We start from the raw sequence: 72089 nt of genomic DNA, 5'->3' as shown, positions 1-72089 counted from the left end.
ACCGATCGTGATCAAGATCTTCTACGCGCTTTTGCAAGCGGCAAGTGATCGTCTACCGCAGCAACAAGAGCCTCCTCTTGTAGGCTTTGGAATCTCTTCAAGGGTGAGACTCGATACCCCCTCGTTGCTACCGTCTTCTAGATTGCATCTTGGCTTGGATTGCGTGTTCGCGGTAGGAAATTTTTTGTTTTCTATGCAACGTTATCCTACAAAGTGGTATCGAGCCGTGTCTATGCATAGATGGTTGCACGAGTAGAACACAATGGTTTGTGGGCGTTGATGCTCTTGTTATCTTTAGTTTGAGTACTTTGCATCTTTATGGCATAGTGGGATGAAGCGGCTCGGACTAACTTTACATGACCGCGTTCATGAGACTTGTTCCTCGTTCGACATGCAACTTGTATTGCATAAGAGGCTTTGCGGGTGTCTGTCTCTCCTACTATAGTAAAGATTCAATTTACTCTTCTATTGAAAACATTAGTATCAACGTTGTGGTTCATGTTCGTAGGTAGATTAGATCTCTCTCGAAAACCCTAAACCACGTAAAATATGCAAACCAAATTAGAGACGTCTAACTTGTTTTTGCAGGGTTTGGTGATGTGATATGGCCATAATGTGATGATGAATATGTATGAGATGATCATTATTGTATTGTGGCAACCGGCAGGAGCCTTATGGTTGTCTTTAAATTTCATGTTGAGTAGTATTTCAAAGTAGTTGTAATAGTTGCTACATGGAGGACAATCATGAAGACGGCGCCATTGACCTTGACGCTACGCCGACGATGATGGAGATCATGCCCGAAGATGATGGAGATCATATCCGTGCTTTGGAGATGAAGATCAAAGGCGCAAGAACAAAAGGGCCATATCATATCACATATGAACCGCATGTGATGTTAATCCTTTTTATGCATCTTATTTTGCTTAGATCGCGACGGTAGCATTATAAGATGATCCCTCACTAAAATCTCAAGATAATAAAGTGTTCATCCTTAGTAGCACCGTTGCCAAGTCTTGTCGTTTCGAAGCACCTCGTGATGATCGGGTGTGATAGATTCAATAAGTACATATAACGGGTGCAAGACAGTTTTGCACATGCGGATACTAAGGTGGCCTTGACGAGCCTAGCATGTACAGACATGGTCTCGGAACACGTGATACCGAAAGGTAGAGCATGAATCATATGGTTGATATGATGAACACTTTGAGTGTTCGCCATTGAAATCACACCTTTTCTCGTGATGATCGGGTTTAGGTGCGGTGGATTTGGTTCGTGTGATCACCAAGACAATGCGAGGGATATTGTTTTGAGTGGGAGTTCACTTAGGTTTTTAATTATGTTGAATTAAAATTTGAACTCAATTTGTCATAAACTTAGTCTAAACTATTGCAAATATATGTTGTAGAGATGGCGTCCCCAATCAATTTTAATCAGTTCCTAGAGAAAGAGAAACTTAAGAGCAACGGTAGCAACTTCACCGACCGGTTCCGTCATGTGAGGATCTTCCTCTCTCGCGGAAATCTGCAATTTGTGCTTGATGCACCGCTAGGTGACCCTCCCGCCGAAGATGAATCCGATGAAGTAAAAGCTGTTTACGCGACTCGGAAAACTCGGTACTCTCAAGTTCAGTGTGCCATCCTGTGCAGTCTAGAATCCGATCTTCAAAAACGTTTTGAGCACCATGATCCTCATGAGTTGATGAATGAGCTGAAAGCTATATTCGAGACTCATGCGGCCGTGGAATGCTATGAAGCATCGAAACATTTCTTCAGCTGTATGATGGAAGAAGGCAGCTCCGTTAGTGAGCACATGCTCGCCATGACCGGGCATGCGAAGAAACTCGATGACTTGGGAATAGTGATTCCTAACAGATCGGGGATTAATCGTGTCCTTCAATCACTGCCACCAAGTTACAAGAACTTTGTGATGAACTACAATATGCGAGAACATGAACAAGGAGTTACCTGAACTTTTTGGCATGCTAAAAGCTGCTGAGATTGAGATCAAGAAAGAGCACCAAGTGTTGATGGTCAACAAGACCACCAGTTTCAAGAAACAGGGCAAGTCTAAGGGAAAATTCAAGAAGGGTGGCAAGAAAGCTGCCACGCCTCCTATGAAACCTAAGAACGGCCCTAAGCACGATGCCGAGTGCTATTACTGCAAGGAGAAGGGACACTGGAAGCGTAATTGCTCCAAGTATCTGGCTGATCTGAAGAGCGGCCTTGTCAAAAAGAAGAAAGAAGGTATATTTGATATACATGTTATAGATGTTCATCTCACTGGTTCTCGTTCTAGTACCTGGGTATTTGATACCGGTTCGGTTGCTCATATTTGTAACTCGAAACAGAACTAAAGAATAAACGACAACTCGCTGAAAGATGAAGTGACGATGCGCGTTGGAAAGCGGATCCAAGGTCAATGTGATCGCAGTCGGCACACTTCCTCTACATCTACCTTCGGGATTAGTTTTAAGCCTAAATAATTGCTATTATGTACTGCGTTGAGCATGAACATTATATCTGGATCTTGTTTAATGCAAGACGGTTATTCATTCAAGTCTCGAGAATAATGGTTGTTCTATTTTTATGAATAATATCTTTTATGGTCGAGCACCACAAAAGAATGGCTTATTTCTATTAGATCTCGATAGTAGTGATACGCATATACATAACATTGATGCTAAGCGAATTAAACTTAATGATAATTCTACTTATATGTGGCAATCGTCGTCTTGGTCATATTGGAGTGAAACGCATGAAGAAACTCCATACCGATGGATTACTTGAATCACTTGACTTTGAGTCACTTGATAGATGCGAAGCATGTCTAATGGGTAAAATGACAAAGACTCCATTTTCTGGTATGATGGAGCGAGCTACTGACTTATTGGAAATAATACATACAGATGTATGTGGACCAATGAGCATAGCATCGCGCGGTGGTTATCGTTATGTTCTAACCTTCACAGATGATCTGAGTAGATATGGGTATATCTATTTCATGAAACATAAATCCGAAACTTTCGAGAAGTTTAAGGAATTTCAAAGTGAAGTAGAAAATCAACGTAACAAGAAGATCAAATTTCTACGATCTGATCGTGGAGGTGAATATCTGAGTTATGAGTTTGGCATGCATTTAAAGAAATGCGGAATACTTTCACAATTGACACCGCCGGGAACACCTCAACGAAACGGTGTGTCCGAACGTCGTAATCGAACTCTCTTAGATATGGTTCGTAGTATGATGTCTCTTACTGATTTGCCGTTATCATTTTGGAGTTATGCATTAGAGACAGCCGCATTCACTTTAAATAGAGCACCATCAAAATCCGTAGAAACGACACCGTATGAATTATGGTTTAATAAGAAACCTAAGCTGTCGTTCCTGAAAGTTTGGGGTTGCGAAGCCTATGTAAAGAAGTTACAACCGGACAAGCTAGAACCCAAAGCGGAAAAATGCGTCTTCATAGGATACCCTAAGGAAACTATAGGGTACACTTTCTATCACAAATCCGAAGGCAAAATCTTTGTTGCTAAGAACGGAACCTTTCTTGAGAAAGAATTTCTCACTAAAGAAGTGACTGGAAGAAAAGTAGAACTCGATGAGATTGATGAATCTATACTCGTTGATCAGAGTAGCGCAAAGATCTGGGAAGTTGTACTGTACCGCCTACACGGCAACAGAGGAAGATAATGATAATGATCATGAAACTTCGAACGATGAAACTATTGAACCTCGCAGATCGACAAGGGAACGTGCCACTCCTGATTGGTATGATCCTTGTCTAAATGTCATGATTGTTGATAACAATGATGAGGACCCTGCGACGTATGAAGAAGCGATGATGAGCCCGTATTCCAACAAATGGCAAGAAGCCATGAAATCCGAAATGGGATCCATGTATGATAACAAAGTATGGACTTTGGTAGACTTACCCGATAGCCGAAAGGCTGTCGAGAATAAATGGATCTTCAAGAGAAAAACAGATGCTGATGGTAATATTATCGTCTATAAAGCTCGACTTGTCGCAAAGGGTTTCCGACAAATTCAAGGAGTTGACTACGATGAGACTTTCTCACCTGTAGCGAAGCTAAAATCTGTGAGGATTTTGTTAGCAATAGCTGCATTTTTCGATTATGAGATTTGGCGTATGGATGTCAAAACGGCGTTCCTTAATGGAGACATTGAGGAAGAGTTGTATATGGTACAACCCAAAGGTTTTGTCGATCCTAAAAATGCGACAAAGTATGCAAACTTCAGCGTTCAATCTATGGACTGAAGCAAGCATCAAGAAGTTGGAACCGACGCTTTGATAAGGTGATCAAAGACTTCGGGTTTATACGGTGTCATGGAGAGGCCCGTATTTACAAGAAAGTGATTGGGAGCTCTGTAGCATTCCTGATATTATATGTAGATGACATATTATTGATCGGGAATGATATAGAACTATTAAGCAGTTTTAAGGGTTATTTGAAAAATAGTTTTTCAATGAAAGACCTTGGTGAAGCATCGTATATATAAGGCATCAAGATTTATAGAGATAGATCAAGACGCCTAATAGGGCTATCACAGAGTACATATCTGGACAAGATTCTAAAGAAGTTTAGAATGGACGAAAGTAAGAAAGGGTTCTTACCTATGTTACTGTGCAAGGTATTGAGTAAAACTCAAGGACCGGCTACGGCGAGAAGAAAGAGAAAGGATGTGTAACATCCCCTATGCCTCGGCGATAGGATCTATCATGTATGCCATGCTATGTACTAGACCGGATATAGCACATGCCGTTAGTTTGACTAGCAGATATCAAAGTGATCCGGGAATGGAACAACGGACAGCGGTCAAGAATATCCTGAAGTACTTGAAAAGAACTAAGGATATGTTTCTTTGTTATGGAGGTGACCAAGAGCTCGTTGTAAACGGTTACACCGATGCAAGTTGGAACACTGATCCCGATGACTCTAAGTCACAATCCTGGTACGTGTTTATATTGAATGGTGCTGCAAAGTAAGCTAGGCAAGCTCGAAGCGGTGCACGGTGGCGAAGTCTTCAACAGAATCGAGTACATAGCGGCTTCCAGAGGCTTCATCTAAGCGGTATGGATGAAGAGGTTCATTGTAGAGCTCGGTGTGGTTCCTAGTGCATTGGACCCATTAATCATTTATTGTGATAACATGGGTGCCATCGCCAATGCACAAGAGCCAAGGTCACACAAGAGGTGAAGCATATCAAGCTGCGTTACCACTCGATTCGCGAGTACATCGAAGATGGAGAAGTAAAGATTTGCAAAGTACACACCGATCCGAATGTAGCAGATCCGTTGACTAAAGCTCTCCCTAGGGCAAAGCATGACCAACACCGAATGCCATGGGTGTTAGGTATATTACAATGTAATCTAGATTATTGACTCTAGTGCAAGTGGGAGATCAAGGAGATATGCCCTAGAGGCAATAATAAAGTGGTTATTATTTATATCTTTATGTTTATGATAAATGTTTATATATCATGCTAGAATTGTATTAACCGAAACATTAGTACATGTGTGATATGTAGACAAACAAGAAAGTCCCTAGTATGCCTCTTAAACTAGCTTGTTGATTAATGGATGATTAGTTTCATAATCATGAACATTGGATGTTATTAATAACAAGGTTATGTCATTGTGTGAATGATATAATGGACACACCCAATTAAGCGTAGCATAAGATCTCGTCATTAAGTTATTTGCTATAAGCTTTCGATACATAGTTACCTAGTCCTTATGACCATGAGATCATGTAAATCACTTATACCGGAAAGGTACTTTGATTACACCAAACACCACTGCGTAAATGGGTGGCTATAAAGGTGGGATTAAGTATCCGGAAAGTATGAGTTGAGGCATATGGATCAACAGTGGGATTTGTCCATCCCGATGACGGATAGATATACTCTGGGCCCTCTCGGTGGAATGTCGTCTAATGTCTTGCAAGCATATGAATGAGTTCATAAGAGACCACATACCACGGTACGAGTAAAGAGTACTTGTCGGGGAGACGAGGTTGAACAAGGTATAGAGTGATACCGAAGATCAAACCTCGGACAAGTAAAATATCGCGAGACAAAGGGAATTGGTAATATATGTGTATGGTTCATTCGATCACTAAAGTCATCGTTGAATATGTGGGAGCCATTATGGATCTCCGTATCCCGCTATTGGTTATTGGTCGGAGTGAGTACTCAACCATGTCCGCATAGTTCTCGAACCGTAGGGTGACACACTTAAAGTTGGATGTTGAAATGGTAGCACTTGAATTATGGAATGGAGTTCGAATATTTGTTCGGAGTCCCGGATGAGATCCCGGACATCACGAGGAGTTCCGGAATGGTCCGGAGAATAAGATTCATATATAGGATGTCATTTTATGTGAAATAAAATGTCGCGGAAGGTTCTATGGAAGGTTCTAGAAGGTTCTAGAAAAGTCCGGAAGAAACCACCAAGGAAGGTGGAGTCCACAAGGGACTCCACCTCCATGGCCGGCCAGCCCTAGATGGGGTGGAGTCCCAAGTGGACTCCACCATAGGGGGCCGGCCAACCCCCCACATGGGAGGTGGGAATCCCACCTTTGGGTGGGAGTCCTAGTTGGGCTAGGTTTCCCCCTCCTATGGAAGGTTTTGGTTTCGGGTCTTATTCGAAGACTTGGACACCAACACTTGGGATCCACCTATATAATGAGGGGCCAAGGGAGGGGGCCGGCCACCCCAAGACCATAAGCTGGCCGCCCCCCATAGAGTGGCCGGCCACCCCCTCCCAAACCCTAGCCAAGCTCCTCCACTCCATATTGCCCGCATTGCTTAGCGAAGCTCCGCCGGACTTCTACACCGCCACCGACACCACGCCGTCGTGCTGTCGGATTCAAGAGGAGCTACTACTTCCGCTGCCCGCTGGAACGGGGAGGTGGACGTCGTCTTCATCAACAACCGAACGTGTGACCGAGTACGGAGGTGCTGCCCGTTCGTGGCGCCGGAACCGATCGTGATCAAGATCTTCTACGCGCTTTTGCAAGCGGCAAGTGATCGTCTACCGCAGCAACAAGAGCCTCCTCTTGTAGGCTTTGGAATCTCTTCAAGGGTGAGACTCGATACCCCCTCGTTGCTACCGCCTTCTAGATTGCATCTTGGCTTGGATTGCGTGTTCGCGGTAGGAAAATTTTTGTTTTCTATGCAACGTTATCCTACAACAACTGCATCCCATCGGGGGTCTCCAGGTGGGCATATGCCTCCATTTGAGCTTGGTTAGGTCATAGGTACATGTGGAAACAAGGATCATCCCATATGATCTCAAGTTTCTCTCCGGTTCAACTCCGAGGGAGTTCCCCCTATACATGCAGAATCTGCCTAAGTGTAGGAACCCCCTGTCCGAGAAGCCGGACACACCTGGGGGGGTAGACTTGGATATAAAACCATCTCAAATCATTTTTGTGCATTCCATGTGGACACACACAAGTTTTGGGGCCATTCCCTACATCCGATGCTCGATTTCCGACGAAACCCTAGTTCTGTTGACCAGGGGTAACCTCTTTTTCTTTTTCGTTTTTTATTTTTTCCTTTTCCTTTCCTTTTTCTGTTTACAGTTTTGTTTTTAAAAACTACAACATTTTTAAGGCCTTTTTATATTTTAAAACTTTTTGTCTACAGATTTTAAAAATGTTTGATTTTAAATTCGTTCATAATTTGAAAATCGTCCAAAATATTAAAAATATTCAAAAAAATTTGTTCAAATTTTGAAATTTGTTCCAATTTGAAAAACGTTCAAATTTAAATTTGCTGCAATTTCAAAATTCGTACAATATTTGGAAATTCATTCAAGATTAAAATCTTGTTCCAATTTTGAAATTCGTTCAAATTTTAAAATTGTTCAAAATTAAAAATTTGTTCAAATTTCAAAATTCATTCAAATTTGGAAATTCGTTCAAGATTCAAAATTTGTTTAAATTTTCAAATTCGTTCAAAATTTGTCAAACTTGAACATTTTTAAATTTTGAAAATTTTCAAAAACTATTTTTAAACAGAAAAATAAAACAAGAAAACAGAAAAGAAAAAAGAAAATAAGAAAACGGAAAAGAAAAGCAAAAGGAGAAAAAACATGGAAAATCGCCTAACCGGGCCGGCCCACACCACGCGCGGGGATGTGCGGCGCGGTGCAGGTGCCGACCTGGTCGGCATATAGGAAACGCCGTGAGAGAGCGCCTACGATGAAAGAGGGGTGTCGCCGTGTCGGGCCGGGTATTGACCCAACCTCGTGGGCCTACTGGGCCTGGCCAGTTTGACCTTTAACAACACTGGTGACAATAGGTAGAAACCTGGTCATTATACCAATGACACATGCATGACCATAGAGGAGTGAACAGTAAGGCAAAAGCCTGAAACCACAACATCATAGCTGTAAAATAATTAGCTGTCTTACAACCTTCAGTGTTTACTTGCAAGGTAAGTGATGCCATTTATATATTATTAAGGATATTTGGAATGTGCTAATCTTGTCAACATAGCGAGGCAAACTGTAAGACACATAATCAATCTCTGTAATCTCCATCTATTTTGTACCCCAAGCATCGAACCAATGTTAAAAGCGACGGTTCCTTCAACGCCGCTGCAAGGTGCGGCAGTCGCTGCAGCGTGCGATGGACCGTCCGGGGCGAGCGGTGGAGGCGATCCCTATAGCGCTGCTTGAGGGACGGGCAGGCGGCTCGGGAGAAAGGAGAGGAAAAGAGAGAATGGTTGGGCCACGTCTGCGGGGTCGGGTCTGGGGTGCGAGCGTGCCAGGCGAAGCGGTGTACATGGCCCCACATGGCGATGCGCACCGTCCAATCGCTGAGAAGCCACAGATTGCAACAGCTTTACATGTTGTATATAATTACTAGACCATGATGGCGCGCGTTGTCGCGCCCGTCCATTTTAACATACTCCATGGCATAATAAGACATGCTGAAAACACATTGAGACGAAAGCTAAATATGTTTGAAAGATATAACCAGCAAACAAGTTATCTCAGGAAGTTTTCTCTGATATGTAAGGTATTGCAATGAGTTATAAATAATTACCACAAAGAGGAAAATAATAAGTTGGCACGTCTATTCCTATTTTATCTTCGTCTATATAAATGTGCATGCCCATTTGTAGCTCGCCGTGGTTTATGCTTCAAAACACATATTGTATGAAAATTGTATAGCATTGATCAAGGAGCAGTTGGTAGCCTTCACTCAGTCGAAAGATGACAATTACCTGAAACAAGATCACCGCAAGAAGTATAAGTTCATTTCAACAGAAACACCAATACAAGGATCATAAGAACGAAACTAAGTTCTAAAAGAGTAATGCTTTAAAAAATAAACGCATATGTATGCATCTCTGATCAATGATACTCATAGTAAATTCTGCGTTCAAGAGGAATCACAATAAATATTATTATACTCCAGAAATCGAAGGTACACTGTACATGAAAGCTAGATCACCAAAAAACTAATTCATATTATTGTTTGCATGTTTTTGTTTTTGTTTTTAATAGACCTTCAAGTTGCCAATTTGGAACAAGAACCAATATGTATAGTTCAATTATACACCTTTATGATCTTATCTTGAACTATTTGTCAGTTGGGCATGAAATGCAATTCACAACATTTACAGAGTAAGAACTGTTGATAAACGTAATCTACAACATAATTTTCATAAATATTGTCTTCTACTCATCTTTCTTAGGCTTTTTATATGTTTTCACTTCCCCGGCCTTCTCCTTCGTTCCTGATGTCATCTTAGATTAACTTCTATTATTCTTGTAGGTCTTGCAATAGTTCCTGAAAGATGAGTAAATCATATAAGCTAAACTCATTGGCAACATAAGCAAACAAAGTCTACTTCTCTAGTTCTCTTGCACAAAATGTGTCTTATTCTTTTATAGATGCAAAAAATCAGCCGTGAGATTACAATGCTTCTTCATCGAGCCTACAAACAATTTATTAAAATAAATCACACATACTACTGTGGACGTGGTTGATTAATACGCCCTTTTACCCCATCTATAGATATTTAAAAGGACCGAGAATAGAGAAAACTATGAACATGGTGAACAATGTGTAACAACATTTATGATTTACTCAGAACTGACAATTGACATGTCATAAAGCATCAGTTGGAAGGAAATACCATAAGTTTTGCACATCTAAACGAATGTTATTATATTGTCGACCATTAGCTAAAAACACACGGGAAATAAAAGACCAGGAAGATGCAATATTTTACCTTGCAGGACAAAGAAAATCCATACAGCCCTAGGTGAGACATTTACCATTACTTACTATCAATGCAGACTTCATTCCCCATTATAAGAAGAGAACATGCACCATGAGCATAGTTCTCACCCCTAAAGTTTGAACAGAATTGTGACCGGTAACCCCATGAGATTTTCCAACCATAACATTACTTGCCACAGGAGAGTTGACCAACATCCTACAAAAAATAAAAGACAGCTATTTCTAATAACATTACTAACCTATAAATCAAAATAGAAAATAATTATAATAAACTAATGTTAGAAATCAGAAGCATATTGAGACTCTATGATTCAGTCCAACAACTATCCCAAATTCGCATTTTACTTCAGGCACCGATCTTGTACAACACCAGCATTTCAGCCTTATGAATCTGCCATCGATCACAAGAGCACACGGCAAGGTTGACATTTTATCAAGCATCTATCCCCATCAGTAGACCCAAGATTGAATGCATATGAGTAGTCTTCTTACCATTTTACCTGTGAAGAAATGCAACTTCACCATCTGCAGGTTGTTGCTTGAGGTCGCTCTCTATCCAGGTGGATGGCATGTCAATATTCATGCCAGTACATCAAATAGACCTGGTGAAATCTACCCAAAGTTAGGAGGGGAACCATGGTGGATCAGGTATTCAGGTGTGCACGAATTTTCTTATTCTTACACGATTCCTTTTCACACGTCTTAATCATCATGAAACACAATCGAAAGCATGGGACACAGGATGAACACCCATCGAGGATCGTCGTGGCGCCTTTTCCAGATCAATTATGAATTTGATGTTTTTGACTTTGTTTGAATTTATTGTTTTTAACTTTGTTTGAATTTGTATCTGAGCACTTGCATTTGTAGTTTCCGTCTACAGAATTTGGGGCATTTGTGAAACTGCCCCAATAGGTATATAGCAATTGGGGCATTTGTGAAACTGCCCCAATATGTGTATAGCAATTGGGGCACTTCTTGAAACTGCCCCAATAGGTGTATAGCAATTGGGGCATTTGTGAAACTACCCCAATAGGTCTATACCAATTGGGGCACTTCTTGAAACTGCCCCAATAGGTGTATACCAATTGGGGCACTTCTCCAAACTGCCCCAATAGGTGTATACCAACTGGGGCACTTCTCCAAACTGCCCCAATAGGTAGGGCATTAGAGGCATTTTGACCAAAGTGCCTCTAAAGAAGTGTATTTAGGGGCACTATGAAAAGTGCCCCAGGGCAAAGTGCCCCTAAAACTCTACCGTGTAGTAGTGAGTGAGAGTTGGATCAAGAAGACGACGAATTTTGCGATTGTTTTCTCCGTAACTCTGTACACAATCGGTTGGGCAGCTCCTTACCGAGAAATACGATTATATCTATAAAGATTTATTGATGTATGCATCTAATTTGTGGTCTCTTGTAGTATGTGATATGGATATGGATATATATCAATATATGTGTTGTTGCCGGCGCAAAGCGGTTGGGAGAAATGATGCTGGAAGAGTATATCTTTTGATCTTTTGTAAACATATTTTACAGCTTTATATAACTTCTTATTACTTAATTGATCTGGTCAAAGCTTTTGCTTCCATTTAAAAAAAGATGGATGATATTAGCCTTTACTCGAAAAGCGCGTGCCAATAAGGTCTGCATTCGCTGGAAAACAAGTCGTGCCGAGAAGATAGGTGTGCATTGAGCTGCAACAAAATGGAAGTTGTAAAACCGAGAGAACATACCTCGACGGAGTGATTATAGTAAGGTGCTGAAGGTCGGTAGTGTTGAATCAGTAGTGATGAGGGGACGAATAGTAAGCCAAATTTAACACCTTGTCAGTGGTGACAAGGTGTCGCAGCATAGTTGGTTTGTTTGCACGGCGACCACGTTGCCGGCAGCAAACAGCTGACAGGTGGACACTTGCGTTTTGGCAGTTTAATGCGTGTACTCCAAGCAAAACTGCACATAATTAAGACTACTCATAGTGGAAGTAACTTCACTAGTAACTAAGTGTCCAACTCAGCAAATTTGCTTATGTGGCAGTGAGTTAATGGGGAGAGAGGAGGATTGAGTAACATAGCTAGTTACTGTAACATCACACTTCTCAAGATACAATGAGTCTATAAGCTAATTAATAAAGACATATATGATACTACTTTGATGTTACTAACCACTATGAAGGTAGTAACATAGAGTAGTAACATGTGCATGTGACCCGGACTTTTGGCTCTCGGGTACACTGGTGGAAAAAAGGGCTTTGGTCGCGGTTGGCAACTGCCATTAGTCGCGGTGGCCCAACCGCGACCAAAGCAGCGCGACTAAAGGCCCCCCCCTTTAGTCGCGGTTCCTTACGAACCGCGACTAAAGGCCCGTCCACTTGGGCCGCAGGGGAGCGCCAGGGCGGAGGACCTTTAGTCGCGGTTCTTCTGGCCAACCGCGACTAAAGGCCTCCGCAGGGTTTAGGGTTTTAGCCCCCCTCCCCCTAAATCTGGTTTCTTTTTAATTTGTATTGTTTTATTTCTTTTGGGTTTTAATTTTGAAGGAGTTTCACATATTCTACGGTACTGTATACATACATGCATATGAATGTACAATTTCAAACAAATTTGAAATTAGAACCAAAAAGAATTCAAGAGGAATATACAATATATATTCAATATCGGATGACCATATACAATATATATTCAATATCGGATGACCATATACAATTTTGAACAAGTTAGTTACAAATTCTGGTGCATATAAAGTTCTACGTCATCGTAATAGTGTTCTCCTCTAGGATCGATGACTTCCCTCGCCAACCATCCAGCTAGTTCCTCTTGAAGTGGTCGGAAGCGAGCTTCTGGACTAAGCGTCTTCCGGAGGTTATTCCTCAGGATGTTGTTCTCACACGTCTGGTCCCGCTCATTGCAGTATCTCCGGATCCTCTCACAAACATAGTATCCACATAGATTGGTCCCCGGTGGCTGAATATCCCCAGTCGTCCGCACTGCCATTTTAAAATGTAGCTCCTTTTTGAATTCACCGACCTTGGTTTCTACGAACCGTCTCCAAACCCTACGAGGCAAAGAAAATTAAATAAACAAGAGAGTTATTAATTAGTTACTTGATATTAGGAAATGATGAACGAAATAGGCCGATCGATATAGAGCGCAAATGAATGAAAATAATTACTTTTGCATCATTTTTCTCATGTCGCCCCAAATCGCCGGATCCATATTCAGAGAGTCGTGGACGAGAACCGAGGAGGTCTGAACTTTAATTACCATAAGAATCCGGTGGAACCTGCGGACACGATACATGCACGATCATGCATAACTCATCGATTAGCCACATACCATAAACAAAAGAGAATGTGCTCAAGACAGAAACACTCACCCAAAATGGTAAGGAAATAGAATATCACTTTTCTCGTTGCTGTTTTCTAATAAACCGCCACAGGTCATCCTCCACGTCGGCGGGGTGGTGTTCTTACACATATGTATTAACGATGTGTGGGGCGATGAACCCAACGTCATGGGTGGTGCTTATTCGCATGTCCCGCTTCTTCATTCTCGCATAATATATAGCGTACACAACAAGATAGTTAGGACAATATATATATATATATATATATATATATATATATATATATATATATATATATATATAGTGCAGGCCGGCAATGAACGAGATGGGGTAGAAATTAATAAATCACTTACAGAACGTAGCAACTGATGATAGATTTGTCGAGGTCGCGCAGATTGAACAGCTGGAACAATTCACTCAGAGGAATTTGTACCCAGTAATGTTTGAAGTGATGCTCATATCTAACTTCCGCATAGATATACTCTTTGGCGTTTTTATGTTTTATGTAACCCTTGTACCAATTTAGCAGACCTAGCATTTGTCGAGGTAGATCCTCTTCCTGCGCAGGCTCGACGAGAGGGCCATTCTTCACATATGTAAATACTACGTCCTTCATTGGCGCCTCATCAAGGCCTAGCAGTGCACGAAGAGTGATACCTAACTCGGCCGCTTGTTCTCTGGCACTCGTTACAGTCAATCCATGTGCTGCCGCAGCTGCTATGATATCGGGGGCATCCGGATCGGCGGCTTGCACTATGAGCGGGGCGATCGATTGTTTACTTTGTTCCCCGAGCTGGGCAACTTCTTTCCCCCTTTCTAATTTTGACTCGGCCTCGTCCTTCAAGGCTTTCTTCTCCGCCAACTCTTTCCTGTTCTTGAACGCGAGTGCTTGCCTACGAAGTTCACGTAAATAGTCGTCAGGCAGATTCTTCGCGGCTTGGGACGGTGTGTTCAAAAATGACTTAGCCCACTGCTTTTCCTTGTCAGAATATACTGGCTTGGGCGAGGGGGGCGGCGCATTTTTTTGAGTTCTTTTATAAGTGATAAAATACAAAAGTGAAAATTTAGTTCAATTTTTTGAGTTCTTTTAAAAGTAAAAAAATACAAAAGTAAAAATTTAGTTCATTTTTTTTGACAAACTTTTGTTAAGTTATTTTTGTTAAATTTTGTTAAGTTATTTCTTGTTCAATTTTTTTTGTTAAGTTAATTAAAGTTTTTGTGAAGTTCAATTTTTTAGTTCTTCACATAATTTACTAGTTGGCATTTTTACTAGTTTTTAATTAAAACAACTTAGTTACAAAGTAAAAAAACAAAAAAACAAAAAAAAAGTGGGCCAGGCGGCGCCCCTGGCCTTCTCTCTCCCTCTCTGTTCTTCGTCATCCTCTGCCAAGCGCGCGCGCGGCAGCGGCGTGTGGCGCGGCGGGCAGCGGGCGCCACAGCGGCAGCTGGCGCCAAGCGGCAGCGCGGCGCAACGCGTTTGGCGGCGGCGGCGCAACGCGGTACGGCGCGGCGCCCGAGAGCAGCGCGTGCGCGTACACGGTGGCGGCGCGCGCGGGATCGAAAGTGAGAAGGGGGCCGGAGAGGCGCGGCGGCGGACGACGGCGACGCATCGTGGCGGTCGACGGCGGCGTGTGGCGGCGGCACAGCGGCCGGCGAGGGCGGCGGGCGACGAAGATCGATGGCGACGGAGAGAACTCGGCGGAGAAACAGAGATGAACCGCCAGCGCGCCCGCGCGAATTTATAGAGCGACCTTTAGTCGCGGTTGGGGAGCCCAACCGCGACTAAAGGTACTTTAGTCGCGGTTGGCCTGCCCAACCGCGACTAAAGGGTATTTTTCGGCGGGTTTCAGTTTCCCGCGGAAAATACCCTTTAGTCGCGGATTGGCGAGGCCAACCGCGACTAAAGGTATTTTTCGAATTTCTTTTCTATTTCAAAATGTGAAAAGTACATATAATATATGAATAAATTCAGAAAAATAAAACTAATTCATTTCAAAATCTGAAAAATACAAATAATATATCAAAAAGTAAAGAAAAATAAAACTAGTTCATTTAAAAATCTTAAAAATACAAATAATATATCAAAAATTCAGAAAATAAAACTAATTCAATTCAAAATCTTAAAAATACCAATAATATATCAAAAAATTCAGAAAAATAAAACTAATTCATTTCAAAATCTTAAAAATACAAATAATATATCAAAAAATTCAGAAAAATAAAACTAATTCAATTCAAAATCTTAAAAATACATATAATATATCAAAAAATTCAGAAAAATAAAACTAATTCAATTCAAAATCTTAAAAATACAAATTATCAAAAATTCATAAAAATAAAATTAATTCAATTCAAAAGTTCGTTGGCCCCCTCTTCCCGCCTCTTTCCGCCGATCCCCTCTTCCCTCCTCGTCTTCCCGCCATTTCTTCCCTGTCTTCCCGCCTCTTTCTTCCCGCCAATTGTTTCCCGCCAATTTCTTCCGGCCTCTTTCTTCCCGCCAATTTCTTCCCGCCACTTTCTCCCCGCCTCTTTCTTCCCGCCTCATGTCTTCCCGCTCCCATTTTTCCCGCCATTTGTCACTACATATAGGTAGCCCGGCTTGGCCAGCATCACATCTCTACAATCTCTCATCACTCTCTCATGGCTTCCGCCGCACCCACTCTAACCTACCAGCAGGTGGAGGAGCTTTGCGCCTCGAACTACCCTTGCCCTCCGGGCTACCGCGTCCCTGCCGGCTGGAGCCTAAGCGCCGGCGGCGTGCCGGTCCCTCCCGTCCCTCAGGGTACTGCGCGCCGGGCGGCCATCACGAACCACTACTACCTCGACCTCACGCCGGAGCAGCGGATGAATCCCCGCTGGCATCCCGATAACCAGCATACTTGGGACGCCTTCTTCATCAATCGGCGTGAGAGGGCGCTCGCCGAGTATGAGGAGGACGGTCCGCCTCCCGGAAACTTCCACGAGGCCGGCCGTCGGCTATGGTGGTACGGCCGGACTCTGCAGAGCGTCATGGACTACATCACGGCCGGCGATATCCCCCGCCTGCGCTACCCTCAGTTCGAGCCACGAGCGCCGCCCGACGACAGCGACGACAGCAGCGACGACGACGCCGGCAACTTAGAAGGCGACGACTACCAGTACAACGGCGGCGGCTATGAAGACTACGAGTATGCATATTATACGCCTAGGCAGGAGTATGACTAAATCACTCCAAATTTCATGTATGCAGGAGTATGACTTAGTCACTCCAAATTTCCTATATGCAGGAGTATGACTTAGTCACTCCAAATTTCATGTATGCAGGAGTATGACTTAGTCACTCCAAATTTGATCATGTATGCAGGAGTATGACTTAGTCACTCCAAATTTCATGTATCATCAGTGCTATCTCGAGTCAATTGAATCATTCGAAAATGGACACCAAACACATCACGGGTAATATAATTCACATGATTCATTCAACAAAGTTTGGTACAATTAATAAATTATTACACATCATTTCTTCCCTTGTGTCCCTGCTTGCTTACGATTGTGCCGTATCCATGGAGCATCCTCATCATTTAACTTAATGCTTGGGTCGGTGTTCACTTTGAAGGGCGGAATTTCAGCAAACATATTATAATCTTCTGACATGTCTGTCTTGTCCTCCACTCCCACGATGTTTCTTTTCCCTGAAAGAACAATGTGGCGCTTTGGATCATCGCATGATGTACTGATCGTTTTCTTATCTTTCCGTTTCCTCGGTTTGCTACTCATGTCCTTCACATAGAAAACCTGAGCGACATCTTTCGCTAGGACGAATGGTTCGTCAAGATAACCAAGATTGTTGAAATCCACCATTGTCATTCCGTATTGCTGGTCCACCTTTACCCCACCTCCTGTTAGCTTGAACCATTTGCACCGGAACAAAGGGACCCTAAAGGAGGGTCCATAGTCAAGTTCCCATATCTCCTCTATGTAACCATAATATGTGACCTTTTGCCCATTCTCGGTTGCTGCATCAAAGCGGACACCACTGTTTTGGTTGGTGCTCTTTTTATCTTGGGCGATCGTGTAAAATGTATTCCCATTTATCTCGTACCCTTGGAAAGTCGTTATAGTCGAAGATGGTGTCTTGGCCAACATGTACAGCTGATCTACAACCTTATTGTCACTCATTAAATGTTTTCTCAACCAACTGCCGAAAGTCTCCATGTGGGCCTTCCTAATCCAGGATTCAGGCTTCCCAGGGTTGTCCGAGCGTAAAATATTCTTGTGTTTCTCAAAGTACGGAGCCACCAAGCTGGAATTGGTCGGAAGCGTGTGGTGTGCTTCATCAGAGAATGGCCGTCCATACATATCATTGATTTCCTTCCGATCGTGCCTTTTCCACTTAGTCTCCCCTCGTGCCGCGATTGAGGAAGACCAATCGGCTTAAGGTCGGGGAACAAAGTCAACACAAAACTCAATTACCTCCTCATTTCCATAGCCCTTGGCGATGCTTCCTTCTCGGCCTAGCACGGTTACGAACATATTTCTTTAATACTCCCATGAACCTCTCGAAGGGGAACATATTGTGTAGAAATACAGACCGAGAATGGAAATCTCATCGACTAGGTGAACCAGGAGGTGCGTCATAATATTGAAGAAGGATGGCGGGAACACCAACTCGAAACCGACAAGACATTGGATCACATCGTTACGAACCGTGGTAGAACTTCTGGATTGATTACCTTCGAGAGATTGCATTGAGGAATGCACATAGCTTCACAATGGCTACTCGAACATTTTCCGGCAGGAGCCCCTCAAATCAAACGGAAGCAATACCGTCATAATCACGTGGCGGTCGTGAGACTTCAGGTTTTGGAACTTTTTCTCCGCCATGTTTATTATTCCCTTTATATTGGACGAGAATCCCGACGGGACCTTCATACTTGCTCAGGCATTCAAAAAGATGACCTTCTCTTCTTTGGTCGAGCGTAGCTGGCACGACCTTGAAATCGTTCCGGATGCAGGTCATCGGGGTCTTTCAAACTTTGCTGGTCCCGCCGTGCTTCCTTTGTATCATTTGACTTCCCATACACGCCCAAGAAGCTTAGGATGTTCACGCAAATATTCTTCGTAACGTGCATCACGTCGATTGCGGAGCGGACTTCTAGGACTTTCCAATATTCTAGCTCCCGAATATAGATTTCTTCTTCCACATGGCTACGTGCCCGTCGGCTCCCTTCGGAACTGATTGTCCGCCAGACCCTTTCCAAAGATGACTTTCAAACCCTTGACCATATCAAATACCTCGGCACCGAGTGTGTTCCGCGGCTTCGGCCGGTGATCTGCCTTGCCGTTGTAATGCTTGCCTTTCTTTCTTCTTGGATGACCTTTCGGAAGAAATCGACGATGCCCAAGGTACACGTTCTTCTTACAATTTGGCAAATGTACACTTTCAGTCTCATGTAAGCGGTGCGTGCATGCATTGTATCCCTTATTTGACAGTCCCGAAAGGTTACTAAGAGCAGGCCAATCGTTGATGGTTACGAAAAGCAACGCTCGTAGGTCAAATTCCTCTTCTTTGTGCTCATCCCACACACGGACACCAGGTCTGCCCCACAGCTGTAAAAGTTCATCAACTAATGGCCTTAGGTACACATCGATGTCGTTGCCGGGTTGCTTCGGACCTTGGATGAGCACCGGCATCATAATGAACTTCCGCTTCATGCACAACCAAGGAGGAAGGTTGTAGATGCATAGAGTCACGGGCCAGTGCTATGGCTGGAGCTCTGCTCGCCAAAAGGATTCATGCCATCCGTACTTAGACCAAATCTTATGTTCCTTGCGTCGGTGCAAAATCTTTGAACTCTCTGTCGATCTTTCTCCATTGCGTTCCATCTGCGGGGTGTCTCAACTCCCCGTCCGACTTACGGTCCTCTTTGTGCCATCGCAACAACTTGGCATGCTCTTTGTTCCTGAACAGACGTTTCAACCGTGGTATTATAGGAGCATACCACATCACCTTGGCGGGAACCCTCTTCACGGGTTTCTGGCCCTCAACATCGTCACCAGGGTCATCGCCTCGATCTTATAACGCAATGCGGTGCATACCGGGCATTCATTCAAATTCTCGTATTCACCGCGGTAGAGGATGCGATCGTTGATGCATGCATGTATCTTCGTAACCTCTAAACCTAGAGGGCAGACAACCTTCTTTGCTTCGTACGTAGTGGCGGGCAACTCGTTATTCTTTGGAAACATATTCTTCAACATTTTCAGCAAGTTTTCAAATGCCGAGTCAGCTACACCTGCTCGTGCCTTCCATCTCAGCAAATCCAGTGTGCAGCCCAGCTTTTTCGGACCATCATCGCATCCGGGGTACAGCGCCTTCCCGTGATCCTCTAACATGCGATCCAAATTCTCCCTCTCTTTTTCAGTTTCGCAGCGTCTCCGTGCATCAGCAATGGTCCGACCAAGATCATCAACGGGATCATCACGTGCCTCTTCTTCACCTTCCCCTTCACCTTCCCCTTTACCTTTAGCATCCTCCATGAAAGTATCACCGAAATGAGCAAGATAGCTTTCATCGATGAAATCATCCCCTTCTTCATCTTCTTCCATTATAACCCCTCTTTCTCCATGCTTGGTCCAACAATTATAGCTTGGCATGAAACCGTGCCGAAGCAGGTGCATGTGAACATCTCTTGAGGAAGAGTAACCCTTCGATTCTTACATTTAACACATGGAATGAGATAACAAAACCCCCACGCTTGTTCGCATTAGCCACTACGAGGAAATCTTTCAAACCCGCACTGAACTCGCCGGAGAGTCGGTTACCGTACATCCATTGTCGATTCATCTGCATTATTATAATATAAAATATATAATTAACCATCATGCATTTGTTAAACTAACTAGCTACAAACAATATAAATTAAACAATGAACTACACACACATGCACATTTTATCAACGACACATCAAAGGTTCAAGTTGCTAACCGCGATCGAGGAGGAAAAAATAAATGAGAAAGCTCAAGTGTGGCTCCAACACTTCATATCATGTTTGTTTCATGCTCTTGGGGCATTTCATCAAACACCTTATGTGCATAAGAGGAACCAAAAGCAAACCTAACACCCACTTGTGAAGCTTGTGAAGAGAATGGCACCAAATGGCTAAGTGTTGGCTGCTGGATGGGTATATATAGGGGAGGGGCTTTAGTCCCGGTTGGCCTGGCCAACCGCGACTAAAGGCCTTCGGGCACCTTTAGTCGCGGTTGGCCTGGCCAACCGCGACTAAAGACCCCCCACGTGCACCGGCTGGCCACCGAGCGCCTGGGCCCAGGCCTTTGGTCGCGGTTCTCCTCCCGAACCGCGACTAAAGGTACCATTAGTCGCGGTTCCTGCAGCATCGTGACTTATGGGGCTCACCCGAAGCCTGTTTTTCCACCAGTGGTATAGGCGCACCCTATATACTCCAACAAATGTAGTAATTTCAAATAAAGTCAAAAAAAATCGAATCCTTTTGGGAAACAAAGATAATCAAGTATTGTACTCGTATAAATTTGTTTGGCCAAAAAATGTTTCACATTGACTTCAGGCAAAAAAAAAAAAACAAATCTATGACGAATATAGCATGAATAGTACTTTAATATAGGACCTCCAAGTCTGTTTTTTTCACCCAGGAAACAAGAGAAGTTATTCCATGGTGAATCTTTCGTATACAAGTATAATACATGATCATCTTTGATTCCCAAAAAGATTTGAATTTTTTTGACCTTTTTCTGAATTACTAAAAAAAAATTTCATATAGGGTGCGCTTGCTCCCAGGTTCACCCATGCAATTTTGCATGTGCATGTTACTACTCTATGTTACTTCCCACTATGACTAGTCTAACTTGTTGAGTAGGAATTTGCACACGCGCATGACACGTAAAACAAGACATGCTACGAGGAGCAAGTAATGTCATGGCGACCAGGTGACTTGACTGACAGAATATGTTTCGGAATCCAGATCCATACACATTAGCGTTCATATTTTTATCGATCGACCCACTAGTAGAAAATCTCTCATGCGTACCGGTTCCAGAGGGGCATTCGTACCGGTTTTGCAACCGGTACAAATTATTCGGCACTAAAGCCCCCCCCCCTTTCGTACCGGTTGCTTACGAACCGGTATAAAACGGGCCTCCACGTGGGCCACCAGGAGAGGTCAGGGCTAAGGATCTTTGGTACCGGTTGGTAATACGAACCGGTACCAAAGGTTCCCCCCGCGGCAGGGAATTTTCCCAAATCTCTGCCGCGGCAGAGAATTGGCTTTTTAGGGTTTTGGAGAGGTTTAGGGATATCGGTTTGATTCATATCGCGTCGATGCACCAGAAACGCGTTTGGGTTTAGGTAGTACATGAAGATCAAGATGATGCATAGCAAGTTGGTGCATATAATATAACACACATGTTATTGCATGAGATCGCAAATTAAGTAGCACTATGCATGAAGATCGATCTTCATGCATAGTGGTGCTCTCCGAGGCGTACTCTATATATGTCTATTACATGTAGCATAGTGGTACTCTTCGAGTCAACGATATATGTAACATGTACATCTTCATTCATTGTGGTGCTCTGCGAGTGGTGGTATGACGTCCCGAAGGAAAAATCCCGCCAATTCCTCGCCTATTGCTATGAAGCGGTCATCGATTGAGAGCTTGTTCCGCTTTCTTGCCAACTATAAAAGAATAAGATACAAATGAATACATGAAACAACTATTACTGAAACTCAGCACAACTTATGATAACAAAACAAATTTGTGAAGATTGTTTTTGTACCTCTTTATTTCTTTCATTATTCGTTCTCTCGTTGACAATTCTGCGGATGTACTCGCAAACGAAGAATCCACAGAGATCGGTCCCCGGAGGTTGTTGCGGGCATTTCTTTACAAGAATATAATTCAATCAAACAATAGTCAAGTATGATAATTGAAAGGTGTGTGGACCTAGGTAGTACTACTTACTTTCGCACGCCATCGCAGCTTCGGTGGCCATTGACGGGACGTATCTTCCTTGATGAAAGTTTGCCATACGCTGCTCGACAAAAGAAAATGCATAAAAGAGTCATCAATTAGTTCAAAGCAGGAAATTAACGAAACAAACCGATAAGAATTAAAATTACCTTCGAGCATTAAAAAACAAGACACGTATAGATCCTTTTCTTTGCTTAGTGAGTCCAAGACTTCAACTTCTCCAATTTCCAAATTGATGACGAGAAGAATAAAGTGAAACCTACGCACGTTTCAATATGTAGTCATTAGTTAAAATTTTGACATACGGTGAGCAAAATATAATGTGTTATAAGACAAGAAGACTCACTCGAAGTTGTAAGGCCAAAGTATTAGCTTTTTGTCACGTTGTCGCTTCAAAAACCTTAGCAAAGTCTGCGGTGTATCCTTGTTATAGAGGGGATCATCTATGGTTTTGACATGCATTGTGTTCGGGTCAATGAACCCAATGTCTGTGATATCGTCCCTTTTGCATTCGAGCATCTTCGATCTGCATAATATAGCGCACAAAAGATTATAATCTGCAGACAATGAACGACTTCTCAAATTAAATAAATAAATCACTTACGAGACAATAGCAGCGATGATTGATTTGTCGAGGGCCCGGAGATTGTATAACCGAAAGAGTTCGGCGAAGTCAACGTTCACACAAGATACTCCGGAAGTAGTGCTCTTCCCTAACTCGCACCATGATAGTCTCGATCCCTTCCTTTGAGGCCTTAAGGTACCACGAATGCAAGTTACGCATACATGTTGGTACCTTCCTGAGATTCTCGACCAAATCTTTCCCTTGAACAAACTGATATGCTCGTTCAGCTAAGGCGTAATCAGTTGCGTCTTGTCGAGAACTTTGAACGGTCTTCCCGTCAAACACCTTGAGAGGGGCGACCGATTGAACGGGTTGTTGTCTGAGCTGGTAGACACTGTGTATCCCTTTTATCTCCCTGATACCCGATTTAACGGGTTTTGTCGCCTCGATCATCTTGTCATACGACCTTTCAATAGAACGCGCATAGTCAGATGGCGGCGATGGTACAGGGTCATATAGATTGTCAACGGTACGCACAACTTTCTCCCGATCTAGTGTCTTCTCGAAAGGTATCTCTGGCACTTTCGGTGCAAAAAATTTCTTCACCTCGGCATGAACGGCCTCCGCGTTTTCCTCTGGAGTTTTTTCCCAAGGTAACTTCTCAGGAGGCGGCAGTTGTTTCTCCTTTCTAGCTTTCTTCCTAGGCGACGTACCGTTCCGCTTAACGGACGCTGTCTTACGCGGAGGATCTCGAGATGGTGGACTCACGCTGGGGTCCCTCTCAGGTAGGTGTGGACTTGGCTGCTCACCAGGACTGCCACCAGGAGGAGTCGATGGCATTTGCTGCTCATGTGTAGGAGTCGGTGGCCTTTGCAAAAGGACTACGTACTTCTTCGGCCATAGGGCGAAACCGTGCTTGACATCGCCCAGTGTCCTCTCATCTTCACCTCTAGGAATATCAAGCTCCACTTTTTCAAACCCCGAAACAACTTCATCCACCCCGACACGAACACAACCAGGTGGAATGGGCATATGATGGTGCATTGCTCCATCTTCACTTGGGTACACATAGCCGACCGCCACCTTAACGTACGCGGTCCTGATTAACATATGTAGCTCGCAATCTGTCTTCTCCGTGACATAATCCACGGGGTAGCTTCCTCCACATCCGTCAAGATGCGAGGAACCGACACGCTTCTTCGCTGAGATGGGGCAGCATCGGCTTGTGGATCCTGTAGAAACAGCGGCTGATCAGGTGCCCTCTGATTTCTCTCAAGAGCCTCCACCCTAGATAACAACTCCGTTACAATGTCGGCGTCCTTCTTCTTCTTTCGCGAACGGCTTCTATAAGTGTCAGCGCTGTCCGGCCACGCTTCCTTCATGGTGAGACCTGGGCGAGCTCGTACCCGTCCAACATGTTCGGGGTTCCCCAGGCGAGTGTCGGCTCGTCATTCTCTCGATCGGGAATGTACTCTCCCTTTACTGACCTTTTCAATTGCATCTACAAGCTTCGGTACAATTGCCTCAATTTTTTCCTTCCATTTTCCCTTCGCAACGATCAACCCCTGTCTTTGGGTCCAACCCTGCCCCATGAGCGAACAACCAGAACTTGGACCGTTCGGGCCGGTCCATGTCTGTGGAGTGATTCCATGATCCATCAGTTTATTCTCAAACGCTGTCCACTTCGGAATGGCACTCTTGTAGCCACCTGACCCCAAATGATGCGGAAGTTTCTTCTTTGCAGCATTTTCGGTATTTTTCTTCGATCGGGACACAAACTTAGAAGATTTCTTATACTCCTTAAATGCGGCCCAGTGATCTTTTATCTTCACTAGATTTTCGGTATTATCATCGAATCTTTGGATCTTCATTCTTATATTTGTCCCATAAATTTTTCTTGAAGCTCTGGAATTGTATGGCCATCTTCTTCCATGTCCATTCCTTGACTTTATCCTTCTGGCCTTCCGTCATGTCTTCCGGTAGGCTGAACTTTGTCAGTAGCGTTTCCCAAAGAAATTTTTTCATGTTGTCGTTGACATAAGTAGCACCACTCTCCGGGTTCTTCGGCTTATGCCACTCTTGAATGCTGATCGGTACATGGTCCCTAACAATAACTCCGGATTGACTTGTAAATTTGCGGCAAAACTCCTTGGGCTCCACTGGTTCACCATTATCCTTGAATGCCGTGAGGGCTAACCTGCCCTCGCCCTTTAGCACCCGCGTCGGGCCTCGTTTTGTTCTAACAGACTTGCTCCATGATCCAGAAGGCTAAAAGAAAAAATTATTCGTTAATAAGTGCAATACAAATAAATGAATGCATCTAGGGATGAACACAGACTAATTGATACATAGATATACACCTCGCCGGAGTTTGTGATGGACACTTCATTGTCTTTTCTAACATGTTCAGACTCAAGTCCCTCGCCAAAATCATTCAGAAAGTCGGGGTACTCGTTGTCATCTCCATCGTCGGGTTCCGGACCACGGGCACTCTCATAGATCAATCGCTGCACCGCTTCTTCCCCCTCCTCATCTCGGACGAAGGTGCCGTCCTCCATACCTCAATGTCACTGCAAAATTAAGAAAGCAATTAATAGCATAATCATGTGAAATACAAACACATATGCCCTCCTTTTGAAATGAATATGCCAAACAAAAACACAAGCATGCCCTTAAGAAAACTTAGTTGTGGTACTTTCTATCTATCCAGATTTCACCTTGTGATGTTCATATGTTTATGTACTCGGCGCTCCTCCTCTCGCTCTTCTCTCTATGACACGGCGGCACCGCCACGGACTCGGCACCGCTACAGACCCTAACCCTAACACTCGGCGCTCCTCCTCTCGCTCTTCTCTCTATGTCGCGGCGGTTTGTGAATATTCCAAAATTTGGGGAAATCTAAAATTTGTTTCAAAGTTGCCACTTTGCATGCTTATATTAAGAGTTTGACTTTGAATCAGCAAGGTTGACTTTAACCAAGTTGTTCACTTTTATGAGTACTATTGATCTGGGCAAAAAGATTAGCAAGTTTAGTTTAGAAATAGTTAACCAAAGGGGCTCAAAGTAGGCATCATATTATTTTTGGCAGATTTGACCATTAGCATATGTCACTTAGGTTTTTTCACTTTCTTCCCTTTTTCTTTGATTTTCTTTGACCCAAATGGTGTTGTGTTGTGTTGAAATGGTATAGGGTTGTGTTTTAATAATTCAAACCAAGAAAGTATGGCCTTTGCTCAAATTTGCAAATTGGCCATACACTCACATGTACCCAAATGTTGTTGTCTTGTGTTGAAATGGTATAGAGCATGGCAGCGGCACGGCAGCGACAGGGCAGCGGCACGGCAGGGCACGGCAGGGCAGCGGCACGGCGCACGGGCAGGGCAGCGGCAGCGGCAGGGGCAGGGCACGGCAGCGGCACGGGCAGGGCACGGCAGCGGCAGCGGCAGCGGCACGGGCAGGGCACGGCACGGCAGCGGCAGCGGCACGGGCACGGCAGCGGTAGCGGCACGGGCAGGGCACGGGCACGGCAGCGGCACGGGCACGGCAGCGGCAGCGGCACGGGCAGGGCACGGGCACGGCAGCGGCAGCGGCACGGGCAGGGCACGGCAGCGGCAGCGGCACGGGCAGGGCACGGCAGCGGCGGCGGCACGGCAGCGGCACGGGGAGGGCACGGCAGCGGCAGGGGCAGGGGCATGGGCGTGGGCGTCTGCGGCATTTCGTCGAACACCCTAAGGGTGGTGTCGACGGCCGCAGAGTGCGGCTTGGCGTCGTCGGCGTGGGCGTCTGCGAGCGTCGGGGAACGGCGGGGCGTGCCGAGGCGACGCTTGTCGGCACGGCGGGGGCGTGGTGAGGCGCGCGGCGGCGCCGACGCTGACAAAGTGCGAGCGAGTGCGAGCGGGGAGGGAAGAAGGCCGGGGAGGGAGCGGCGGACTTACCTGCGGGCGCGGCGACGGCGACCGCGTGGCTGCGGACGGCGCGGCGTGGCTCGGATGGCGGCGCGGCGTGGCTCCGATGGCGGCGCGGCGTGGGTGCGCGGCGGTGCGGCGTGGGTGCGAACGGCGCGGCACGGCTAAGTGTGTGAGAATGGAGAAGACGATGGCCGCGCGGCTAAGTGTAAAACACAGGAAACACCTGTGGTACCGGTTGGTACCACCAACCGGTACGAAAGGCCTTTCGTACCGGTTGGTGGTACCAACCGTACCAAAGGTTTTTTGTTTTTTGTTTTTCTTTTTCTGTTTTCTTTTCTTTTCTTTGTTTCTTTTCTGTTTCTGTTTCTTTTTCTGTTTCTTTGCTGTTTCTTTTCTTTTTTTATTTTCTTTTCTATTTCTTTTCTATTTCTTTTTTCTGTTGCTTTTCTATTTATTTTCTTTTCTGTTTCTTTTCTATTTATTTTTTCTATTGCTTTTCTATTTATTTTCTTTTCTGTTGCTTTTCTTTTTCTGTTTCTTTTTTTTTTATTTTCTTTTCTATTTCTTTTCTATTTCTTTTTTCTGTTGCTTTTCTATTTATTTTCTTTTCTGTTTCTTTTCTATTTATTTTTTCTATTGCTTTTCTATTTATTTTCTTTTGTGCTTTTCTTTTTCTGTTTCTTTTATTTTTTTATTTTCTTTTCTATTTCTTTTCTATTTCTTTTTTCTGTTGCTTTTCTATTTATTTTCTTTTCTGTTTCTTTTCTATTTATTTTTTCTATTGCTTTTCTATTTATTTTCTTTTCTATTTATTGTTTCTGTTTCTTTCTTTACACTCCCGCCACGACGCCGTTCGCGCGGGAAAGTTTCCCGCCTCGACGTCGCGCAGGAAACTTTCCCGCCACGACGTCGCGCAGGAAACTTTCCCGCCACGACGCCGCGCGTGGGAGAAAAAAGGCGAGAAAGAAAGGGCGGGAATAAATTTTTATTACGATTGAACTCGAATTAAAAGTACATAGCTTAACTGAAAATTAAAGATACATGGCCAAATTCTACTGTTGGAGTCATTCAGTCATACTCGTGCCTAGCCCTGTAGTAGTCGCCACTGTAGTCGTCGTAGTCGCCGTCATCATCGTCGCTGGCATCGGGGTCGCGGTACTCTCCGGTCGGCGGGTGAGCACGCGTGGGCTGGGACTGAGGGTAGCGCAGGCGGGGGCCACGGTAGGCCATGACGCCCTGGAGAGTTCGGCCACGCCACCACAGCCGACGGCCGGCCTCGTTGAAGTTCGAAGGAGGCGGACCGCCCTCCTCATGCCTGGAAAGCGCCCTCTCACGCCGATTGATGAAGAAGCTTTCCCAAGTCGGGCTGTAGTCGGGATGCCACTGGGGATTCCTCCGCTGCTCTGGCGTGAGCTCGAAGTAGTAGTGGTTCGTGATGGCCATCTCGCGCGCCACACCTAGAGGGACTGGAGGGACCGGTACGCCTCCGACGCTTAGCAACCAGCCGGTCGGGACGCGGTAGCCCGGCGGGCAGGGGTAGTTCGAGGCGCAAAGCGCCTCCGCCTCCCGGGGGGTTAGAGATGCGATGGAAGCCATGGGAGAGAATGATGAGGTTTGCAGATATGAGTCTAGATGTGATATGTAAATGGTGGCCAAGCCTACATATATATAGTGAAAAAATGGCGGGAAGACAAAGGCGGGAACCGGTGGAAAGCGTGGGAAGAAAATAGGCGGGAAGACAGAGGCAAACCTTTAGTACCGGTTGGTGGGTGCAACCGGTACTAAAGCTGTCGGCAGGATAAGGACGCCCTGTCGGTGGGATAAGGACGCGTGGGTAACCTTTAGTACCGGTTGGTGGGTGCAACCGGTACTAAAGCTGTCGGCAGGATAAGGACGCCCTGTCGGTGGGATAAGGACGCGTGGGTAACCTTTAGTACCGGTTGGTGGGTGCAACCGGTACTAAAGCTGTCGGCAGGATAAGGACGCCCTGCTCGATGAGATAAAGTATGTAGCGCACGACGCCCTGTCGGTGGGATAAGGACGCGTGGGTAACCTTTAGTACCGGTTCGTGTCTGCAACCGGTACTAAAGCTGTCGGCAGGATAAGGACGCTCTGCCTATAAAAGGAGCATCGATAGACCATGGGAAGCAGCTCAACAAGCCAACATGGATGGAGAGTTTCATCACCATGGATGGAAGAAAGGGTTGGGAAATCTCCCGTGGCGGAACTTGTCGAAGATGCCCTTGGTGCACACGCCCTATGGCATCTTCGGAAGTTCCGCCTCGGAAAAATTTCCCTGCAAGCCCGTGGAAGACTCCATCTCCTCTAACAATGTTGGGGAAAGGGTTGGGAAATCTCCCGTGGCGGAACTTGTCGAAGATGCCCTTGGTGCACACGCCCTATGGCATCTTCGGAAGTTCCGCCTCGGAAAAATTTCCCTGCAAGCCCGTGGAAGACTCCATCTCCTCTAACAATGTTGCGGAAAGGGTTGGGAAATCACCCGTGGCGGAACTTCTCGAATATGCCCTTGGTGCACATGCCCTATATATGGCATATTCGGAAGTTCCGCCTCGGAAAAATTTCCCTGCAAGCCCGTGACTTAACTAGTAAAACAAGCCAACCATCTCCATTGTTAATATCTTACATACAGTAACATCATTACACAAAAGTGATTTCCATATTGAGATACACAAGTTATACTCCATCTCCTCTAGTCTTCTGAGTTTTCTTCGCCCGTTTCCCTTTCTTCTTACTGCGACGCAACCATGGACAATCTTCATTGTTTAAGATGATGCTTGGGTCAATTTTTACCTTGAAGGGTGGAATATCGTCAAACTTATTATAATCTTCTGACATGTCTGTCTTGTCCTCTACTCCCACGATGTTTCTTTTTCCTGAAAGAACTATGTGCCGCTTTGGCTCATCGTATGATGTGTCCTCTTGCCTTTCTTTCCTTTTTTTCGGTTTGCTAGACATATCCTTCACATAAAAAACCTGAGCCACTTCACTGGCTAGGACGAATGGTTCGGTGTCGTACCCAAGATTCTTGAAATCCACTGTAGTCATTCCGTCGCGGGTCTACCTGTACCCGTCTTTCAGGTTGAACCATTTACACCGGAACAAAGGGACCTTGAAATTAGGTCCATAGTCAAGTTCCCATATCTCCTCTATGTACCCATAATATGTGACCTTGTTCCCATTGCCATCTTCTGCATCAAAGCGGACACCACTGTTTTGGTTGGTGCTCTTTTTGTCTTGGGCGAAAGTGTAAAATGTGTTCCCATTAATCTCGTACCCTTGAAAAGTCGATATAGTAGAAGATGGTTGCTTGGCCAACAAGTACAGCTGCTCGTCATCGGTGACATTCATGAGACGTGTTTGCAACCAACCGCCGAAAGTCTTCATGTGTTCTCCATCAATCCAATCTTCACGTTGCTCCGGGTATTTAGAGCGTAAGATCTCCTTGTGTTCCTCTTTGTACGGAGCCACCAAGATGGAATTAAGTAGAACTGTGTAGTGTGCTTGAGTGAAAGAATGTCCGTCCATACACGTTGCTGATTTCTTTCCTAGCGTGCCTTTTCCACGCAGTCTCCCTCATAGCGCGATTCAGGAACACCGATCGGCTTAAGGTCAGGAATAAAGTCAACACAAAACTCAATGACCTCCTCTGTTCCATAGCCCTTGGAGATGCTTCCTTCTGGCCTAGCACGGTTATGAACGTACTTCTTTAAGACTCCCATGAATCTCTCAAAGGGGAACATGTTGTGTAGAAATACAGGACCGAGAATGCCAATCTCTTCGACCAGGTGAACTAGGAGATGTGTCATAATATTGAAGAAGGATGGTGGGAACACCAACTCGAAGCTGACTAGACATTGGACCACATCCTTCAGAATTTTGTAGAGTAAGTGGATTGATCACCTTCTCGAGAAATTGCATTGAGGAACGCACATAGCTTCACAATGGGTACTCGAACATTTTCCGGCAGAAGCCCCCTCAATGCAACCGGAAGTAATTGTGTCATAATCACGTGGCAGTCATGAGACTTTAGGTTTTGAAACTTTTTCTCCGACATGTTTATTATTCCCTTTATATTCGACGAGAAGCCAGACGGGACCTTGATGCTACTCAGGACTTCAAAAAATATCTCCTTCTCCTCTTTGGTAAGAGCATAGCCTGGCAGGACCTTGATACTTCTCTGGATTCGGGTTGTTTCCTTCGTGGATACTTTGCTGGTCCTGCCGTGCATCCGGTGTATCTTTTGTCTTCCCATACACGCCCAAGAAGTTTAGCGAGGTTCACGCAAAGATTTTTCGTCACGTGCATCACGTCGATTGCGAGTGAACCTCTAAGAATTTCCGATAGGGTAGCTCCCAAAATATCGACTTCTTCTTCCACATGGGTACGTGTCCGTCAACATCATGCGGAACAGATTGTCCGCCGGGACCCTTTCCAAAGATCACTTCTAAATCCTTGACCATATCATATATAACTTCCCCATTAGGGCGGGTAGGCTTGGTTCGGTTATCTGCCTCACCTCCGAAATGCTTTCCTCTCTTTCTTACGTGATGTTGTTTTGGAAGAAATTGACGATGCCCCAGGTACACATTCTTGTTTCCCAAATAAATACTATCAGTCTCACCTAAACAGTGTGTGCATGCATTGTATCCCTTGTTTGACTGCCCTGAAATGTTACCAAGAGCAGGCCAATCATTGATGGTTACAAATAACAACGCTCGTAGGTTAAATTCCTTTTGTTCGTGCTCATCCCACACAGGTACACCTTCGTCACGCCACAACTCTAAAAGTTCTTCAACCAATGGCCTCAGGTACACATCAATGTCGTTGCCGGGTTGCTTCGGGCCCTGGATGAGCACTGGCATCATAATGAACTTCCACTTCATGCACAACCAAGGAGGAAGGTTATAGATACATAGAGTCACCGGCAGTGCTATGGCTGGAGCTCTGCTCCCCGAAAGGATTAAAGCCATCTGTACTTAGACCAAATCTTAAGTTCCTTGCGTCATCTGAAAATGACTTGAACTCTCTGTCGATTTTTCTCCACTGCGACCCGTCAGCGGGGTGTCTCAGCATCACATCTTTCTTACGGCCCTCTTTGTGCCATCGCAACAACTTGGCATGCTCTTTGTTCTGGAACAAACGTTTCAACCGTGGTATTATAGGAGCATACCACATCACCTTCGCAGGAACCCTCTTCCTGGGGGTGGACTCACCCTCAACATCGCCAGGGTCATCTCGCCTAATCTTATACCTCAATGCACTACATACCGGGCATGCATTCAAATTCTCGTACTCCCCGCGGTAGAGGATGCAGTCATTGATGCATGCATGTATCTTCTGCACCTCTAATCCTAGAGGGCAGACAACCTTCTTTGCTTCGTACGTGCTAGAGGGCAACACGTTCTCCCCTGGAAGCATCTTCTTTATTATTTTCAGCAACTTTTCAAATCCCTTGTCAGAAGTACCATTCTCTGCCTTCCACTGCAGCAATTCCAGCGTGGTACCCAGCTTTTTCTGACCATTTTCGCAATTTGGGTACAACAGTTTGTTGTGATCCTCTAACATTTTCTCCAACTTCAACCTCTCCTTTTCATTTCCGCAGTTCATCTTCGCATCAAGAATGGCCCGACCCAAATCGTCATCCGGGTCATCAAAAATCGGCTCATCGAAAATGAGCTCTTCTTCAGCTTCGTCTTCCCCCATTCTACTACCACCGTCTTCAGTGAATAAGCTGGGATAGTTGTCACTATCCTCTTCTTCTTCGCTGTCTTCCAATATAACCCCTCTTTCTTCGTGCTTGGTCCAACAATTATAGCTGGGCATGAAACCATTCTCCAGCAGGTGGACATGAAGGGTCTTCGAGGTAGAGTAATCCTTCATATTCTTACAGGAACTACATGGACAATACATGAAACCATTCGACTGCCTGTTTGCCTCAGCCACGTTGAGAAAATAATGCATGCCAGTAATGAACTCGGGATGGCACCGGTCACCGTACATCCATTGTCGACTCATCTGCATTTTATATGTATATCAAAAATCATTAAGTACACAACATCATGGATATATGAGTGACCAACTTAATTAATATTCAAGTTCATCACATAAAACTAAGTTTTTTTTATAAAAAAGAAGAGGCTCACCGAGGTTGTACGGTGCCGGCTAGGGGACGACGCTAGCGATCGACGGCGGTGAGGACGGGGATGATACTAATTAAAACCTACAAAATATACCATAATTTCAGCTCAAATTGATTATAAAAAAAGTAAAATCCCTAACTTAGGCATTTCATCAAACACCTTGCTAGCACTAGAAAAATAGTACGAGTTAAACTACCAAAGAAATGAGCTAAATTAGGAACGCCGGAAGAAAGGATGATATTGCTAACCCTTGGATAGATGAAGGTCGTTAATCTTGTTAAAATGGTGGAGAAAAATAAAGATTATTGGAGTGTGAGAGGTGGAGAAAAATTTAGAGTGTGAGGAAGAAGAGAAAAATGAGAGCCAGCAGGGGGCTCGGGACGATCTGGGCGATTTTGATATGGCTGGGTACCCTTTGGTACCGGTTCGTGTTACGAACCGGTACGAAAGGTCCAGCCCGGGCCCCACCACGCGTCTGAATTTTGGCCGAAGACCTTTCGTACCGGTTCCTAACACGAACCGGTACGAAAGCCCCTCCCAAACCGGTACCAAAGCTCCTCGACCACCTGAGCCCTCAAACCGGTACAAATGGCCCCATTGGTACCGGTTCGTAAGGGAACCGGTACCAATGGCTTAGACGGATGAGAGGTTTTCTACTAGTACAAATGGCCCCATTGGTACCAATGCACAACCAAGGAGGAAGGTTGTAGATGCATAGAGTCACGGGCCAGGTGCTATGGCTGGAGCTCTGCTCGCCAAAAGGATTCATGCCATCCGTACTTAGACCAAATCTTATGTTCCTTGCGTCAGCTGCAAAATCTTTGAACTCTCTGTCGATCTTTCTCCATTGCGTTCCATCTGCGGGGTGTCTCAACTCCCCGTCCGACTTACGGTCCTCTTTGTGCCATCGCAACAACTTGGCATGCTCTTTGTTCCTGAACAGACGTTTCAACCGTGGTATTATAGGAGCATACCACATCACCTTGGCGGGAACCCTCTTCACGGGTTTACGGCCCTCAACATCGTCACCGGGGTCATCGCCTCTGATCTTATAACGCAATGCGGTGCATACCGGGCATTCATTCAAATTCTCGTATTCACCGCGGTAGAGGATGCGATCGTTGATGCATGCATGTATCTTCGAACCTCTAAACCTAGAGGGCAGACAACCTTCTTTGCTTCGTACGTAGTGGCGGGCAACTCGTTATTCTTTGGAAACATATTCTTCAACATTTTCAGCAAGTTTTCAAATGCCGAGTCAGCTACACCTGCCTGTGCCTTCCATCTCAGCAAATCCAGTGTGCAGCCCAGCTTTTTCAGACCATCATCGCATCCGGGGTACAGCGCCTTCCTGTGATCCTCTAACATGCGATCCAAATTCTCCCTCTCTTTTTCAGTTTCGCAGCGTCTCCGCGCATCAGCAATGGTCCGACCAAGATCATCAACGGGATCATCACGTGCCTCTTCTTCACCTTCCCCTTCACCTTCCCCTTCACCTTCAGCATCCTCCATGAAAGTATCACCGAAATGAGCAAGATAGCTTTCATCGATGAAATCATCCCCTTCTTCATCTTCTTCCATTATAACCCCTCTTTCTCCATGCTTGGTCCAACAATTATAGCTTGGCATGAAACCGTGCCGAAGCAGGTGCATGTGAACATCTCTTGAGGAAGAGTAACCCTTCTGATTCTTACATTTAACACATGGACAGATAACAAAACCCCCCCTGCTTGTTCGCATTAGCCACTACGAGGAAATCTTTCAAACCCGCACTGAACTCGCCGGAGAGTCGGTTACCGTACATCCATTGTCGATTCATCTGCATTATTATAATATAAAATATATAATTAACCATCATGCATTTGTTAAACTAACTAGCTACAAACAATATAAATTAAACAATGAACTACACACACATGCACATTTTATCAACGACACATCAAAGGTTCAAGTTGCTAACCGCGATCGAGGAGGAAAAAATAAATGAGAAAGCTCAAGTGTGGCTCCAACACTTCATATCATGTTTGTTTCATGCTCTTGGGGCATTTCATCAAACACCTTATGTGCATAAGAGGAACCAAAAGCAAACCTAACACCCACTTGTGAAGCTTGTGAAGAGAATGGCACCAAATGGCTAAGTGTTGGCTGCTGGATGGGTATATATAGGGGAGGGGCTTTAGTCCCGGTTGGCCTGGCCAACCGCGACTAAAGGCCTTCGGGCACCTTTAGTCGCGGATGGCCTGGCCAACCGCGACTAAAGACCCCACGATGCACCGGCTGGCCACCGAGCGCCTGGGCCCAGGCCTTTGGTCGCGGTTCTCCTCCCGAACCGCGACTAAAGGTACCATTAGTCGCGGTTCCTGCAGCATCGCGACTTATGGGGCTCACCCGAAGCCTGTTTTTCCACCAGTGGTATAGTGGCGCACCCTATATACTCCAACAAATGTAGTAATTTCAAATAAAGTCAAAAAAAATCGAATCCTTTTGGGAAACAAAGATAATCAAGTATTGTACTCGTATAAATTTGTTTGGCCAAAAAATGTTTCACATTGACTTCAGGCAAAAAAAAAAACAAATCTATGACGAATATAGCATGAATAGTACTTTAATATAGGACCTCCAAGTCTGTTTTTTTCACCCAGGAAACAAGAGAAGTTATTCCATGGTGAATCTTTCGTATACAAGTATAATACATGATCATCTTTGATTCCCAAAAAGATTTGAATTTTTTTGACCTTTTTCTGAATTACTAAAAAAAAATTTCATATAGGGTGCGCTTGCTCCCAGGTTCACCCATGCAATTTTGCATGTGCATGTTACTACTCTATGTTACTTCCCACTATGACTAGTCTAACTTGTTGAGTAGGAATTTGCACACGCGCATGACACGTAAAACAAGACATGCTACGAGGAGCAAGTAATGTCATGGCGACCAGGTGACTTGACTGACAGAATATGTTTCGGAATCCAGATCCATACACATTAGCGTTCATATTTTTATCGATCGACCTGGTTCAGAGGTCGAGCAGATGAGGCATCGCCACACGTCGTGACTAGATCACGGACATGTGGAGCATGTTTTAACTTGCTGTTCATTACATGCAATGCTCATGCGTAGTCTAATCTAGCCTCAAGACATTTTGTCGTCAGGCATTTTGTTCAATTACGTTCGAGTGAAACAAAAGATGACCTGACAATTCTGAAGCTTAAAACGGCTCCCTGTCTCCCCGTGTCTCTCCAGAGTGAAACACGAGAAAGAATACTCGTGTCAGACGACAAACCTCCTGTAGGGCAACCAACTGGTGACTTCCCTCGCCGAAGTGAGTGGTGCCTCGTCTCATTTGTTAAAATCGAGATGCACAATAAACGAAGAACGAAAAGTAAAACACTGCAGGGGACACGAGATTTTAACGTGGAAAACCCTTGCAACACACAAGGGAAAAACCACGGGCGCCAGCCAGCAAAACTTCACTATTTCGGTGGTGTTTACAAACGCCGTGGGTGTACAATGATGCGATCAAACCCTAGCGGCGGCTTACAGGGAAAATATATAGACGGTGGCAACGATCCGTACCGGAAGACGGGCCTCGCTCCGCTCGTCAGAAGTTAGCCTCCCTTTAGTATATGAATTTAGATCACAATATAACATCATTTCAGGACTCACCTGCATATAATAACACGATGATTCTTATCGAGACTTTTGATTGAGAGATTGTGAACCTCAAGTTTTTGCTACTGTGCTTTGAAAACACGCAAGACCTTAAAAATAAACTTTAATAAGAGGGAGGTTGTTGTGATAGGGGTCACATCCGGGGAGAAATGCACAATAGCGAATACACTAAACTGCTTGTTAGGGTAGTTTTCCTTAAAATACCTAGGCCTCCCGGCTAATGACAAGCCTCCTAGGATCTCTGATTGGGACTTTATCCCGGAGAAAATGGGCTGGGTTGACCCATGGCAGGGGTTGTTCTTGGCGTTGACTGGAATGCTGGAGCTCACCAACTCATGAATATCGAGCTTCCCCATGTTTGCCATGGTGATATGCCTTCGCCATGAGGCCATCCATAGGGGGATGGACATGCCTCGATCCTAACTCTTTTGGGAAGGAGTGGGACCCAAACGTACGTAAGTAACACATGGTCGACTGGGCCACCATGTGTAAACCTAGGGAATACGGGGGTTTGATGACCATCAACACTAGATATATGAATATCACCCTCATGCTCAAATAGATTTGAAATCTTTACCAGAACGCGGAAGGCTTATGGGCAGACCTGATCCACGCCAAATACCTAGGAGCAAATGACATCTACTCGAGAGAGGTTCCTACGAGGGGCTCCCCATTTTAGAATGACAATCAAAATGAAGTGTTATTTCAACTTAGGGGCAAAACATAAGGTGCGCAATGGGAAACATGCCTATTTTCTGGCGAGACTGGTGGACGGGACACGCCCCCTTTGCCCCCCCCCCCCCCCTTAATTTTCTGTTGCTGCGCCAACCCTTTTATCACGTTCACGGGGCGCAGTTGATAGATGGGTTCCCGAGAGAGTTGGGTATCCCTTTCCAACGGTTGTTTGTCCTTGCGGAAATGGTGGATTGGTACAACCCGTGTCGGGAGATTCAGGCTCTTCCTGTTGACTTGGCGGAGGATATAGTCTCGTGGGTGCTGGAGTCATCTGGTATCTACTCCTCGAGATCCATCTACCTGAGTTTGTCGCAAGGGGCGGCGGTGATGCAGTTTAGGGAAGTTCATACTAGGGTGCCATCTAAGATCAAGTTCTTCTTTTGGTAGATAATCCAAGGTTCGTTACCGTCGTGCGAGCAAGTAGCTAAGAGAATGGGGCCTTCGAATGGCCTAGCTATGCGCACTATGTGGGGAGCTAGAGGATTGCAACCATATTTTCTTCACCTACCACTTAGCTAGGTTTGTTTAGGCAGGAGCGTGGGACCTCCTTGATTGAGAGTGGAACCTAGTGGTGCTAGAGACTTCATCATGGGCCTTGTAAACCCCCCTACGTAGGTTAGTTTGGTTTACCATTACGGCTCAATGTTGGTTCCTTTGAAACATTAGGAACAAATATAATATTGAAGAAAACCTGCTTGTTAACTGTGTTGATGTATTCTTTCAAATGTCAATCCATATGTAGTGCTGAAAGTTTCTATTCAGAACGAGGGATCAAATGCTACTGGACGAGGCTACGGATTGATTTTTCTACTTGTCATTGGTCGGGGTCGTGCCCTTCGTCGGCGAGGTCGTCAAGGGGGTCGTCTTCTCCTGTCCTACCACGCCGCGTACGTAAATGTGTTCTGGTCCAACAGCGAAAAAGGAAGCGCGTCGATGTTCTAAGAGCATCTCCACCGACGCCCCCGATAGCGGTCCCGATAGCATTTTGGGGGCCGGCAGCGAAAATGGGCTCGTATCGGTGCGACCCAAATGGCGCCGGCCAATTTTGGAGCCCAATAGAATCGCCGGCAACCCCGTGCCAGCCCCTTCGCCAAGGACGCGAATCGGGCGCACCGGCACCTCACGACACGTCTAAAAAACAAGTGTGGGCTCCATCTGGCAGCCAGACACACCGTTTTCCCCCCTCCTACACACGCCCGAGCCGACTCCCACCCCTCTAGATCGCCACCGTCGCTGTCACCGCCGCGCCAACCCTGCTTGCAATAGACACCGCCGGCTGTCTAGGAACCGCCGTCCATCGACACGGCCGCCACCCCCTCGACCGGCGGCCGCTGTTTCGCCCGGAACAGAGCTCGCCGCCACCGCGAAAGTATCGCCCCGCCCGCAAGGTGTTCGTCCGATTGCCGCGATGGACAGCGACGACGAGATGATGGTGCAGCTGTTCACGGAGGAGCAGAACGCTCAGGCTGTTCGGCGGCAACAACAACAGCTGATCCCGAAGAACATGCTGCGCGTTCGCCAGCCTTTCTTCGTCGTGCCTCGGCGCGGCGGCTCAAAGCTAAGCAAGAGGAGGAACATCAACCGGCATGGTGAAGCCGGCGCAATGCTGCTTGACGCCGACTACTTCAATGACGACACGACTCATTCGCCGAAGGAATTTCGGCGCCGGTTTAGGATGAACAAGGACCTGTTCTTGAAGATTGTCCACGGCGTCAGGGAGTACGACACGTACTTCATGGCCAAGAAAGATTGCATAGGTTTGTGGGGCTTCACCTCAATTCAGAAGTGCACTGCTGCAATGCGCTGTCTTGCATACGAAGCTCCTCCAGATACAACCAATGACTACCTACGGATGGCAGAGTCGACATGCACAGAGACTCTCTACAGGTTCTGCCGAGCCGTCGTAGCGGTGTTTGGTAAATACTATTTGAGAGAACCAAGAGCAGATGATACAGCTCGGATCCTGCAGAAGAATGCAGCAATAGGGTTTCCTGGGATGCTCAGAAGCACTGACTGTATGCATTGGGGCTGGAAGAATTGCCCTTTTGCTTGGCAGGGGATCTACAAGGGGCATACTCGTGAGTGCAGTGTCATTCTTGGGGCGTTGGCAGACCAGGAGCTTTGGATATGGCATGCATTTTTTGGCATGGCAGGAACAAACAATGATATCAACGTGCTGCAGCGCTCTCCGGTGTTTGCCAGGCTAGCTGAGGGACAAGCTCCTGCTGTGAACTTTGAGGTAAACGGTCACACATATAACAAGGGGTACTATCTAGCTGATGGTATCTACCCGACATATGCTACATTTGTGAAGACAATTCCCTCTCCATCAAACGAGATGGAAATCTATTTTGCAACATGCCAGGAAACAGCACGCAAGGATATTGAGCGTGCTTTTGGGGTGCTTCAGCAGCGTTTCGCCATTGTCAGGTACCTGCTCTCACTTGCTCTTAGGCACATATGTGGGAGGTGATGAACACATGTGTGATCATCCACAACATGACAAGTGAGAACGAGCGCGATGCACCTGTGCAGGATGATCATCCATTTGATTATCAAGGACCATTAGCTGAGGTAGAGCATGTGCCACAAGAATTTGCTACTTTTCTTCATATGCACAATAAAATTCGAGATGCAAGTGTCCATGCACAGCTGAAGGCGGATTTAGCTACGCATTTGTGGGCGAGGAGAGGAGCAGCCAACAATGCATGATTTTTATTTCTATTTGTTTGCTTGGATGAATAATTTAAGTTCTATTTGTTTGTTGGGTTGTACGAATAATTTAAGTACTATTTATTTGTTGGGTTGTATAAATAATTTAAGTATTATTTATTTGATTGATTGTATGAATAATTTAATTTTATTTGTGTGATTCTATGAATTAAATGTGATCGATATGTTGTTTCAAAATATTGTAAAAAGAAAACAATAACTTAGGGGCTGCTTGGGAGGCGCTGGTGTGGGAACAGTATCCCCAAATAAATGATGCACTGGTAACGTCTCCCCATATAGCAGTGCCATATAGCAGTGCCAACGTCCCTACCCGCGACTATTTAGGCCGCGGTGAAGATGCTCTAACGATCGCTGCGTACCTCTTCGATCGGCAGCATCAATCCACTCGGGCGGGCCTAGCTACACTGAAACTGAACTAAGCTTTCAGTTTCTCGTCAGCAAGCTCATCATCCCATCATATCCGTAGGCTATAACCAATCTGTTTCCGACTAAAGTATTTGGCGGCATCGGCATCGTCCAGCTCCAGCATCAGCGACACTGTGCTCGCGTGCACGACGTCTCAGCTAAAGATAAAAACCTCTCGCCGGCGTCGCACATGGACGGCGGGGGCCGGCGATGATGGCGTCCCGTGGATTTAGCATAACCGAGTACCTTCCAGCCAGTTGCGACATCACATCGTCCACTCTCCAGCTTCTCTACACCATAACAGTCTGGTACAAATCCGTGAACAATGCGTTTGAGAGGGAGAGGGGTCTTACTGTTACGTAGAGTGCTGACTGCTGTCTGCCAAGTATGTATGCTTCATCAGTATAGTTGTAGTATTATACAGTGTACGAGCGAGTGACCGGGCAGCCGGGTGCATGCACGCATCGGCATCGCCGCATCGGTCCTTCATGGTGCTGGGTTGTACTAACCGTGACCATCAAGTACGAGCCGGTACTACTGCTTCCTCTAATCATTGGCGCCGTCCCATCCACGTCACAAACCCATGTTCTTCGATGGGGGGTGATTGCTAGAAGAAAAGTTCGACTGTATATGGAGATGAACATGATGAGGTCAAACGTCAAATAATATGTTTGTATTGAAGGTATCAAATCGTGCTATGGTAAGGATAATTATTGAATCGAAGCATGGATTCAATGTTGCTGATTTATTACAATTCTAAACTAAATCAGCGACAACTAATACAGATCAAAGAGAGTAGTACAGTTTCTATACCGGAGTTGTTTTTTTTTCACCTAGAGATGATGTGGTTTATGAAGGACATGACTCTTAAGAGTACAATTGCTGATTTATTACAATTTTAAACTAAATCAGTGACAACTAATACAGTTCCTTCTTAGTTTTTATGAAGAACGAACGATATTCGAACCGAAGGTTTGGAAGTTTTCAATTGATTTTAGCTTCTGGAAAAAATAGTTACAAATTCTTTAAATATTGGAAACTTCTAGTAGTTTATTTTGTTAGTGAGCATAGATAAAATTAATGGAAATTTCCAACATGCTTTTGAAATTTTCAACATTTTGATTGAGTGTGGAAAAATAATTTACAAAAACTAAAAAAGGAAAATCAATTGGAAAAAATAAGATGAAAATTTCTTAATTTACTTGGTGCGTGTAGTTTGATTTACTATAATTTCAGATTTTGTTTTCAAAAAATCCAAATCTTCACAATGGTTACTCAAAGAGTTCAAAATTTTCCATTCTACTTACGGAGTACTACATGTTGTTTGAATTACTGGATTTCAATTTTTGAGGATAATTTTGGAAGATGGTTACAAATACGTGAAAACATCCAAACGGATTAATTAAAGTCAAGTGTTCTCTGTAAGAAAAACAAAAACCCAGAAAAGTTCAAGTCAATTGTGGTCGAGAAAAAAGCCATAGAGAGAAGCACGCGTCTCCTATATATGCCATCATGAACTTTACTGGTGTGTTCGGACAAAACTATGTCAAAATAATCTAATCGTCAGATTTGAGTTGTCTGAAACAACTCATGCAAATAGTTGTTGCTTTCTCATGAAATTTTCTTTGTTATGGTTTTGTGAAACCCCATCCTTTAGTAACTGTGTTTCGTTACATTCACTCACAACGGAAACTAGCTGACTTAGAAGCTGTTCCCAATGGCATTCGATTAAGTAGGACACTCGCAAAATTTGGTGCGATGACCATTAGGAACTAATTAGGCTGCAGAAACGCGGAGCACGGCGTCCAGTATGAACTTCGTGGGTCTTACGTCGAAATTTCGATGTGCAACGTATGGAAATCGATCAATCGGTGAGAGTAGTGGAGATAGTCAGGCACGAACCTCAACATGTTCGATTAATTCCGTGAATGTATTAGAGGGCACCTTTTGTGTTGGGTAGAGGGAAAGATTTCTAATGCCTCGCCTGATCGGGGGCATGCAAGCTGCACGGACTGCCCCAGCTTGGCACCACGCAGGCCAGGGCGGATGGATGCATGCCGATGTCGTCTCGGATCGGCGTCGACTGTCGTGTCGCACGCAGCAACACACAAACCAAGCAACCAGCCCATCGTGGTGCTGCGATTTGCGCTATGCCAACGCTATATATATATACCCAGCCCCCGTCCCGCTCTTCCACTCCACCCAACATCACACAGCTCGCCACCAAAGTCTCCCAGCATCCAACCGGAGAGCAGCGGCAAGCAAAGGCAGCATGTGCAACGTGATCACCATCCCGTCGGTCGCCTGGCTGCGCCGCGCCGTGCGGCGGTGGCGCGGCTCCAGGTCCGCGGCGGTGCCGGCGGGGCACGTGGCGGTGTGCGCCGAGGGCGCACGGTTCGTGGTGCGGCTGGCGCACCTTGGCCATCCAGCGTTCCTGGAGCTGCTCCGGCAGGCGGAGGAGGAGTACGGTTTCCCGGCCGGCGCCTCCGGCCCCGTCGCGCTGTCCTGCGACGAGCACCGCCTTCGCGACGTCCTCCGCCGCGTCTCGTCTTCTTCTGAGGAACGCCGCTCCTCCCGCCACCGTAACGGAGACTCGCGGCCGCTGCTGCAGGGGGTGGCCGGGGAGAAGGTCTTCTTGTGAGAATCCACTAACCGCGCGCACCGCCGGCAGCACAACAGATCGAAGCAACTGGTGACACGGTCTTCCGGCGTGACACGGGCAAATGGCAATGGCTAAGAAGACCGTGCAGGCGGCAGGCCAAAAGCATCCAATCAGTTGCCGAGTGTTCTTGATCCCGTGCCCGGCGTAATGTCGGCGGACAGGCAGATGAAAGTTAGACGGAAGGCTCGAGCAGAGCCCGGCTTTAAATTAATAAAGCCACAACGGCAGAGTACATAGCCCACAACAACAGAGTCTTACACAGGCAGATGAAAGTTAGTAGTACTGTCTGTTGCAATTGATCGAAGATCTTTTGGGATTGTTTTCTCTCTTTGTAACTCAGCTGCCTGGTTGTGCAACTCAATACTGCAGAGAAATTGTGCATACGAGAGAGCAAATAGAGATTAATTGATTCATTAATTATTCCAGTTCTACTTGTAATTACCCGCGTCGTTTGTCATGTGTTCCTGACCTTGATGTGGCCTTGCAACTTGTTTTGGCCCTTGATCGGTGGCGGCATCAGCTGTTAAGTGCTTTTTTAAAAAAAAATGATTCGACGGATTTTGATATTTACGAAGTCACCACGTGCGTCTCACCGTCCACGGAAACATCGCCTCCCACTGAATAATATACAATCTATTATGAGACCAACGTATCAAATCTGAGATATAAACCGTAGTGGGCTGGGTTGCCACTGCTCTCGTACCCATCCATCAACAGTTTGGTTCTCATCCGTTAAGCACTTAAACTTTGTACTACTCAACATGGTATGTCTTTTTCACTTTTTTTTTTTTGAAAAAGTCCCTTTTTCATATATTCCATTTTATAGAACCCTTAATTACAAGAGGCTTCCATGATCCTTTTGGGCAGATTTTTTTTGTCGCCGCTTGTTCAAGACCTTACTTGGTGGTCATGGTGGGTGGAGTCATTTATAGTTAGATTCATACGGGATCAAACTCAAATCACACTCTTAATCACTATATGGCAGACGACTATTTTCGAGCACTATTTCAGTTCTCCATTCTCATGATCTTGCTGAGTGGTTAACGTAGCTGTAAAAAATAACCCGGTTATGTAAGGGTGACAAAGATAATGTGTCTGGTAGAGTATGCCTTGTGAGAACGGCTGGAGGTTGAAGGTGTTCACTAGAGCAAAGGCAACACATCGAGAGAGAGCCTAGCATGGCTTCGAATCCACCGAAAGCATTGAACATAAGATCACAAATATACACATTTCTTGTAGTATGAGTTAAAAGTTTTGTTGTGAGTTGATTTTGTGAACAAATAAACAAATTTGTTGCGGGTAGAGATGAGGTAGAGAGCTTACTATCAATACACGACTATGGTGGCGAGACCATGGAGTATGCCGACTTTGAATGTGCTTTTCTGGAGAACATATAGGGCAATTGCTCTGCAAATAGATAAACCCATAGCTAGGTTTGTTTATCTGTTGCGTATGAACTTCTCGTGGTCTGTTATTGTGTGTTTTGAGCTTGGCCTATAATAGTTCCTTACAACAAACAACCTTGGTCATGTGTTGTTAGGATTTTGCACTATAGTGAGTGTAGGAGGAAGAGCACCTGCCGCGGGTTTTTCTAGTAGTGTACACCAGCTTACTTTCCATACCCCCCCCCCCCCCCCCCCCAAAGAACTTCGTCTTTTTTAAAGGCGTCTTCCGGCCGCTTCCTTGTAGTTGAACTTTATATTTCTGTTAAGTGATTGTTGATGAAAATGTTGTTATCTTTGTAGTAGTACAAATTAAGCATAGAAGGTATCACAGGTAGGATGTTATCACCGTTTTTTGCACTATAGTGAGGTGTATGAGTACATGGTATCACAAGTAGGAGTACTAGCATACATAATTGCTCAGTTTAGAATCCATGCCGAGAGAGCTAATTAGCTGTAGGGTTTGCTTGCACAGCCGGGCCGGCGGCGAGCGGCGGCCAGGTGGACTGCTATCTTTTTGGAAGTTCATGCGCGTACTCCAAGCGAGACCCCAACACACGATCTGTTGATCAGGTATAATTACACGTGCTCATGCCAAGTAAAACAGGACATGCAACGAGGAGCATGTATGTCAGATACTGACATATACAGTATCTAACAAGGTTGAGATCCATACACCGGCCACAGTTATATTTTTATCGACCGATCCGGTTCATAGGTGGAGCAGATGAGCCGGCCGTCGCCACACGTCGTGAGCAGATGAGGGACAGGTGAAGCGTGTTTTAACTGTATCTGCATGTTTTAGGTGCTCATTCTTAGCCTAATCTGAGAACATTTTCTTGGCAGAAGTTCTGTTGGAGCGTCATGTCAAACGCAGGCTAGTTCCTGAGGACTCTGATCAAACTTAAAACGGCTCATTGTCTCCCTGTCTCGGCGTGGATGCATGGGAAGAACAGGCGTGTCAGACGAAGACCCTTTTTTTAGATCAAGGAGCAAAAACGCCCCAGCCTCTGCATCAATTGATGCACACGGCCTTTTATTATAACGTATCAAGTATTAAGTATGAGAAACATAAAGCAAATAAAAACAGAGCAGGTCCGACTTGGTTGCCACATAAATCAACCAATCGAACATCAGACATCTAAATAGGCTAGCCATACTCAATCCTATTATTATGTTGTTATCACCAGAATTTGACCGAGTCAGAGGTGAGCCGCGATCAAGATGAGCTTAAAGAATATACATAGAAGAAATATGTGAATCGGACTTTATATGCAAAATATGGGCTAGTTGGCCCGTGTATCTGTAACATAGTAGATTACGTGTCGTTTTAGTTAGAGTTGGCCTCGTGCACGGTGGGGATTATTCCCACGTTAGAAAGTCCCCTGGACTATAAATATGTATCTAGGGTTTATGGAATAAACAACAACCAACGTTCAACCAACAAATCAATCTCGGCGCATCGCCAACTCCTTCGTCTCGAGGGTTTCTACCGGTAAGCATCATGCTGCCTAGATCGCATCTTGCGATCTAGGCAGCATAAGCTTCATGTTGTTCATGCGTTGCTCGTACTGAAGCCTTTTTGATGGCGAGCAACGTAGTTACCATAGATGTGTTAGGGTTAGCATTGTTCTTCGTATCATATGCTATCGTAGTGCAACCCTTGCATATCTAGCCGCCCTCACACCTATCTTAGGTGTGGGGGCGGCACCCCGCTTGATCATTATTTAGTAGATCCGATCTGTTACGGTTGCTCCTTGTTTTTCAAGGATTAGTTTAATATCTGCAATAGTTAGGCCTTACAAAGGGTTGGAGGATCCAGCGGCACGTAGGGTGTCGTTTGCTAGTCCTAGACAGGATGTTCCGGGGATCAACCTCGTGTTGGTTTTTAGGCCCTATCTAGGATCGGCTTACGATCACCGTGCGTGGCCGCGAGGCCCAATCGTGAGTAGGATGATCCGATTATGCGGTGAAAACTCTAAATCGTCGTAGATCGCATTAGCTTTATCTTGATCAAGCAGGACCACCATATATTCGTGCACCTCGTACGAATCATGGGTGGATCGGCTCCTTGAGCCGATTCACAGGATAACCTGAGAGCCGATCGAGGCTCGTATTTAATGTTTACGTGTATGCCATGCAGGAAACTAAGCGAGGCATCTCCATCACCTTCCTGACCAGGTATAGGTCAGGTGGCACGCCCTTGCATCAGCATCGGACGTGTGTACCAGAGGCTTTGCGGGCCGTCGCTCGGAGGGACCAGGGCCAGTCGCAGCCCTAGGTTGTTCCCGGCTCTACTGTGTTGCCCGTAGCTGCCCGCCGGTGGGTTTTGACCGCAACACATTCTGGCACGCCCGGTGGGACGAGCTTCGACATCAACCACCTCGCCATCTACATCTGAGATGGCGGACGGCACTCCTGTCGCATACGAGCGTCGACCGCAAAAGGGGAGTATGACGCCCCAAACGAAGGAAAGCCGGTGATGAGACATCGGCCGGCACGACGAGGTGTAAACCTCTTTTGAGCAGTGCAGTCGAAATGGGGGCCAATTCAGCAGCCGCCCCGTATTATCCGTGCCATACGTTTTCGCCGGCATTCAGCATCAATCTAGCGGGTGACGGAAGACTGGAGTATGGGTTTACATCGGTTTGCGAGGCCAGGGAAATCAGCATTGGTCCATGACTGCAGAGCCGATGTTCAGGCATAATCCTACCGACAACCGCAGAGCCGATATCCGCAGTTACCTGACAGATTCGGCTCGGGGGGGCACATGAGCAGGCAGACGGACACATAGGGGCAATGAAATATTAGGAGCCGGTGGAAAATCGGCCAGTAAAAAAAAAATGTAGCAAGTACAGCCGGAGCAGATTCACTCGAGTTCAGCGAAACATTTGTCCCTACTGGAGAAACGCGTCAAGGGCATGAAGGGCGTCAACACGGATGCGATCTACCTCAGCGATCTTAGCTTCGTCGTCCTCGTCTTTACCCGTCACCAGCTGGCTACTCAGGGTACGAATTTCAGCCAGATCGGTCTTCAGATCGGCTGTGAGGCCTTTTGCTTCGTCTTGAGAACGGGCAATAAGGGCTTCCTTGTCTTGGATGAGCTGCTTGGTCACCCTTACCCTCTCTTCAAGGCTCTCCAGCTCCTTGCGCAGGGTCTCGAGTTCGGCGCGATTGGCAGAAGTGTCCGTCTTGGCGTCCAGAGCAGCCTTCTTCTCGTTGAGCCGTCGACACTTTTCGGCAATATCGGCTCTCAGTGGAAGCTGGGTGTGGCGAAGAGTAATCCTTTGTCGAGCCGATTGCACCCTTGACTTAAAGACCGACAGGGTAACAGCAGGCCAGAGCTTCACTTGCAGTGTCATAGGGAGATGGGGCTGGATATCCTCGAGGATGCCTTTGACTTCCTCGGAATTTTCAATCAGGGTCTCAGTTGAGGAAGAAAGCAAGTCTTTGAGATGCTGGAGTGGACCATGGACCGTGCTAGGACTCGGCTCTCCACTTGCCTTGGAAGAAGTTGGTTCGATGGATTCTAGATCGAACGTCAGCAAGCTCGAGAGATCACAACCCTGATAGGGCAAACAAAGTGAGTTTAGCATGCGATGAAGAAATTGAGGGAGCCAAGGAGGAGGGGCATACCTCTCCCAAGGTAGGAGGAACAGCCGATGTAGTGACGATCGGCTTTTCTGTGGACTTGGATAGGTCAGCCACTTGGGCAGCCGCGATCGTCGAGGTGGCTAGGTCCAGGGTGGCGGACGGCATCGGTACCTCCTCAACGTCTCCGCTAGAAGTTTCTTCGGTCTGCAGGAGGAAGTGATTAGCCGATCCAAATGACAATGGGTTAGCATGAAGTGTGACCAGGGAGATAATTACATTTGAGACCTCCTGGCTTGATGGAGAGGCTCGCGGGTTCTTACGAGCCCTTTTGACGCAGCGGCGCTTCGTGCGTGACCCCGATCTGGTCGGGGCTTGGGGAGCAGGAGGTTCAGGGATCGACCTTTTCTTAGAAGCCGGCGCTGGTGAAGCCGTCTGGCTCTGGGTGGTGGACCTCTCGGAATTGCCCGAGCTCGAGTCCCCCTGACTGGATTCTTCGGCCCCGCTGGAGGTTTCTTCGGTGGAAGTCTGTAGAAAAGAATACGAGCGTATTATAAAAGATTTGGAAAGTGGGTAAATGTGGACAGGGTCTGAACCAACTTACACGCAAGCTTTCTGGGGCAGGAGCTTTACGCTTCAGGGTTTTCCTGGCAGCCACCTTCCTCACTGCCGTCCTCGCCTGAGTCGAGGCTCGGGGGGCAACTGGCCCCGAAGATGCTTTACTCTTGGGAGCCGATTTCGGTGAAGTCGGCTGACTCTGCATTATGACTTTCTTCAGGGGTGGCGAGCTCTGGCAGAAGAGAACCACTGGTGCCAGAGGAAGGAATACGAAAGGGGAACCGTCGGCTTGTGTGGGAGCCGGACCATCTTGTTGCTTTGCCCGAGGAGATGGAGTCGGGTCACAAACAATCACCATAATCTTTGTTACAAGAAATGTTTAAGTGATGGTACCTGGTCTGCAGGGATGTCATACTCGGCGTCAAGTTCTCTCAGCAGCGGTCCTAGAGCCCTCCTGAAGACATGGGTCTTCCACATGGACCACCAAGTTTCAAAACCGTCGGAAGTGAAGGAGAAACGGAGGTCGCGGGGAATTGGAATGGCCAAAGCGTCAAAGAAGGTATAACACCTTTGGGCAGTAAGGATGTCAGGCAGTTCAGCTCTACTTGCTGTCAGGTGATGTAAGAAGAAGTGTGGAGGCACCTGTCCGAGACCAAGCTGTCGAGCTGCCACTACCGGTTGATAACACTCATAACCGGGCTTGATGATCCGGTTCGAGGTACTCATGCCAACAGGGAGGAAGCAAGGACGAATCATGATGGAGTACAAATGCTGGGTGCTGGCGTCATCGGCAAAGTCATCCAATCGGAAAGAGATTGGGTTTTCAAAATTTGCCGATTCAGTATAAGGGTGGAACAGGGGGTTGTCCAAACCTTGGAAGAAAATCTTAAACCACCCTGCTGCTTCCTTGGGGATCAGCCTGCTGCCTGGGAGCCCATACAGGGCTTGGCCATAGCTGGTGCATCGAATTTCCTTTCCTCTAACATCTGGAAAGGTGCAGGTGGTCAGCGGTGGGAAGTCTGGGATTTGGTTCTGGAAGTATAGTTGGGCCCACAACTGAATAAACCACCAGGGGCCGCCAGTTTTAAATGTCTTTTGGGAGAACAGTTTGACAGACATCAGTTGAAGGGATCGATAGACCTCTCCAAGAAACAGTTTGCCTAGGCCGAGTTTGGTGCCTTTAGCAAGTTCATAGGCCAGGGAGAGGTAATTCTTGGTAGGGGCAAGTGATGGGCCACAGAATATGAAGTGCTCCAGCCAGAAGTTCAGGAAGGCTGTGTGTTCCCTCTCCGTCACGGGGCCTTTGTTTTTTATATAACGATTGAGATAGGCGCCCCAGCTGGTACACTCTTTTTTAGAGGAAAGAGTGAAAGGGACTTTTGGCAGTTTGAATGCAGAAGGGCTGGGGGATGCAATGTCTAGGCCTGTGATCATGGCCACATCCAGCAGAGTCGGTGTCATAGGGCTATGGCCAAACATGAAGCAGTTCAGTGCATCAGACCAGAAGTAGCCGATGGTTTTCAGGATGTTCTCATTCTTCTCAAGAGGAGACAATGATAATGACAAGGCATCGGCTATCCCTATGGTTTCCCAAGTGGCATAATGAGTTTGGGATACTCTATTGTACCATGCCACCCAACCCTCAGGAGGATTAGGCCAGGCTCGCAAGCAGTCGGCCCAGGAAGTCAGATCTAGGTTCTGACTCACGAAGGGGATTCTGTTAGCTTCGCACGAAATTAACAGGGCGGGACTCTCGGAAGAACGAGGACCGAGGCACATCGAATTTGCGAGAGAAGGATGTGGCAGAAGAATGTCTGAAACCTAAATTAATAGCGGAACGGAACATTAATCCAGGTGTTTGCCATTAATCCCATGACAAGTCGAATGGCGAGAGGAGGTTGAGGATTACCTTCAGACCAGAAGCCGTGGCGTCGGTGTTGGATGATTCCGCCATGGGATGCGTTGAAGGAGTTGGGGGCGGCGCGGTTGAGATCTGTGATGTAGTCGGTCTTGAGTTGGAACTGCTCAGGCGGCGATTTGGGGATCTGAGTTTGCTTTCTCAGATGGAGGTTGCAAGTTACCGTTTGGAGGGGCGGCTAGGTCGACCTTACTCGTGTTTTTATGATAGAGACCGGTGCGATGCCATCGGCTCTTTTCGGAGATTATTTGACTTTGACGATCGGCGAAAAAGTTGACTGGAAATACTTCTTCATTAACAAAGGAGGGTTTTTACAATGAAGAGTCGATTTCTCAAGGAAAGAGGAACAAAAGAAGAGCCGATTGCTCGCGTACTACTGATCCTATGTCACTAATCTTCACTGCCCTCGTCGTCGGTGTCGTAACTGCCGCCGGCGCTACTTCCGGAGAACTCCTCATCACCGCTGCCCCAACTTTCGACCGGGGCTTCTTCCTTTTCGTCGTCATCATCATCTTCACTGGCCGCCCAAGCACGGAGGCGCTTCGTCGGCGGGTACCCAGTGGAGGAAGAGGAATCGTCTTCTGCCTCTTCTTCTTCTACCTCCTCGTCCTCCTCTTCCTCCCCATTATCGGAGGAAGTGGAGTTCCTCCATGAGTGGAGGTCATCCTCGCTTTCGCTCTTCAGTTCCCCTTCCATGAGGAACTGGAGGTTGCCTTCCTCATCAGTCAGGGGCATGTCGCCATCTGACAGGAAGTCAAAGTCCCACTCGGACTCCGACATCGGCTCGCTCGAGGGAGAAGATTGGAAAGAGAGGCCAGAAGAGATGGATGAAGGAGAAGACATTGCTACAGGGGAAGAGGGTTTTTTGGTGCCGATAGCTAGACCCAAGGAGGGGGATGAAAAGCGAGTCAGTCGGCACAGTTAAATAAGGAGGAGCCTGATGGGGATTTAATGCCTTTGCAGTTTCCAAGGAAGTAGTGTTGAAGCTATCAAATTTTTCAGAGAAGTTGAAAGGACAGGGCATTATGATGAAGAATGCTGCGACGGTTTTGCTCTGCTGCAACATGACCTGACGAAGAAAAACAGAGTGATTTTGGAATTATCAATTCCAAAACCAGGGGGGCATGTGTTATCACCAGAATTTGACCGAGTCAGAGGTGGGCCGCGATCAAGATGAGCTTAAAGAATATACATAGAAGAAATATGTGAATCGGACTTTATATGCAAAATATGGGCTAGTTGGCCCGTGTATCTGTAACATAGTAGATTACGTGTCGTTTTAGTTAGAGTTGGCCTCGTGCACGGTGGGGATTATTCCCACGTTAGAAAGTCCCCTGGACTATAAATATGTATCTAGGGTTTATGGAATAAACAACAACCAACGTTCAACCAACAAATCAATCTCGGCGCATCGCCAACTCCTTCGTCTCGAGGGTTTCTACCGGTAAGCATCATGCTGCCTAGATCGCATCTTGCGATCTAGGCAGCATAAGCTTCATGTTGTTCATGCGTTGCTCGTACTGAAGCCTTTTTGATGGCGAGCAACGTAGTTACCATAGATGTGTTAGGGTTAGCATAGTTCTTCGTATAACATGCTATCGTAGTGCGACCCTTGCATATCTAGCCGCCCTCACACCTATCTTAGGTGTGGGGGCGGCACCCCGCTTGATCATTATTTAGTAGATCCGATCCGTTACGGTTGCTCCTTGTTCTTCAAGGATTAGTTTAATATCTGCAATAGTTAGGCCTTACAAAGGGTTGGAGGATCCAGCGGCACGTAGGGTGTCGTTTGCTAGTCCTAGACAGGATGTTCCGGGGATCAACCTCGTGTTGGTTTTTAGGCCCTATCTAGGATCGTCTTACGATCACCGTGCGTGGCCGCGAGGCCCAATCGTGAGTAGGATGATCCGATTATGCGGTGAAAACCCCAAATCGTCGTAGATCGCATTAGCTTTATCTTGATCAAGCAGGACCACCATATATTCGTGCACCTCGTACGAATCATGGGTGGATCGGCTCCTTGAGCCGATTCACAGGATAACCTGAGAGCCGATCGAGGCTCGTATTTAATGTTTACGTGTATGCCATGCAGGAAACTAAGCGAGGCATCTCCATCACCTTCCTGACCAGGTATAGGTCAGGTGGCACGCCCTTGCATCAGCATCGGACGTGTGTACCAGAGGCTTTGCGGGCCGTCGCTCGGAGGGACCAGGGCCAGCCGCAGCCCTAGGTTGTTCCCGGCTCTACTGTGTTGCCCGTCGCTGCCCGCCGGTGGGTTTTGACCGCAACATATGTCGCCACCCAGTAGCCCGGTAGTAGAAATCCCGCGTAACCACCAGTAGTCTGTTGCAGCCAGTACCATATCCTTGCGCTGATCCTCCGGTAGCAGGAAAGCCCATAGCTGTATCTAATGCACAGCTCGAAGAATTACCTGCAAAAAGTTAGTACCCTTTTGATTATTAAAAATCATATCATTTCTAGTGTTTCATATTGTCCAGCATATAGCAGATATACCAATCCGAATTTTGTTTTTATCTTTCTTTGGAACTCCATACAACCAGTTCCCAAACATGTTAGTAATACTCGTAGGTGGCGGAATATTATAAGCAAAATAAATCATCCACCAAATAATAGTAGCGAATGGACATCCAAGGAACAAATGGTTAACAGTTTCATTTGCATTACAGAAACAACACTTCGGAGATCCTGTCCATCTACGTTTTGCCAAATTGTATTTAGTAAGTAAAACCTTATTATTAAAAAACCACATGAAATTTTTTATCTTAAGAGGGATTTTGAGTTTCCACAAATATTTGCGCAGAAATCTAGTATGGCCATTCATATAATCAAGATACATAGATTTAACGGTGAAAATTCCCGAATCTGTCAGCTTCCAAACAAACTTATCAGGTTCCCCAGTGAGATTAATAGTTATAAGGCGTTGACACAAATGCAACCATTCAGTATATTTGTGATCGTTTAGACCTCTCCTGAAAGTAATATTCAACGGATTTTGAGCCAACACCGTAGAAACCAGAACATCTCTATGTTGCACAATATTATAAAGAGAGGGATATTGTTGTGATAGAGGAACATCCCCTAACCAAACATCTTCCCAAAAACGCATCGAACTACCATCACCAATTTTGAAATATCCTCTAGCAAAAAAATCAGATTTCACTTTCATAAGACCTTTCCAAAAAGGTGAGTCCGTAGGCTCTACCTCAACTTGCGCTAAAGTTTTAGAGTGCAAATATTTATTGTGCAAGATTTGTTGCCACATACCCTCTTCAGTAAGGAGTTTGTATAACCATTTACTCAGTAAACATTTGTTCTTTAAATCCAGAACTTCAATACCCAACCCCCCTGGTCTTTTGGTCTACAAGCAATGTTCCATTTAGAGAGTCTATATCTCTTCTTTTTTTCATCTAGTCTTTTCCTAACCCCAACAGGTATTTCCATGAAAGATAACATAAACATTGGTAGACTAGTTAACACCGAATTAATGAGAACCAACCTATCCCCATAAGAAAGCATTTTACTACGCCAGCATCCTAATTTTGAAGCAAAACGACTTTCAACCGGATTCCATTCAGTGTTTCTCAATATACGGTGATGTATAGGTATGCCCAAATATTTAAATGGTAGAGCACCTGCTTCACAACCAAAAATCTGCATATATTGTTGTTCAATATCTTTTGCTTTACCAAAATAGAAGATCTCACTCTTGTGAAAGTTAATTTTCAGACCGGAGAGTTGTTCAAAAATACATAGAATTAATTTCATGTTCAGTGCTTTAGCAATATCATGTTCCATGAAAAGAATTGTATCATCAGCATATTGTAGGATTGAAATTCCCCCTTCGACTAGATGAGGTAAAAGACCCCCAATCTGACCCGCTTCCTTAGCCCGTGCAATAATAATAGCTAGCATATCCACGACAATGTTAAAAAGGATGGGAGATAAAGGATCACCCTGTCTCAAGCCTTTCCTTGTTTGAAAATTATGTCCGATATCATCATTCACCCTAATCCCCACACTCCCACCTTGCACATATTGTCTAATTCGATCACACCAGGTATTATCAAAGCCTTTCATACGCAATACTTGTTGTAAAAACGGCCATTTAACCTTATCATAAGCCTTTTCAAAATCAATTTTAAAAAGCACACCATCTAGCTTTTTCCTATGCATTTCATGAATGGACTCGTGAAGCACAACCACTCCCTCTAAAATATGTCTGCCCGGCATGAAAGCAGTCTGGGAAGGTTTAATGACATTATGCGCAACCTCCGAAATACGAATGGTAGCAACTTTAGTAAAGATCTTAAAGATCACATTAAGTAAACAAATAGGACGGTATTATTGTATTTGAATCGCATTATCTTTTTTTGGAAGTAGAGTAATGACCCCAAAATTAAGCCTATGTAAAGGTAATTCACCTTTTTGGAAAGAAAGAAAAAGCGCCATTAGATCCACTTTAATTACTTCCCAAAAGGTTTGATAAAACTCAGCCGGAAACCCATCAGGCCCCGGTGCCTTATTATGCTTCATTTGTGAGATCGCGGTATAAACTTCCTCGGCAGAGTAATCTTTAATCAAAAAATCATTTTCAGCCGCAGAAACTTGAGGAATATCATCAATTCTATCCTCCATCATTACTATTGAACTGTGTTGCGGCTCACCAAAAAGTTTCTTATAATATTCAGTAATGTAATTTTTAAGGTTCTCATCCCCAACAATCGTGCCCTCATCCTGTTCTAGTTGAAAAATCTTTTTCTTCCTATGCTTTTCATTAGCAATTAAGTGAAAATATCTTGTATTATTACCCCCTTCCTGCACATATTTAACCTTGGCTCTCTGTGCCCATTTTGTTTCCTCGGATCTTCTCAGCTTATTCAAATTATCATTGGCCATTTTTAACTCATCCCTCTCAAGAGTAGATAAAGGGCAAGTTTCCGCCTTAATGTCCAGGAAATCAATGATTTCGATTAACCTCTCCTTTTCCAGTTTATATTTCCCGCTTAGATTTTTTGCCCAACCTCTTAAAATTTTTCGTAAGTGCCTAATCTTTTTTTGCCAAGTATCAATTGGCGATACCCCCATTGGGGCTGCAGCCCATTCGACTGCCACCAAATCATAGAACCCGTCATGTTGCAACCAAGACAACTCAAAAGAGAAACGAGGTTTGTTTCCTAAGTGTGCATGATTCCCTGAATCAATAAGAAAAGGTGTGTGATCGGAGCTCGACCTAGATAAAGCTCTCACCGAAACCAATGGGAATTTTTATTCCCACTCCACACTAGCCAAAACACGATCTAATTTTTCATAGGTAGGTGTCACTCGCCGACTAGCCCAAGTATATTGCCGACCAGACAGTGAAATTTCCTTCAGATTTAGGCTTTCAATAATGGCATTAAAAATGAAGGACCATCGAGGATTAAAATTATCATTAACCCTAGGTGAATTCACTCGCCGCATGCGCTTAACTCGTTTCCGTCCGATCGGAATAATCTCACAGACTGAGCGGAATAGAATGCGGATAAATCAGTTCCCAGATCGACAGCATCCATCCACAGTGGAGTACGTACTAGCAGCGCTGTACTTAGCTAGTTAGCTTCCTGGTTAATTGTCGTCATCATGCTCGATCGTGACCCCATCATATCCGCAGACTATAGCTAATCTGTTTCAATTATAGTTTTCCGCCGCATCAGTGAGACTGTGCTCATATGTGCACGACGTTACGTGCGACGATTGAGCATTGGCGTCGTTCCAACCCAAACCCGTGCGTGCCGTCAAGATCACATCGTCTATTCTAGCTTCTACAATCTACACCATAACAGTACCATTATGTACGCTGAAACAATATAATGCATTTGAGAGGGAGAGTACTCCCTCCGTCTTGTAAAAACTGTCTTTAATTAGGAATTTTCACGAGACGGAGGGGCGAAATAGTTCAGATTTCAAACAGCAACTCGTATAAGGTCACAAAATCATTATTATCTAGTTTTAAGTAGACTAGTTTGCTAAGATATTAAAGCACGACTAACAAGGAGGATCTGGACGCTTTTCATCCCATTCCTAGAGTCCTAGCACGTATTGGAGTTCTAACTATGTATATATGTATATTAATTAGTTTCAGTACAGATATTGAAGTGTACGAGTGAGTGACCGGCCCGCCAGCTGGTGCATGCATCGGCATCGGTCCTTCCTGGTGCTGGGCTGTACTCACCGTGACCATCAAGTACTAGCCAGTACTACTGATGATTGGCGCCGTCCCATGCACATCACAAACCCATGTTCTTCGGTAGGGATTGCTTCAGAGCAAACTTTGATTGTCTGGCGAAGAAATTAAACTCGAAGTCAACCATCCAATCATATGCTCCCTCTTATTCATATTATTTGCTGCTAAAACGAATGAGCAAGCACACTATAATTATTGAACCTAAGTCTAGAAGATTTTAAATATTTTTCTCTATTTATGCATGTGTTGTTCGTCTACTCTTATTCCTTCATGTCTAAGTCCATAAATCAGAGTCGTATCCCGAAGGTGTTTGGGAAATATGATGTTGTTTCTCTGGCATCCAAGCACATCTCCTCCACTCCTATATCCCCATATGGTTTTCGTTCGTGACTATTCAGAAAAATGGAAGAGCAAATATCACAAACCACATAATTATTCGGTCTATAGTGTCAAACAAAACAGAAATGAATTAAAAAATTAGCAGAAAGCCATAACTTTTTTCCACATATTAGGACGTACTTAATCCATTTGACATCGTTTCCGTCAGTCCACTCACCACAATTTTAAACTTAAGGCCTAGCCCCGGCATTAAATCAATAAAGCCCCACATGGTAGAATCCACATAAAACCGACAAACAACTCAAATAGTCATGAGGCATCGTCCTACTGAAGTCGCGAGGAAGGTGTGCATACACCAGATTGCCCCCATCATCGTGTCCATCAGGCTCCTATCCTTCAATCTCACCATATTAACATTTTGTAAATAGCGTCAGTCCGCTTGCCAATCAAAGTACCATCAATACTTCTTGGTTTGTTTCTAATGTTCCAAAGTGCCCATCACTATGCTGAAAAGGTAAGCTAAACTAGCTTACGGTATGATCCTGACTAGACTTGAGATATAGCCAGAAAATCCCCAACCCCAGCCCAGTTTCAATCGCAGTAAAGAAGTTCCCTAACTCCTGCTCACATAAACCTCGCTTGTGGACAACTAAAGAAGATGTGATTGCAATCCTCTAGTTCACCACAAAGGGAAGAAGGTAGCTTATGTCGGATGAGTTGCCACAAAAAGACTTTAATTCTTGGTGGCACCCTAGTCCGCCATCCTTCCTTGAAGTGAGTAACAGCCGCTCCTTGCGAGAGGCGTGAATATATGGATCTGGGCGAGAAGCCGTCGTAGGCCTCTAGACTCCAAGAGACCACGTTGTCATCCTCACAGGCTTGGGAAATACTAATCTCCCTAGTCAAATGATCTTACCACACCATTTCGGCCAGGCAGAATGACCGACAAAATTGGAGAAGCCAACCCAGCCCATTGGGTGACGCACTCACCGTGCCGAAGGGGGCACAACAACAACTGAATAGGAGTGGAAAAAGCTCCGTAGCGGTCACACTCCCACTACAAAGGTTCATGTGGCAAAGCTGACCGGTCTATCTCTGTTTTTCTGAAAGAATAGAGACTTGAACCAAACCTTTGGAAATTCTCGTTTTTTTTGTACTTTGACCAAACTTAGTTCAAATAAACATTTTTTTCATAAAAAAGATAAGGTAGTTCATTATTCTAGTGAATTTTTATTAGGCTAATATATGTTTGTATAATTTTGGTTGAACATTACAAAAGTTACTAAACTTACAATATTTTGGGAAAAATGAGATGAACAGAATTATAGTTTACTTGCTACAAGTAGTTGGCAATCATTATATTTTCTATCTTTTTTTTGTCCAGAGTTGGTTCGGATTGTCATGAATTGTGTTGAACTGAGCAAGTCGTGGTATTTGGTATCACTACTTCCTAGTTGAATGAGAATTAACTAAGTTCTCAGTCAAGTGATAGTCATAGTTGCAACACATGATGCAACTAGCGGTTAGCATGAATCATGAAACAAACATTTTTTCCTAGCTGTTGCAACTAAACTTGTAACTCATAAATGAACAAATAGTGATAGAAATATGACGGTGTAGGACTCAACTAAGAGCTAACTTAATTCTCAGCTACCTAAGAATTAGCAAAACCGGAAAAAAAATCCTAGGTGTCATTTGTTCAAACCTTGGTCCCAATAGAATAGCTTCGATTTATTGAAATTTTGTCTACATGGAAACTAGTTGACTCATGAGCGGGGCATATGAAACTTCTGCTTCCTATCACAAATTCGATGTCCAAGGTATGGAAATCGATCTATTAGTGGAAGTTCTTTGCTTGCAAGCACAAACTCAACATGTTCAATTAGTTCCGTGAATTAGGGAGGCGCCTTTTGTGTTGGGTAGACGGAGATATGGCTATGCCCCTCCTCATCAGGGGCAAGACCCGACGCGTACGTGCAAGCTGCGCAGGGTTCCCCAGGTTGGCAACGCGTAGGGTTGGATGCATGCATATGCAGATTGTGCTGCCTAATCTCGGCTCAGTGTCGTGTCACACGCAGGAACACACACGCCACACATCACGGCGCCACTCCTGAACCTGGAGTCTGTGAACGCGCTATATATTCCCGCTCTTCCACTCCACCCAACACATCACACAGCTCGCCACCAAGTCTCCCAGCTCCCAGACCAAGAGCAACACAGCAAGCAAGCGAACGCGCTCGCTCATCCGACCGCCGTGTTTCCAGCTCGTCACAGCCGGGCAACCAAGCATGTGCAACGTCATCACGATCCCGTCGGTCGCCTGGCTGCGCCGGGCCGTGCGGCGGTGGCGCGCCCGGAGTTCCGCTTCCGCGGCGGTGCCAGCGGGGCACGTGGCGGTGTGCGCGGCGGGCGCTCGGTTCGTGGTGCGGCTGGCGCACCTTGGTCACCCGGCGTTCCTGGAGCTGCTCAGGCAGGCCGAGGAGGAGTACGGCTTCCCGGCCGGCGCCTCCGGCCCCGTCGCGCTCTCCTGCGACGAGCACCGGCTCCGCGACGTCCTCCGCCGCGTCTCCTCCTCATCGTCCAACGAGCGTCGCCGCTCCTCCGGCCGCCGCGGCGGTGACCAGCGACCGCTGCTGCAGGGATAAGGGATTGGCCGGGGAGAAGCTCTTCTTGTGAGCGATCGGCAACCTGCGCGGGTTCCAGCGCACCGAACGGTGAAATCGTCGAAGCAACGCAACACGCCATGCATTTCTGCGCTCAGCGGGGAAGCAGGACCTGCGCCTGCCGCCGCCGTGAAGGCCGTGCAAGCTAGCGTTAAGGTATCCAGTCAAAGGCTGAGCGCCCGAGCGTGTTCCTATCCCGTGCCTATGTGCAGTAATTGATTGAAGAAGGCTACGATTTTTTTTAGATTCTTTTTCTGTGTTTTGTAAATCTTCTACCCGGCTGTGCAAGTAACTGCCGAGGGCCATGTACGAGTGAACTAATTAAAAGGTTGATTGATTGATTGATTAACTCTTCTTGCTCTAATGCAATTTGGCGTCTTTCGTCATGTGTTTGTGATGTCGATGTGGCAATTCAACTTGTCTTGGCCTTTGATCAAGTTCATTAGCGTTAAGCGTTTAAACTTTGTATTTACATGGTATAAACCTTAGGGCAGCAAATATAAACAAGTACTCAGGTTTGAAATGCTTGGGCACCTCCACCATAAAATTTGGATGGTGGATCATTTTGACAGGAGGGGTTGGGACGATTGCGTGCTTTGCTTGCAAGAAAATTCAAGAGACGGCGGTGCACACGTTCTTCCTTTGCTGCTACACGAAGCGGCTTTGGGAAAGGTGCGGGACTGAATCACTTCCATCCGCACCCATTTGTGGACGATACTACCCTCATGGTTTGCTGGACCTTGATGTCGAGCAATGCAACGCCTAACCAAAAGGCACATGTCTTCTATCACCATGCTTCTGAGTTGGACATTTTGAAAGGAACGGCATGCAAGAGTTTCAAAAAACTACTATGCGCATCCGACAATCCTTTTTGAGATCATTAGAGGCGAGGCCATGCTTTGGGTCGCCACAGGAGGGAAGCATTTGAATCTTGTAATATTGGGAGAGTAATCCCCTTTTTGGGTTTTCACTTTGTCTTATCAAGACACTTCTACTTAATTAATGTTAATTAATGAATGATGGAAAATCTTTTGCCCCCTTTAAAAAAAGAATAAACCTTGGGGTTCATTTACCAGGAGTTCAACTCAATCAAACCCTAGTCTCTAGCACTCTAGCAAACGGTTCACGACAGTGAGAGGGACCTGCGCAATATGGCAATGAGGCTGATTCAACAAAAAACGTTAAAGAGGTATCGGTGCCTTATAGCTTACTTTCAAGAGACAGTGATGATGATACCATTACAAGGAAAAAATCTAAACATATTTTTATATTAATAAATATAACAATTGATCTGCGAATAAAATCCTAGTATGAGCATATATATTCTCTTTGTCCCAAAATAAGTAACCTGGCTTATCATGTATGTGCACATTAAAATATGTCTAGATACTATAAAACTAAGTCACTTTTTGTAGGACGGTAGTGGTAGTACTTGACAGAGAAAGTGAGTAAATCAACTGTAGGTCTTGCTTTGCAGGGCAGAGCCCCCTCGTTCTTGGCGGCAAGAGAACAATTGAACTATCCCGTCTTATTCATATTAATTGTCTCTAATACGAATGTATCTACATATAATTTAGGTTCAAATACATCCATTCTAGCGACAAGAAATATGAACCGAAGGGGTAGTGTTTTGGCAGCCTCGCCGCATGCACTGGACTAGAAAGGAAACCACACTCTGAACTCCTCCATGCAGGGTTGCAAGCGTTATCCTGCATTCCTGCGAAAGTACACCTTCTAGTTTATTTTGTTATTTTTAGCTAATAAAATCCATAGATTTTAAACTAGAAATAATAGAAAAATAAAGTAGATCAAAGCGGGACTTTCGCGGTGTAGGCTTTGAACCTTACCTGCACGTGCGCGCGTCAAGAAAAACAGGACATGGAAAGTTTGATATTGATTTTGAATCTCTCTTGCACGGTGACCAGGTGACTTGACTGACAGAATACGGTTCCAATCGACAAACCGGCCATCTATATTTTTGATCAACCCATCGCGTTTCAGAGGTGGAGCAAATTAGTGAGCCGTCGCCACGAGTCGTGACCAGATAAGAGACAGGTGGAGTATGTGCCTGTCTCTACATATGTTAGTCATACGTAGTCTGATCTTCACAACATTTTTGTTTTGTCAGTACGTTGGAGTGAAACAAAACAAGACCTGACAATTCTGAAGCTCTCGCGGCTACCCGTCTCCCCTTGGTGCGCATGCATGCAGATGCAGTGGCGAGTAAAACAGGAGAAGGAGCAGTTCCGTCAGAGGAGAAACCTCCTGCGTGGCTATTTCCGCCGATCTGAATCATGTCACACAAGCTAGCTCCGGAGGAGATGAAATAAAGAGACAAATCGGTTCCCAGATGGGCAGCATCATCGTCCATCCACGGCGGATTAGTTCTGGCCCAGCTACACTGAACATCCATTGTCGTCAGCTAGAGCATGATCGCATCGTATCTTCTCCATCCAATCCGTTCCGATTAAAGTTTGCGCCGCACAGTCAGCGAGACTGTGCTCGTGCACACGACGTCTCAGCGGCGGGTACGTGTCACCGAGCGCGCCGGGGCCGGCGTTGCACATGCGGGGAATCCTTTGCGGCGGGGGCGATGATGGCGTCCCGTTTTTGGACTGAGCCACCACCAAATCGTGCGTCCCCTTCAGCTAATCATCTAATCAAGATCCTACACGATCACATTACAAGTCAGTAAACAATGCGTTGGATAGGTACTATATAGGACGTCTTAGAATAGTAAAATACCAGTAGCATACAGTGTAGACATGCGTGACCGGCTGGCAAGGTGCATGCACGCATCGGCATCGATCGGCATGATCTACCTGTACTAACCGTGACCATCAAGTACGAGCCAGTACCACTACTTGTTCTAATCATTGGCACCCTACCATGCATGTCACAAACCCATGTTTTTGCCAGGGAATATGGATTGCTAGGATAAATTCAACACCAATTGTGTCCGTGGAGGAACACAACGGCAAGTCAACATTCGGAGAACCTTTTTGTATTCAATGTATCAAATCATGTTCGTGTCATCCAAGGAAGAGAAAGTCGATCACGAGAAACAAAACCTGTCTATGGTTCCATCCTCTCGTTTGGGCCGCCTTCGATGGGCTTGGAGGCATGCAGACCATGATCCTTCGACGGAAGGGAGGCTCTTTTTTTGTTGTTGCTTAGGTTGTTTTTTAGTTTCTTCACCAAGATGGTGAGTGCTTGTGAAGTAGTGCATTCAGTGGATCTCCTAGTTTCTAGTTTGTGTTTATGTTTATTGATGTGGTTTCAGGTCTGGCTCTTTCAATCTAGGAGTCGCATCTTTGGTGATGGTTGCTGATCTGGTGTGCTGGTTCTTTGGGGTATTATCATGATGACTCCCCGTTTGCTAACTGAAACAAGCTCTAATATGATAAGCTCTGCCTAGCTCAGTGATGGAGGGGCGAGCACGGCCGCAGCGAGCCTTCGGCTCTAATCAATGTTTGTAGCCGTCGTTAGGTGGATTAAATACCTATTTGTAATTTTATTATTTTTTGGGTTCTTTCTACTACTGTGGATGATAGATCGATGGACTTTTTACGCAAAAAAAAACTATCAAGTCTTGTCATCATACGAAACATAATTATTTTAGTACTATATAGTTTTTAAAATATATTTTCTGTTATAAGAAAATACTATAAGATAAAACATAATTATTCAGGGCACGATTTCAAAAAAATCCTATCTAGGCGAAAACAATACCAGAAAATAGCAACTATTGAGTGAAGTTGTTTCAAAAAGCTTAAATCTCATGATTAAGTTCATTTGACATGTTTTCGACCGTTAGGATCATGTAACATAGGAGTATACTTGGCTATCGGCAGCCCGGCTTGGTTGGCCTGGCCCGGCCCGGTTGGCCCGGCCCGAAATTCCTGGGCCAAGCCCGACCCGACCATGCTTGTGGGCTGGGCCTAGGCCAGATTTTTTGGCCCGATGGTCAGCATGGGCCAGGCCTGGGCCATCATTTTGCGCGATTTAAGGAAGCGACCCGGCCCGAGGCCTGAGGCCCGACGGGCATTCCTTATGATGGGCCGGGCTTGGTCCAAGATTTCCGGCCTAACGGTCGGGTCGGGCCGGGCCTGGGCCGAGATTTTCCGCGTCGGGCCTTGGTCGGCCCGGTACGGCCAGAGAAATGCTCAGGTACGCATAGGAGCATGGTACTCTCTTTTTTCCCTGAAGAACGGACCAGACTTATTCCGATAGTTACTCTTTTATTTTGTAAAAAAAATCATCTTATATATTTTATCTATAAAAACTTAAAATAATCTATCCCTTCAGTTAAGATGGATTAACATAGTGAATTTTAAAGTTTTTTTTTGGAGAAAACAAATTTGGTTGAAATTTGACTAAAGTTTCAAAAACTATGAAAACATAAATTCAGCTTCGCAAAATGAGTTGAAAATTTCGCATTTAACCACATGCGTGCAGTTAGAATTATTACTAGCTTTCATAATTTTTTAAGCAATGTCAAACCGGCTAAATAGTGAGACTTGTTTTTTGTGAAATAACTCGCCCATATGTTTGCAGTTTTGTAAATTTTCCTAATATTATAATTTTCTAAAACCTATCCTTCATTAGTTTTGGTTTTGTGATATTTTCTAAATACTTGATGATACACTAGTTGGCTTTATTTGAAGCTGTTCGTGCATGGTATTGGCTTCTTCACTTCAAACGCAAGCTTAATTTTCTGCGATTACATTAGGCGCATAACACGAAGCAAAGTAAATAAAACCGTGGAAGCCTTGTTTCCTCGGGTGGCACAGATATTTGCTTGCTGCGTAGAAAGCAATTTTAGTGTGCGCATCATATGGAAATAGATAGATTTGTTGGAATAGTACGTGTGAAGCTGGCACGATCTTAACATGCTTGATTAATCCCCTCAATTAGGGTTCCTTTTGAGTTTGGTGGACGAAGGGATGGCTAATGTATCTCCTGATCGGGGCCAGGACCCGACGCGTGCAGGCTGCAGGGACTACGTACCCAGCCCAGGTTGCCAGCACGCTCTCATTTCGGCGTCGTGTCTCGCGCAGCAACACACAAACCGATCTGCGCCAAACTCCTACCACCGATCGGCGCTATATATTCGTCCCGCGCTCTTCCACTTCACCCAACATCGATCACAAAGCTCGCCACCAAAGTCTCCCAGCTCCCAAGTAAACACACTTGTTCGACCGCAGAGTTCCTCCGGTATGTGTAACATGATCACCATCCCGTCGATCGCCTGGCTGCGCCGCGCCGTGCGGCGGTGGCGCGCCCGGGGCGCCGGCTCCGCGGCGGTGCCGGCGGGGCACGTGGCGGTCTGCGCGGATGGCGCGCGGTTCGTGGTGCGGCTGGCGCACCTGGGTCACCCGGCTTTCCTGGAGCTGCTCCGGCAGGCCGAGGAGGAGTACGGCTTCCCGCCCGGCGCCTCCGGCCCCGTCGCGCTCCCCTGCGACGAGGGCCGCCTCCGCGACGTCGTCCGCCGCGTCTCATCGTCGTCCATGGAGCGCCGCTCCTCCCGTCGTCGCCGCGGCGACTCGCGGCCGCTGCTGCAAGGGGTGGACGTGGAGAAGCTCGTCTTCTGAGCGATTGAAAAAGCTACGCGAAGCACCGTTTCTTCAAGCACACGCAGGCGCACCGGCGGCGGCATCAACTGGCGGCACCGTCTTCTCGACGGACGCGAGAACAGGCGAAAGCAGGAAGCGACCAGGCTGGGCGTGCTGCTAATCTGCTATGCTGCCGCTTGCCGGCGTATCGCCGGCGATGGGGCATGCATGCAGTGTAGGGTGTAGGTAGACTAGTACGTGATGGTAGCATTTGTTTCACGAATTCTTGGGATTGTTTTCTCTATAACTCTGCTACTCGGTTGCGCAAAATTAAAGATTAATTCATTCATGCATTGTTCTTGTTGTACAAGAGATACAACTTGTGGTCCTTTGTCATGTGTGTGTTCGTGCATGCATGATCTTGACCCGAGGAATTCGTGTTGGCCCTTCATGGGTGCCATTCATGAAACCACAAGTTCAAAACTGAAATTTACCAGAAACCAACACTTTATATGTGCGGGACAAAAAATCACAACATTTTTCATAGTTTTGCCTGCAGGGACGAACCCGACGAGCGCTGTCTTTGAATGTGATGGTTTTTGTTGTGTAGGTCTACATCGTTTATTTATTTATTTTGCAATGAAGAAGATAATAGATGATTTTTTTTACATGAGATAAAAATAGTACCTTGCAAATGTGAGGGCCGCCATGCTACTTATCCAAACAACTTCTTCTGGTCGCGTGAGGGGCCTCATTTCGGCACTTTCACAAGATAGCAGCTCTCCTTTTTTTTTTCCACGAAACTTGGACGAGATTAGACTAGCGTTGAAGAACTTGAAACGAGACATCCTAGGTACACATTAGCATATTCACTAGGTACTAAGCCTACAAGGTGTCACACTTGTAGGATTGAACTTAGCATAATAGTACACTAGGGTTTACCCAGCAAGCCAATTTTTAGATTCTCAAAATTCCAAATGAAAATACGAAAGCAGAAAGATTTTTATTTTTGCTATAAATTACAGATATTATATTTTTTTATTTTTAAAAAATTAAAATTAATAATTGCATCCTGCATAAAAATTACTATCACTTTTACCCAATTTTTCAATTTTTTAGGTTTTCGGTTTGGCAAAAAAATAAATATTTAAAAAATTATTTTTTAAAAAAATAATACAAATTTAAAAGTTAATGTTTATTTATTTATTCAAGATTATTATTACATCATTACTTTTGTTTATTAAAAGAATTATTTTAAATTCAAACAATAAAGAAATGTGACATCGACCAACATGTTAATATGATTGATATGATACTAGTATCACATACATGCGCGGGAAGCACTTGGATACGGGACGGGATAGAACTCGAAAGTTAAGCGTGCTAGTGCTAGAGTAGTGGAAGGATGGGTGACCGAGCAGGAAGTTTGACCATGAGTAAGTAATTTGATTAGAGATAAGTGTAGTTAGAGACTAAAAATATGCAAATAACTGAAATAATAGAAATTCTGAAAAAATAGAAAAAAAGGGAGTGGGAAAAATTTAGAAAAAATAAAATAAAAAATTACACCTGCAGGCATTTTCCCCCGACGCACCCAGCACACGTGGATGGACCTTTAGTCCCAATTCGTAAGCAACCGGGACTAAATGGGGTGTGCTTTAGTCTCGAGTATTTAGTCCCGGTTGCACAACCGGGACTGAAGCCCCTTATGAACCGGGATTAAAGGCCCAATGGGCGGAAAAGTTAGGCTAGGGCATGGAGGAAACAGAGGCACGATTCGCTCTCGTCATGGACGTCGTGGTCAATGCCGCGTCCCACATAGAGAGAGAAAGAGATGACTCAACTGAGGGAGAGGAGGACGCACGCGTCTAGTTCCTCCTCCGCTACATACTCCTAGGAAAAAAGAAGACGTCGTGATCCGCCTTACCGCCAGCGACCTCGAGAGGAAGAGGAGGCTTGTCACGCCGGTGGACTCGTTGGTAGGGAGAGGATGGGGGAGGTGGGGGAGGGACAAATTGGCCTGCCGGCTCCAAGCCCGATGCAGTGCGGTGGATTTTTGGAGTGATTCATTTGGAACGGAAGGACCGCTTTAACCGCTAAAGCAAGCGATACCCACACGCGTAGGTAGCCAGACCAGCCCAGAACCAAAGCAGCGGGAAGAAAAACCAAAGACGGGTACACAAGTATTGGCATCAAATCCCCCTCAAAAAAAGAGTATTGGCATCAAATAAACATTGTCTTTCCATAAAACATCTTACAGAGCACCAAAACGACCCCGGAAAGCACCACGGAGAAGCGAAACAATCAAGTTACACACGTGGCACAACTGTTAATTCTCAAAGAGGTCAAAAATTCTGTAAAAAAAGATGTTGGTTGCCCTTTAATATAGTAGTTACTATCTTTTTTTTTTTAACATCAGGCCTTAGCCCAGCTTTAAATTAATAAAGCCACGAATGGCAGATACAAGATGCTGATAGTTCAGCTAACAGGCAACGCACACAGAGCAAAAAATACATCAAAAAACACCGTCTGAGACGAAGCCTTCATCCGTCCTCGCGCTCATAGCCTTGAAGAAGAAGTCGTGGAGTAGACACGCCTGAGAAAGGCCCTGTCTTCGTCAAATCTCGACAGCACCATAGTGGTCATGAACTCCGCCTCTACCTCCGAAGAAGGCCCCTGCCTCCCCGCCTTGGATCGAAAGGCGTCGAACCATCGGAAGGTAGAACAGCTCACCCTAGAGCATGCAGGAAGAACTGACCAAAAGGGCTGCCGGGAGCCGAACATCGAGCAGGATCAAAACTGCACACGAGCTGTCCACGCACATTGTCATCCTCAGCACCGAACACTCATCAAGAAGCAAGCTTTAGGGCGAAGCTGCCAAAAGAAGACACGACCAAGATAATGGCACCAGAACCACCATTGTAGGCCGCAGCCGACCATGGTAGAAAGCCGCCACCATTGAACGCCGCCACCAGGTGCCCACGAACCGCCGTTCACCTCCCACCGTCCCAAGACGACGCCTCCAAGGAGGACACGACGTCAGAACGCCGCCGTCGCCCAATCCAAGAGATTTAGGTTTTCACCCGGGAGGAGGGAGGAAGGGGATAGGGTTGGACCTCAGCATCACCTCCAAGGAGTGCGCCCGGAGCGCCCTTGACGCCGTGGCCGCCTCCGCCGGCCAAAGGTTTCCCCGGACCAAAGCCCCAGCCCCGCACACCGCGACTACCCACCAGATCCGGCGAGGCCATATCCAGAGGCATCGGGATCGGAACAGCACAGGCACGGGCCACCGTCTTCAGATCTGACCGGAGGCCGACGGGGCAGCCACCGCACCGCGACCTCACCACACCCTCTCCTCGCCGCCCCTGCAGCCAAGAAGAGGAACCACCAGCATCAGCGGGCGCCTCCTGCCGCCGGAACGGCACCGCCCTCCCCAAGCGAGGCCGCCGCCCCAGATGCCCGAGCTCTCCGCGAGGACCGCGAAGCAGCGAGATCCCGGCCGCCACCTTCCTTGGCGGCCGCGCGCGGATTTCCGGGCGGCCACCTCCGGCGGCGGCGAGGAGGAGGGAAGGAGAGGGGAGGGCTAGGAGGTCTAGGGTTGGGGGTCCTCCGGTGTCGCCCCAAGCGGGAGCGACACGGGAGGAAGGGGATTTGGAACTCAATCAAGGAGGAAGCGGGAGCAACTGCGGTAGTAGTTACTATCTCATTTCAACCCAAAAGAATTAGTGGATAGATACGAGCGCGTATATGATCGCAGGTCGACCTAAACAAACTAAAACAGGTATTTTTACGTCTGAAATAGATCGATCCGGTATAGATGCCCTCAGTATGGTGTAGATTGCTTGCACGGCCGCACCATGTTGCCGGGAGCGAGCAGCGGACAGGTGGACTAGATTTATGGCAGTTTCATGCGTGTACTCCAAAGCCCGAACATTAGAGCATCTCCAGTCGCGTCCCCCAAAGGGATTTGGGGCGCGCCGGACAAAAAATGCGTTCCAGCCGCGTCCCCCAAAGCCCTTTTTTGTCCGGCGCGCCCCTATACGGTGTCCGGCGCCCCGAGCCCGTCCCCGTCCCACAGGGGACGCACCGGGGACGCCGGACACAACGAAAAGCGAGACGGAGAGTGGCGGGGCCGACCCGTCAGCGAAACAATTAATTTAAACCTAACCGTCGCCTACCTCGCGACGGAAGTTATTGGCGCGCAGCGACGGTGCAGTTCCCGCAGAGGGCGCAGCGACGCGTCCCGTCGCGCCTAGCTCTGCGTGCCGGCGTTAATGAGCGCCACCGCTCCTCCGCCTCCCTCCGGCCTATAAAAAAGGGGCGCCTCTCATCGTCCCTCTCACACACAAACCCTAGCGCCTCTCTCCCAAACCCTAGCCGCCACCATCTCTCAACAAGACTCGACGCTATGTCTGGTAGAGGCGGAGGCCGACCTCGCGGCCGCGGCCGTGGTCGTGGTCGTGGTCGTGGCCGCGGCATAGCTGAACGCTCGCCGTCGCCTCCCACGCCGTCGTCTTCATCGTCGGAGATGGACGTGGAGCCGGACGTCCTGTTCGAGTTCGTCCACGTCCTCAAGGGCGACCCGCGTGGCATCCAGAGGCTGCCAGACTCCTTCGCCGAGTACGTCGGCGGCGTACGCCCGCGCAAGATGCATCTGCGGGAGCATTCGTGCGGCTACTGCCGGTGGATCGTCGACGCGATCTACGACGCGCGCGGCAAGATGTACCTCAACATCAGCTGGGAGAAGTTCGCGCGCCACCACCGCCTCGAAGCCGGCTTCATCCTCGTGTTCTCCTACTTCGGCAACAGGGACATGAGCGTCAAGGTCTTCGACGAGAGGCGCTGCCTCCGGGACTACCACGGCGACAGGGACTCCCACGACGACAGCACCGACGAGGAGGACGACTGAGTGTTGTTTCTTCGCAGCGAATACGTGCACGGAGGTTTCTGCCTGTTCACCTCATCGGTAGAACCAACAAGGGCACCATCCTCCCGCTGGATTTTCCAGTTTAGGTGATTGGGTGTGCCCTCGAGTGTTCTTTCTTAGCAGCGAACACAGGAAACCTTCGATGCACGGCCTAGTTAGGTTTAGTTTTTTTGCAATATTTTATATTTATGTCCACCATGGTTCAAACTATGTATTAGTTGTGGAAAACCATGTTCCAAACTATGTCTTCGTGTAAACCACGTTCCCAATTATGTAGTTTGTGGAAATTGAAATAAAAATGCCAAGAAAAATTATTTTAAATGTTTGGGGGCGGCGTTTGGGGGACGCGGCTGGGGAGCGACGTCCCCCAAACGCGGCACGAACAAAACACGTCCCCCAAACGCTCGATCCGGCGCGGTTTGGGGGACGGTTTGGGGGACGCGAATGCTCTTACAGGAACCTGTTGGTCAGGAACTCCTGCATGTGCGCAATGCAAGTAAAACAGGACATGCAACGACGCATGAATGTCGTCAGATTCTGAACCTTTCTTGCAGTGCGACCAAGTGACTTGACTGACCGAATATGGTTCAGATCTACGCACCGTCCACGTTTATATTTTTATCGACAGATCCGATTCAGAGGCCGAGCAAATGAGACATGGCCACACGTCGTGACCAGATGAGAGACACAGGTGGATTGTGTTTTCTTTAGCTTTATCTATCCATCTCTAGTCTAATCTGAAACTCGGTATGTTGTCAGAAGTATGTGCCTCTATGTGGTATACTTTCAGGTCGAGTCAAAACAAGACAGCAACTGACGGTTCTGAAAGTTAAAACGGCTCCATGTTTCCCTGTCTCGGCGCGTGCACATGGAGAGTAACAAAAGAACAGATGACACCGCCTGGAGAAGGGAAGGTGCAAGCAAATCGGTCCCCGTAGCAGCAGCATCCATCCACAGTGGAGTGGATTGGTTCGGGCCTAGCTACACTGCACTAAGCTTTCAGGTTAATTGTCGTCAGCTAGCTCATGGCACTGATAATCCGCAGGCTGCATCTACTGCTAATTCCATGTAATTCTTTTAACAAAGCCAAACACTTGTAAATACGTACATATACTTATAATCCCTCCATGCATTAATTAGTGTAAAATGGTTTAGTATTTTCAAAGTAAACTAGATACAATCTAAGAGAAGTGAATCTACGCATTAAAAGTAGACTAGACACAAACAAAATAAATGAATTTAGAAAAAGCTAAAATTTCTTACATTTCTACACGAAAAGAGTACTGTATATGAAATACGACAGTGCTCGTGTGCATGACGTCTTAGCTATAATACAAATGCAGCAGGGTACCATTACGAGTCACGGCACATGAGGGAATCATGCGCGTCGGGGGCGGTG

At 46.1% G+C, this 72089-nt stretch overlaps 3 protein-coding genes and 1 long non-coding RNA gene across 4 annotated transcripts; 3 read left to right on the top strand and 1 right to left on the bottom strand.

The window, feature by feature from the left end:
• Window positions 1–22183: 22183 nt before the first annotated feature.
• Window positions 22184–22684, bottom strand: LOC139835360 (uncharacterized). The gene is made up of 3 exons (XR_011751165.1): window positions 22606–22684; window positions 22421–22525; window positions 22184–22319 (listed from the first exon to the last, which is right to left on the bottom strand). It is a non-coding gene; the product is annotated as an uncharacterized lncRNA (long non-coding RNA).
• Window positions 22685–43044: 20360 nt separating this feature from the next.
• On the top strand, window positions 43045–43623 carry LOC127330767 (uncharacterized). The gene has a single exon (XM_051356867.2). The coding sequence runs from the start codon at window positions 43064–43066 to the stop codon at window positions 43430–43432; it is 369 nt and encodes a 122-aa protein (XP_051212827.1). The 5' UTR covers window positions 43045–43063; the 3' UTR covers window positions 43433–43623.
• Window positions 43624–59721: 16098 nt separating this feature from the next.
• Window positions 59722–60539, top strand: LOC127330769 (uncharacterized). Its single transcript, XM_051356868.2, has one exon. The coding sequence runs from the start codon at window positions 59834–59836 to the stop codon at window positions 60188–60190; it is 357 nt and encodes a 118-aa protein (XP_051212828.1). The 5' UTR covers window positions 59722–59833; the 3' UTR covers window positions 60191–60539.
• A 4796-nt stretch (window positions 60540–65335) lies between these two features.
• Window positions 65336–66133, top strand: LOC127330770 (indole-3-acetic acid-induced protein ARG7-like). Its single transcript, XM_051356869.2, has one exon. The coding sequence runs from the start codon at window positions 65428–65430 to the stop codon at window positions 65800–65802; it is 375 nt and encodes a 124-aa protein (XP_051212829.1). The 5' UTR covers window positions 65336–65427; the 3' UTR covers window positions 65803–66133.
• The last annotated feature ends 5956 nt before the right edge of the window (window positions 66134–72089 follow it).

The sequence above is a fragment of the Lolium perenne genome, chromosome 2, assembly GCF_019359855.2.
Source record: "Lolium perenne isolate Kyuss_39 chromosome 2, Kyuss_2.0, whole genome shotgun sequence".
Classification (NCBI taxonomy): domain Eukaryota; kingdom Viridiplantae; phylum Streptophyta; class Magnoliopsida; order Poales; family Poaceae; genus Lolium; species Lolium perenne.
Note: the sequence above shows the minus strand (reverse complement) of the source record. Positions and strands in the feature narration are given on the sequence as shown.

Coding starts and splice junctions, on each gene's coding strand:
- LOC127330767 (XM_051356867.2), top strand. CDS start 43,064: ATGTGCAACGTGATCACCATCCCGTCGGTCGCCTGGCTGCGCCGCGCC.
- LOC127330769 (XM_051356868.2), top strand. CDS start 59,834: ATGTGCAACGTCATCACGATCCCGTCGGTCGCCTGGCTGCGCCGGGCC.
- LOC127330770 (XM_051356869.2), top strand. CDS start 65,428: ATGTGTAACATGATCACCATCCCGTCGATCGCCTGGCTGCGCCGCGCC.